Source organism: Gopherus flavomarginatus, chromosome 1 (assembly GCF_025201925.1).
Source record: "Gopherus flavomarginatus isolate rGopFla2 chromosome 1, rGopFla2.mat.asm, whole genome shotgun sequence".
In the NCBI taxonomy this organism is placed as follows: Eukaryota; Metazoa; Chordata; order Testudines; family Testudinidae; genus Gopherus; species Gopherus flavomarginatus.
In genome coordinates this window covers 224,870,267-224,942,355 of record NC_066617.1, presented here as the reverse complement: position 1 = coordinate 224,942,355, position 72,089 = coordinate 224,870,267, and the positions used below count along the sequence as shown (strand labels likewise).

At 45.7% G+C, this 72,089-nt stretch overlaps 1 protein-coding gene across 2 annotated transcripts; it reads left to right on the top strand.

Annotated features, from left to right (window-relative positions):
• Positions 1-34,518: 34,518 nt before the first annotated feature.
• ZFX (zinc finger protein X-linked) lies at positions 34,519-68,082 on the top strand. 2 transcript variants are annotated; one of them, XM_050936515.1, is made up of 8 exons: positions 34,519-34,589; positions 46,184-46,272; positions 46,792-47,358; positions 56,749-56,898; positions 57,059-57,202; positions 57,299-57,433; positions 62,159-62,299; positions 64,260-68,082. In XM_050936515.1, exons 2-8 carry the CDS (start codon positions 46,212-46,214, stop codon positions 65,444-65,446), a joined length of 2,385 nt encoding a protein of 794 aa, XP_050792472.1. In that variant the 5' UTR covers positions 34,519-34,589; positions 46,184-46,211; the 3' UTR covers positions 65,447-68,082. The 2 variants fall into 2 exon arrangements, with proteins under 2 accessions (XP_050792472.1, XP_050792473.1); XM_050936516.1 differs by lacking the exon at positions 34,519-34,589 and adding an exon at positions 35,372-35,737.
• The last annotated feature ends 4,007 nt before the right edge of the window (positions 68,083-72,089 follow it).

Here is a 72,089-nt window from a genome sequence, read left to right as displayed (position 1 = left end):
AAGTGTGTGTTAATGTTTCAGTTTAAATTCAGATTTCCTAACAGTCACTAAATTGGTATGTAACTAGCTCACAAAACTGGGGGTGGCGGGTGCTGGGGAAAAATTCAGGGAGGCTGTAGGGAAATCACTGCTTGCAATGCCAAACAGCTACCGGTCAGTCGGGAATCAATTTGGAGTGGGCAAATCTACTGTGGGGGTTGCTGTGATCCAAGTAGCCAAAGCGATCTTTGACCTGCTGCTATCAAGGGTAGTGACTCTGTGAAATGTGCAGGCCATAGTGGATGGCTTTGCTATAATGGGATTCCCTAACTGTGGTGGGGCAGTAGACGGAACCCATATCCCTGTCTTGGGACCGGAGCACCAAGGCAGTGAGTACATAAACTAAAAGAGGTACTTTTCAATGGTGCTGCAAGCACTGGTGGATCACAAGGGACATTTCATCAACATCAACATGGGATGGCCGAGAAAGGTACATGATGCATGCATCTTTAGGAACTCTGGTCTGTGTCAATGGCTGGAGCAAGGGACTTATTTTCCAGACCAGAAAATAACCATTAGGGATTTTGAAATGCCTATAATTATCCTTGGGGACACAGCCTATCCCTTAATGCTGTTCAGAATGGTGGTAGAATGTGCCTTTGGACGTTTAAAAGCTTGTTGGCACAATTTACTGACTCAGACCTCAGCAAAACCAATATTCCCATCTTTATTAGTGTTTGCTGTGTGCTCCACAATATCTGTGAGAGTAAGGAGGAGACATTTACGGCAGGGTGGGAAATTAAGCCAAATTGCCTGGCCGCTGATTGATCACAGCCAGACACCAGGGCGATTAGAAGAGCACAGCAGTGCGTGGTGCGCATCAGAGAAGCTTTGAAAACCAATTTCATAACTGGTCAAGGGGCTACGGTATGAAAGCTCTGTTTGTTTCTCATTGATAAAAACCTGCCTCCTTTGTTCGCTCTACTTCCCTGTAAATAAACCGCCCTCCTCTCCCCCGTTTGATCACCGCTTGCAGAGGCAATCAAGTCATTGTTGTTCAAAATTCATGCATTCTTCTTTACTTTGTCACACAAATGGAGGGATAACTGCCGAGGTAGCCCGGGAGGGGTGAAGGAGGAAGGAAGCAATGGGTGGGGTGGTGGAGGAGGGAAGGACAAGGCCACACTGCACTTCAAAACTTACTGAATGCCAGCTTTCTGTTGCTTGGGCAGTCCTCTGGGGTGGAGTGGTTGGGTGGCTGGAGGCCCCACCACGATGTTCTTGGACATCTGGGTGAGGAGGCTATGGAACTTGGGAAGGAGGGTGGTTGGTCACAGGGGGGCTGCAGCGGCAGTCTGTGTTCCTCCTGCTGCCTGTCCTGCTCAACAATATGCTGGAGAACATGAGTTTGATCCTCGAGTATCCTGAGCATTGCTTCCTGCCTCCTTTCATCACGCTGACACAGAGGTGAAAGTAAGCTGGTACGGTGTACCGGCAAGAGTCAGTACGCCATGCCGGACCGCACCGGCTTTTGCGGCGAGGATTTAAAGGGCTTTGGGCTCCCCGCTGCAGCCGGGCTGGGGCCAAGATTTAAAAAGCTCAGAGTTCCCGCAGCTGCAGGCAGCCTAGAGCCCTTTGGATCCCGTCCACAGCTCTAGGGGCTGGGCTGGGGCCGAATTTAAAGGGCTCAGAGCTTCCGCGGCTGCGGGGAGCCCAGAACCCTTTAAATCCTGCCCGTGGCTCTGGCAGACGGAGCTGTGGTGGGGATTTAAAGGGCCTGGAGTTCTGCGGCAGCGAGAGCCCCGGGCCCTTTAATTTGCCCCTGAGCCCCGGGGGCTCCCAGCTACCTCTGCAGCTGGGAGCCCCGGGGTTGATTTAAAGGCCCTGGGGCTCCCAGCCACAGCCAGTGCCCCAGGGCCTTTAAATCTTGAGAGGCCTCGCCTCTTCTGATTGAGGCCAGGCCTCTTCCGGTTGAGGCCACGCCCCCTCAGGACTCCAGCAGTATCGGTAAGTCCCATAAGTTACTTTCACCCCTGAACACCACATCTCCTCTCTCTCATCCCTCCTGTCCTCGGTTCATTTTGTGCTTTCTTGTACTCTGACATTGTCTGCCTCCATGCATTCTGCTGGGCTCTTTCAGTGTGGGAGGACTGCGTGAGCTCAGAGAACATGTCATCGTGAGTGCGTTTTTTTCGCCTTCTAATCTTCACTAGCCTCTGGGAAGAAGACGATACAGCGAGCATTGAAACATTTGCAGCTGCAGGAGGGGGAAAAAAAGGGAGAGCAGTATTTAAAAAGACACATTTTAGAGAACAATGGGTACACTCTTCCACGGTGAACCAAGCTGTTAACATTACATAGCACGTGTGCTTTCTTTACAAGGTTGCATTTGCCTGCCAGTTTGGTGTGAGAGATCACACACGCAGGGCTGGAGGACAACAGAATTTGGCTTGCAGGCAGCCATGATAAACCACAATCTTTTGGCTTCTTTAACCTTTATAACATGTGGGAATGGTTTTAAACAGCAGCGCCCTCATGTCCCATACCAAGCACCCATTGGGTTGGCCATTTAAAATGGGCTGGCCATTTAAAAGGAGGGGCTGCAGTTTTCGGGTTAAAGTGCATCACAAACACAACTAAAGCCCTCCTCTCTGGGATGATTGCTTCACCCCTCCCACCACTGCGTGGTGCACAGCGAGGATGATTTCTGTTCAGCCACAGGTAAACAGCTCAGCAGGAATGGCCACCTCTGAATGTTCCCTTAATAAAATTCCCCTATGTCAACCAGGTGACCATGAATGATATCACTCTCTTGAGGATAACACAGAGAGATAAAGAATGGATGTTGCTTGAGTGCCAGCAAACAAACACCGGAACCATACTTGCATGCTTTGTTATGCAATGATTCCAGACAACGTGCTATAGGCCTGGTGTGGTAAAGTGTCCTACCATGGAGAACGGAATAAGGCTGCCCTGCCCAGAAACCTTTTGCAAAGGCTTTGGGCGTACATCCAGGAGAACTTCATTAAGATGTCCCTGGAGGATATGCTCCATCCCCATACATGTTAACAGACTTTTCCAGTAGCTGTACTGGCCATGAAAGCATCCCAAGTCTTCAGGGCAAATTAATCATTAAACACGCTTGCTTTTAAACTATGTACAATATTTACAAAGGTACACTCACCAGAGGTGCCTTCGCCGCCTTCAAGGTCCATGAGCCCACCTTGAGTGGGTTGAGAAGGTACTGGGTCCAGGGTGATTAACAGTTCCTGGCTGTCAGATAAAACATTTTCCCCGCTTTCTTGCTGTGCGCTAACTTCAATGTCCTCCTCCTCCTCATCCCCTAAATCTGCATCCCTGTTGCATGAGAGTCCATTGACGGAGTCAAAGCACAGGGGTGGGGTAGTTGTAGGGGCACCCCCTAGAATGGCATGCAGCTCATCATAGAAGTGGCATGTCTGGGGCTCTGCCCTGGAGCGGCCATTTGCCTCTCTGGTTTTTTGGTAGACTTGCCTCAGCTCCTTAAGTTTCACGCGGCACTGCTGCGGGTCCCTGTTATGGCCCCTGTCCTTCCTGCCCTTTGAGATTTTTTCAAATATTCTAGCTTTTCGTCTTTTGGAACTGAGTTTGGATAGCATGGATTCATCTCCCCATACAGCGATCAGATGCAGTACCTCCCATTTGGTTCATGCTGGAGCTCTTTTGCAATTCTGGGACTCCATGGTTACCTGTGTTGATCAGCTCTCTACGCTGGGCAAACAGGAAATGAAATTCAAAAGTTCACAGGCCTTTTCCTGTCTATCTAGCCAGTGCATCTGAGTTGAGAGCGCTGTCCAGAGCAGTCACTATGGAGCACTCCGGGATAGCGCCTGGAGGCCAATACCATTGAATTATGTCCACGCTACCCCAAATTCGACCCAACAAGGTCGATTTCAGCGCTAATCCCCTTGTTGGGTAGGAGTACCGAAATTGATTTTAAGAGGCCTTTTAGTTAAGTTAACAAAAATGGCTTTGTCGTGTGGACAGGTGCAGGGTAAAATCGATCTAACGCTGCTAAATTCAACCTAAACTCGTAGTGTAGACCAAGGCTGAGTGTGCTCTTCTGAGTCCCACAGACAGACTGATAGTAAAATAATCAAGAAAAGCTTTCTTGATTTCCCTCCTGCCCCTGGAACTTAATAAAATAACATTTACTGTGTTTGAGCCTTTCATTCATCTAAATTTGGCCAGGCATAATTTGCCCATACCACTTTCCATCAAAAATACAAATGCACAAATATGGGACATTATAACTCGATGCACTCTTTATCAGTGTTTCTCATGTGGCAAGAAGGCATCCACAAATGGTCCAATTATATTACATTTGAATAGTGGAGAGGAGGTTGAAGAAGGAACATTTTTATAACTACTGTGATCTTTGGCCAAAATTTTAAAGCTTGGATTCCTAAAATCTGTTAGTGAATCTGAATGTATCACTAATATTAATTAATTTATTTTCACAACATTCCATGAAATGGAGGTTATTATTATCCCCATTTTACAGATAGGGAACTGAGGCCCAGAGAGATTAAGGTCAAAAGTATCCAGTAATTTTGGGGGCCTAATTTGAAATGCCTAGGACCTGATTTTTCAGAATACATTGCATAACACTTTATATATTGAAAGCGCAGCTTCCATTGATTTCAGCTGCTGTTGTGAGTGCTCTGCACTTCTGCAAATCAGGCCCCAGGATCTCGTCAGACACCCACAAAATGAGGCGTACTCAGTTAGTGACTGCCTTGGAAAAGTCTGGGTTAAGTGAACTCTCTGGCAGAGGTAGAATCCAATTCTCCAGAGCAGCATTCAGTGGTCTTAACCACAAGACCATCTTTTCTCTTCCTGCAATACTTCACCTCATTTACTACACACCCTCCAAATTCTGAAGAATAATTAAGTAGTGGGTCTTACAAACAGTATCTTTCCTAGACAACCCTGATTCATCCCCAGATCAGATTATTCCTGTGAGTGAATGAGGCCGGGGTCCTGTGAAAAAAAATAGTACGTGATCATGTAATTAGACTGTTTCTTAATACATACACACTAGGGGACCTAATTAAGGTTGCAAAGGCAAGTTCAATTCTGGCATTTCCTAAGTTCTGAATGCCTGACTTTACAACCTTAATGTTCTTTTAACACATATATTTGTGTGTATAGGTGAGTGATTTACTAATTTTAAAAAACCCTGGATGACTAATTCCATCATGAGGCATGATATTGACACCCCCTTGGGTCATCAGCAGGGTTGGAACCTTTAGATCCACCACACAGATCTCTGCCACTTGAGCTGATGGAGTAACTGATAGCAATAGTAGATAGTTGTTATCCCCTCTGTGGATCAGTGCTAAAGCGGGATGAGATGCACATACTTTGACAATGGGGTTCTCAGATATTTACTGACAGCAGAGGAATGGTGAGACTCAGGCCAGGACTACACTGAAGACTTATGTCAGTATAACTATGTTGCACAGGGGTGTGAAAAATCCACACTCCTGAGCAATGTGGTTATACTGACCATAAGCTCCCATGTAGACAGCACTATGACAGTGGGAGAGCTTCTCCGATCAATATAGCTACCACCCCTTAGGGAGATAGGTTAACTACGCCAACAGGATAGCTCTCTCCTATTGGCATAGGAGGATCTTCACTTAAGCACTACAGCTGTGCTCTGAAGTGGGCACAGACTTTTCTGACCATTCTCCCCCAAGCTTGACTTCTTCTGTTCTGTTCCCTCAAACCTGTTCGTCTCAGTCCTTTCTGTTCCCCACTCTGGCTCCTCCTCCCAGTCCAATAGTCCTGGTCTCATTTCCCAGCAAGTCCTAGTCTCACTGCTCCAGATTTCCCACCCCGGTCCCAGTTTCCCCCCTAACCCCCAATGCCAGTCTCCTTGCTCAGCCAGTTCCTATTCCTCCTCTCCCAGCTTCTCATCTGATCTCTCTCCCATACCCGGGCTTCCAGTCAACCACACCCCATCCCCACTGGCTCCCACTTCCAATCTCCCTCCCCAGGCTTTTTGTCCAATTTCACTGTGCCCTCCCCCACCCATCCCATGCTCTTTATCCTAGTCTCTTTGCCCAGCTAGTGCCAGTTTCTCCCTGCACCCTGGATCTTCATCAGATCTTTCTTTCCTCTCCTGTTCCTCCCCTTGCCCCACTCATTCTCAGTCCCAGTCTCTCCCGACCCTAACTCCCAGTCCCAGTTTCAGTCTTCCCCACTGCAAACCTCCAGTGCCAGCCTCCCACCCCAGATTCCTTGTTCTAATCTATTCCCTGACATCCCTCCCTCAAGTCTGACACTTGTCCCCTTTCCATTTCAATCAGGCAGCTTGCTCCTCCACTCTGCCTGGGCCCAACAGGGACATCACGAAGAGCACAGAGCAGTCTCCCTGCTCTGAGCTCAAGTGCCAGCATCAGGAGCTGAAATGGTCACAGAAGCCTAGAGCTGCAATTGCAGGGCAAGTCCTGCTCAGCCCTCTGCTGTGCCAGGCTGGAGCATGCCAGTGTGGATGGAATCTGCAGAGATTTTAGCTACTAAAAACTAGACATTCTTACAGAGCCTGAGCAAACTACAATTTCTCAAAGTCTTGTAATTTGGCCAAGTTTGGGTGGAGTTCCATGGGGATGGTAAAGGCATATCCCTAACACAATGCCCCTCCCCACCAAATTTAAAGTCTCCTCTCAAAAGCATGGGGGGACTTGAGCTTTTCAAATAAAAGGTTGCCAGTGTTTTTAAACATTAGCAAAACAATTTATTTCCCCCTAGGCTCATTCTCTGAAACATCTGAATCATTTTGGTTAAAATTTTCTAGAAAAATTCAGTCTAAGGCAGACATCCAATATGGGAAATTTCAGTCCCAGCAGTTAACATTTGGCAAAATTATAAGCAACTGAAAAAACAGTCTTATAATAGGAAGTGTCTAGCAACCTTAAATAGGTGGTGACTACCAGCCATGTCAATAATAATTTTATATACAGAGATCAAGTGGCTTGTGCAAAGTCACGGAGGAAGTTTGTGACAGAGACTTGTGTGACACTATGCCCACATATTCTTCATAACGATATTGTTATGACATGATTATGGCATAACTATGATGTATTTTATACAAGATAGGTCATGTGAGGTATCATTGGAAAGGTTATGATTTACTGAATATGATTATCCTACTTGTATGCATGTATCATTTTGGTATCTGAAGTTAGGAATATTGTCTATGCATCTATTACAAATGTGTTTACACCTGGGGAATGCCCACTAGACAGAATGCAATCAGTCTAAAAGGGCCATTAGGGAAAACAGTAGGACATTGAAGATGCTAATCTCCCACCAGGGAACCTTCCTGTTTCATGGCTGCAATGCCCCTACAGAGGCATGTGACCAAGTCACTTGGTACTGGGCTCCATCATAACACTAGTGTTTTTCCACTGACCAGGCACAGGAATCAAATGGTGAGACAAAGGGTTCCCAACATATGCTAAAGCTACTTAAGGCAGGGGAATGACATCATCATGGTTCATTCTTCATTGACTCCCTACCCAAGATGACTATTGTAAACACCTAAGAAACAAAGCATGAACTGGGGAAGAAGGGCTGAACCTAGGCTAGAGAGTTTGTGAAAGGAGTACCTGGAGTTCTGAGCTGCAAGCAAGTGCAGCTTGCCCTCAAAAGTCTCTGCAAACTGTCTAAAAACAACAGTTAGGGTGAGAATTAGCTACTTATAACCAATTTCTGTAGTATATTAAGCTTAGATTGCATTTTGTTTTATTTGCTAGGTAATCTGCTTTGGATCTGTTTGCTATTCCTTATAATCGCTTAAAATCTATTTTTTGTAGTTAATAAAATTCCTTTGTTTTGTCTAAGGCCTGGTCTATACCACAATTTTAGGTCAAATTTAGCAGCGTTACCTCAATTTAAGCCTGGATCCGTCCACACAACGAAGTCCTTTTTTACGACTTAAAGGGCTCTTTAAATTGATTTCTTTACTCCACCTCCAATGAGGGGATTAGTGCTGAAATCGGCCATGCCGGGTCGAATTTGGGGTAGCATGGATGCAATTTGACAGCATTGGCCTCTGGGAGCTATCCCGAAATGCTCTATTGTGACTGCTCTGGACAGGGCTCTTAACCCAGATGCACTGGCCAGGTAGACAGGAAAAGGCCCGCAAACGTTTGAATTTCATTTCCTGTTTGGCCAGCATGGCGAGCTGATCAGCACAGGTGACCATGCAGAGCTCATCAGCATGATGTGCACATTGCCGGGGCACATTGCCTGGCCCGTACTTTGTGAGAAGTCTATGTCTGTGTTTATGTCCTCATCGCTCTCATCACTGCACTGCCATCGCCTCGTCTCGTGTTTTTGCTTTTGAAGCTTCTGGTTCTGCTCTGAAAAAAAGGCTCAAAACAATTGTCTGCCATTGCTCTGATGGAGGGAGGGGCGACTGACAACATGGCTTACAGGGAATTAAAATCAACAAAAGGGGTGGCTTTGCATCAAGGAGAAACACAAACAACTGTCACACAGAATGGCCCCCTCAAGGATTGAATTCAAAATCCTGGGTTTAGCAGGCCACTGATTTCACAACAGTGTTTTGATCCACTCCACTTATCTTTTACATCTTAGGCTGGCAGCAGATGGTGCAGTACAACTGCTAGCCATCATCATCTCCTGGCTGCTTGCCAGAAGACGGTGCAGTACAAGTGCTAGACAGTGTCATCTCCTGGGTGCTTAGCAGAAGATGGGAATGACTTGGCTGAGAGTCACTCCCATGTCTGCCCAGGCGCCCCTGACCGTTCTCACTGAGGTCGGCTAAAAGAGCACCCAGGAGTACGACGACGATGGCTACCAATCGTAATGCACTGTCTGCTGCCAAAAGGCAATGAGCTGCTGCTGTGTAGCAATGCAGTCCCACATCTGCCAGCACTCAGGAGACGTACGGTGACGGTGAGCTGAGCGGTCTCCATGCTTGCTGCCGTATGACGTCTGCTCAGGTAACCCAGGAAAAAAGGCGCAAAACGATTGTCTGCCGTTGCTTTTATTGAGGGAGGGAGGGACAGGGGGGCCTGACGACACGTACCCAGAACCACCCGTGACACTGTTTTTGCCCCATCAGGCATTGAGATCTCAATCCAGAATCCCAATGGGAAGCGGAGACTGCAGGAACTGTGGGATAGCTACCCACAGCTACCCACAGTTCAATGCTCCGGAAGTCGATGCTAGCCTCAGTACTGTAGACGTAGTCCGCCGACTTAATGCACCTGGAGCATTTTGTGCGGGGACACGCACAATTGATTGAATAAAAACGATTTCAAAAAAATGACTTCTATAAATTCGACCTAATTTCATAGTGTAGACATACCCTAAGACCATTTTGTAGAAAACATTACGGGAGGGGTGTTGGGGGGGGAAGCTGTTGCATATCTTCCTCCAGATGGAGGGATTCATGAGCTTATGCTCTACAGTTCCCTGTGCAGCCCAAGACAGTATAATTTTGGGTTTACCCTCAGGGCGGGGGGTGCACTGGAGTAACTGGGCAGTTCCTTAGCTGAACCTTCCCATGCAGAGCTGATCTCAGCATGTGTGTGTGTGTAGCTGCAGCTGGGTGTGTCCCTACCCGTATGTGTGCTGGTAAAGTGCAGTCTGAAGCCTGGGAAAGGGCTTGGCAGGCTTGCCTCAGCAGTACAGTATAAAAGGATCCCAGGCTGGTAGGTCAGTTGGGCTCAGCGGTACCCCGATGGGGAGAAAACCCATCAAAACTTGAATAGTATTTATTTATATCTAACAGTGTGCTTGATACTTTACAGTACACAACAATAAAGACCATAGTGAAAGATGGTGTCTTTGATCCCCTCTGAAATTAAAGCCAAGTACCTGTATAACTAAAGAATATATTTCTGATGGGAATTATTTTTGCTGTCTTATGATTTTATAAGGAGTATCTAAGCAGATATGGCTCAGATCCATAAAGGCATTTAGGTGCCTAATTCTGATTGATTCCAATGGGAGTTAGATGCCTAAATACCTTAAGGATCTGGGCCAAACTTTTTTTTGCAGGGAACTCTGCATGGGCACCATCTACTCTAGCTATGTCATGTAAGAAATCTGCAGAACATTGTGACAGGCTGTTGAAAAGTGCTGTGGTATCAGGTAGTATTAGCACTGAGATGGGGCCTCCATCCATTGCCACTGCTGTATTGTCAACCTCAACATTTCAAAAATCCTGAATCAGGCCTAAAGATGTAATGAGATTGGCTTATAAATCACGAGAATGACTAACAATAAAAATTGTGTTATCTTATGGTTTCTGAGCCTTTAGGGTTCATGCATTCAGGCTTCTCCTATACAACCATGAGGATTAGCAATTTACTTAAACAAAAGGAAAGCTGAGACTCTCAAGTAATCACTGGAGTTCAGGAGCCTGCGGTGCGGTGTGAGCTGTGGATTGCCAGGCACAGAGTTGCAGCGCTATGATGGAGGCGGAGGCAGCAGGTGCAGACACACTGAGGATGACTGGATGCGGTAGCTGCGGCATGTACATGGTCCTAGAGGGAGCACCTGAAAGGAGTTTCATCTGCATGAAGTGCCGCCTGATAGAGCTGCTGGAGGAAAAGGTAAGGGGACTGGAGATGCAAGTGGAAACTCTGGCTGAGTTTAGAAGGGGATTTGAGCAGATGATGGAACACAGACATGATGAGGCACAGGGGACAAGCTCAGACGAGCAGACAGAAGCGGGACCTAAGGACTCTGAGGAGGGACTGCTGGGTGAGGAAAGTGGACGGTGGAAGCATGTCACTAGGAGAACCAGGCAGAGGAAAAGACGGGCCAGTGATGGACAAATAGAACTCAGGAACAGGTTTGCTGAGTTGGGAAATGAAGATGGAACACAGCAGGCTGCTGAAGGAGAAAGGGCGAGGAAGAAGAGGCAAGCAGCTAGTACTGCAGAAGGAGGGGAGCAGTCACTGGAGGCAACATCAAGTACGAGCCCTAGGAGGATTGTAAGGGCGAATTCAAATCGAGAGGAATCGCGGCCAGCTGCTGTGGGGGATAGACCGCAGAATCGCACTGTCGCCAGGAAAAGGCAAGTCTACGTGATTGGAGACTCTTTACTGAGAAGAGTAGACAGGCCTGTAACTAGACCTGATCGGGAGAACAGAAGAGTGTGCTGTATGCCAGGGTCTAAGATACAGGATGTGGATTTGAGGCTGAATACGATCTTAGCGGGAGCAGGAAAGAATCCATTGATTATCCTTCATGTGGGAACGAATGACACGGCTAGTTACTCGCTGGACTGTATCAAGGAGGACTATGCCAGACTGGGGAAGAGGCTTAAAGACATCGAGGCTCAGGTGATCTTCAGTGGGATTCTGCCGGTTCCTAAAGCGGGGCGACGAAGGAGTGACAAGATTATGGCGATCAACAGATGGCTCAGGTAGTGGTGTTATAAGGAGGGCTTTGGGATGTACAATCACTGGGAAGCATTTACGGATAGACGACTGTTCGCTCAGGATGGACTTCATCTCAGCAAGGAGGGAAATAGAATTCTAGGATGGAGGCTCGCCGACCTCATCAAGAGGGCTTTAAACTAGGAAGTTGGGGGAGATGGTTGGGAGATGTTCGGGAGATCTCCACGCCAGAATATAACCTGGAGAGGGAAGTAAACAAAGTGAGCGGGGATACCCTTGCGGCCCCAAGATTTGATCCAAGGAGGAATAGTGGAGTAGAAACCAGAGTAACGGGTGATGCTGGTGGTAGAAAGTTTGCGCACGACGGGGGAAAGACTGTCACTGACGCCAAACGCCGAAAATTAAAAGGTCTGTACACTAATGCGAGGAGCCTAGGTAACAAGATGGAGGAACTGGAGTTACTAGTGCAGGAAGTGAAGCCGGATATTATAGGGATTACCGAAACCTGGTGGAATAGTACTCATGACTGGAGCACGGGTATTGAAGGCTATGTGCTGTTTAGAAAAGACAGGAAGAAAGGCAAAGGTGGTGGAGTAGCCTTGTACATCAATGATGAAATTAAATGTAGCGAAATAAGAAGCGATGGAATGGACAAGACAGAGTCTGTCTGGGCAAAAATCACACTGGGTAAAAAAGCAACTAGAGCATCCCCTGAGATAGTGCTTGGGGTGTGTACAGACCGCCGGGATCGGATTGGGATATGGATAGAGACCTCTTTAATGTCTTTAATGAAGTAAACACAAAGGGGAAATGTGTGATTATGGGGGACTTCAACTTCCCGGATATAGACTGGAGGACGAGTTCTTGCAAGAATAATAGGGGTCAGATTTTTCTGGATGTGATAGCGGATGGATTTCTTCATCAAGTAGTTGAAGCACCTACCAGAGGGGATGCCATTTTAGATTTGGTGTTGGTGAGCAGTGAGGACCTCGTAGAAGAAATGGTGGTAGGGAACAACCTTGGTTCGAGTGATCATGAGCTGATTCAGTTCAAACTAGATGGAAGGATAAACAAATGTAGATCTGGGATTAGGGTTTTTGACTTCTCGAGGGCTAATTTTAAAGAGTTAAGGAAATTAGTTAGGGAAGTGGATTGGATGGAGGAATTAGTGGATTTAAATGTGGAGGAGGCCTGGAATTACTTTAAGTCACAGCTGCGGAGACTGTCGGAAGCCTGCATCCCGAGAAAGGGGAAAAAAACCATGGGCAAGAGTTGTAGGCCAAACTGGATGAGCAAACAACTCAGAGAGGGGATTAGACAAAAGCAGAAAGCTTACAGGGAGTGGAAGGAAGGCAGGATCAGTAAGGAAAGCTACCTTGCTGAGGTCAGAACATGTAGGGATAAAGTGAGGAAGGCTAAAAGCCACATTGAACTGGAACTTGCAAAGGGAATCAAAACCAATAGTAAAAGGTTCTACAGCCACATAAATAAGAAGAAAACAAAGAAAGAAGAAGTGGGGCCGCTATACACTGAGGATGGAATGGAGGTTAAGGATAACCTAGGGATGGCCCAACATCTAAACAAGTACTTTGCCTCAGTTTTTAATAAGACTAGTGAGGAACCTTGCGATGATGGAGGGATGATAAACGGGAATGTGGATATGGAAGTGGATATTACGGCAACTGAGGTAGAGGCCGTACTTGAACAGCTCGATGGGACGAAGTCGGAGGGCCCGGACAATCTCCATCCGAGGATATTAAAGGAACTGGCGCGTGAAATTGCGAGCCCGTTAGCGATAATTTTTAAGCAATCGATAACTCGGGGGTTGTGCCGTATGACTGGAGGATTGCTAATGTAGTTCCTATTTTTAAGAAAGGGAATAAGAGCGATCCGGGTAATTATAGGCCTGTTAGCTTGACGTCTGTAGTATGTAAGGTCTTGGAAAAAATTTTAAGGGAGAAAGTAGTTAAGGACATAGAGGTCAATGGTAATTGTGACGAATTGCAACACGGATTTACTAAAGGTAGATCGTGCCAAAGCAATCTGATCTCCTTCTTTGAGAAGGTGACGGATTACTTAGATAAAGGAAATGCGGTAGATATAATTTACCTAGATTTCAGTAAGGCGTTCGACACGGTTCCGCACGGGGAGCTGTTAGTTAAATTGGAAAAGATGGGAGTGAATATGAAAGTTGTAAGGTGGATAAGGAACTGGTTAAAGGGGAGACTCCAGAGGGTCGTATTGAAAGGTGAACTGTCGGGCTGGAAGGAGGTCACCAGTGGAGTCCCTCAAGGATCGGTTTTGGGACCGATCTTATTTAACCTTTTTATTACTGACCTTGGCACAAAGAGCGGGAATGTGCTACTAAAGTTTGCGGATGACACGAAGCTGGGGGGTATTGCTAACACGGAGAAGGACAGGGATACTATTCAGGAAGATCTGAACCACCTTGTAAACTGGAGTAATAGAAATAGGATGAAATACAACAGTGAAAAGTGCAAGGTCATGCATTTAGGAATTAATAATAAGAATTTTGGATATACGTTGGGGGCGCATCAGTTGGAAGCGACGGAGGAGGAGAAGGACCTTGGGGTACTGGTTGATAGCAGGATGACTATGAGTCGCCAATGTGATACGGCTGTTAAAAAAGCAAATGCGATTTTGGGATGCATCAGGCGGGGTATTTCCTGCAAGGACAAGGAGGTGTTAGTACCGTTATATAAGGCGTTGGTGAGACCCCATCTGGAATACTTTGTGCAGTTCTGGTGTCCCATGTTCAAGAAGGATGAATTCAAACTGGAACAGGTTCAGAGACGGGCTACGAGGATGATCCGAGGAATGGAAAAACTGCCTTATGAAAGGAGACTCAAAGAGCTTGGCTTGTTTAGCCTGGCCAAAAGAAGGCTGAGGGGGGATATGCTCGCTCTATATAAATATATCAAGGGGGTTAACGTTAGGGAGGGAGAGGAATTATTTAAGTTTAGTACTAATGTAGGCACGAGGACGAATGGGTATAAACTGGATATTAGGAAGTTTAGACTTGAAATTAGACGAAGGTTTCTGACCATTAGGGGAGTGAAGTTCTGGAATAGCCTTCCGAGGGAAGTAGTAGGGGCAAAAGACTTTCCTGGCTTTAAGACAAAGCTTGATAAGTATATGGAGGGGATGTTATGATAGGATCGTTAATTTGGGCAATTGATCTTGAATTACCACCAGACAGGTCTGCTCAATGGTCTGCGGGGAGATGTTGGATGCGATGGGTATTGAGTTGCTGCGGAGAATTCCTTCTTGGGTGCTGGCTGGTGACTCTTGCCCACATGCTCAGGGTTTAGCTGATCGCCATATTTGGGGTCAGGAAGGAATTTTCCTCCAGGGCGGATTGGCAGGTGCCCTGGAGGTTTTTCGCCTTCCCCTGCAGCGTGGGGCACGGGTCGCTTGCTGGTGGTTTCCCTGCAGCTTGAGGTCTTCAAACCATTTTTGAGGATTTCAATAACTCGGTCCTGGGATAGGGGTTGTTATAAAATTGGATGGGTGGGGTTCTGTGGCCTGCCTTGTGCAGGAGGTCAGACTAGATGATCAGATTGGTCCCTTCTGACCTATGAGTCTATGAGTCTATGAGTCTATATTAAGAAAGAAACCAAATATCAGGAGACTCGCAATAAAAACTGCAAGAGTGGCAATGCTGCATTATATGATGCTTTAGTGCTACTAGCATTGTCTCCACAGAGGTTTACAAATTATTATTTTTTATTTCTGACTGTGATAAGGAAATTAGACAGTTTCTATTTTGACTACCTAAACTTTCTGTATGAGGAAAGATCTCTATTTCTTCTTCCCAAGGACCTAAAACCTTGTGAGGTCTTTTTTAAATATTCCAGTTATTAAAATCTGGTAAAGTCTTTAGCGCTTACCTGGAATAATCTGATACACAGTAAAAGTCCTGTAACCACAAGTATGTATTTAATATAAGGCTGTCAATTAATCGCAGTTAACTCAAAAAAATTAATTGGGATTAAAGAAATTAAAACACACTTTTAACAATAGAACAACAATTGAAATGTATTCAATATTATTGGATGTTTCTCTACATTTTCAATATTGATTTCTATTACAACACAGAATACAAAGTGCACAGTGCTCACTTTATATTATTTTTTATTACAAATATATGTACTGTATAAATGATAAAATAGTCTTTCAATTCACCTCTTACAAGAACTGAAGTGCAATCTCTTCATCGTGAAAGTGTAATTTACAAATGCAGATTTTTTTTATTACATAACTACACTCAAAAACAAAACTGTAAAACTGTAAAGTCTACAAGTCCACTCAGTCCTTCTTCTTATTCTGCCAATTGCTAAGACAAACAAGTTTGTTTACATAGGTAGAAGATACTACTGCCTGCTTCTTATTTACAATGTCACATGAATGTGATAACAGGCGTTCGCATGGCACTTTTGTAGCCAGCATTGCAAGGTATTTACATGCCAGACATACTAAACATTCGTATGCCCCTTCATGCTTTGGCCACCATTCCAGAGGACATGCTTCCATGTTGATGATGCTCATTAAAAAAAAATGAAAAAAAATGAAATTAAACTGACTACTTGAGGGGAGTATGTATGTCTCCTGCTCTGTTTTACCTGCATTCTGCATATATTCATGTTATATCAGTCTTGCAGCATGATGACCCAGGATATGTTCATTTTAAGAACACTTTCACAGCAGATTTGACAAAATGCAAAGAAGATACCAATTTGAGATTTCTAAAAATAGCTACAGCACTCGACCCAAGGTTTACGAATCTGAAGTGCCAGGGACGAGGTGTGGAGCGTGCTTTTGGAAGTCTTAAAAGAGCAATACTCTGATGCGGAAACTACAGAACCCAAATCACCAAAAAGGAAAATCAATCTTCTGTTGGTGGCATCTGACTCAGATGATGAAAATGAACATGCATCAGTCCGCACTGCTTTGGATCGTTATCAAACATAACCCATCAACATGGACACATGTCCTCTGGAAGCGTGGTTGAAGCTTGAAGGGACATACGAACCTTTAGCTCATCTGGCACGTAAATATCTTGCAGCTACAACAGTGCCATGCATACACCTGTTCTCACTTTCAGGTGACATTGTAAACAAGAAGCAGGCAGCATTATCTCTGGCAAATTGCAACCAACCTTGTTTGTCTGAGTGATTGGCTGACCAAGAAGTAGACTGAGTGGACTTGTAGGTTCTAAAGCTTTAGACTGTTTTATTTTTGAATGCAGTTTTTTTGTACATAATTCTACATCTGTAAGTTCAACTTTCATGATAGATTGCATTACAGTAGTTGTATGAGGTGAATTGAAAAATCCTTTTTTTTGTTTTACAGTGCAAATATTTGTAATAAAAAATAAATATAAAGTGAGCACTGTATACTTTATATTGTGTTGTAACTGAACTTAATATATTTGAAAATGTAGAAAGCATCCAAAATATTTAAATAAATGGTATTCTATTGTTAACAGCATGATTAATCGCCATTAATCTTTTTAATAGCGCGATTAATCACAATTATTTTTTAAAATCACTTGACAACCCTAATTTAATACACAGTGAAAATTATTCCACTATTACAAAGTATACTTACCTCATATTCATTCTAGCTGTTGAATGTGTGCGTGCATGTGTGTGTGTGTATTTTGCTGTTATACTGTAACAGCATTTGGAGGGGAAGAGGAGTTTCAGGGAGATCCAGTCTTCCATTATTTGCCTGCAGTTTTTTAAGTATATTAGAAACAAAAGCAACCCTAGCAATGGTATAGGTTCATTACTAGTTGGCACTGGAAATATTATGAATAACGATGCAGAAAAACCAGCAGTGTTCAATAAATATTTGTTCTGTATTTTGGAAAGAAGCAGGTTGAGGTACTTGTATCATATAAGGATGATGAAGAACTTGCCAGTCCATTAGTAGCTGAGGCCAGGTCTACACTGCAAACTTTTGCTGGCATAGCTATGTCAGTGTGATTCCTGGTTGACAGAGCTGTGCTGGCAAAAGCCTCTAGTGTAGATGCAGTTACATCAGCCAAATTGCCCTTTTGTCAGTATAGCTTATTTCCCTCTGGGAGGCTGGAATACAGTGTAACAGCAAAAGTGCAGTTTTGCTGGTATAAACTACATTAAGTATACTGATGTAGTTATACCAGCAAAATGCTCCTAGTGTGGACCTAGCCAAAAGAAGATATTAAACAACATCAGCTAAGGACAACTATTTTAAAATCAGCAGGCCTGAATAACTTGCATCCAAGAGTCCTAAAAGGATTCCATAAACATGACTTCCACGGCAAGTGATAATGTGGACACCACTTGGAAAGAGAAAAAGAGGGCTATCAAGAGAAGCATTACGCAGAGTAATAGAGAAACAAGTCAAATACATCAACATGACACTCAGAAGCCTGAACAGACCAACCCAAGACTAAAATAAATGGCAGAAACTGGTGGATACCCTTTGCACTTGAGAATGCAGGAGGATAAAGAAAGAATTCTAAAAGAGGTGGCTGAAGAGATCTCTGGGCCCCGGGGATTGTGAATTTTTAATAAATCTTGGAATATTGGGGAAATTCCAGAAGATTGGAAGAATGCTAATATGCCAATACTCAAAAAGGGCAAGCAATGTGACCTGGGTAACTGTAGGCCAAGTTAGCTGACATCAATCCCAGACCAAATTATGGACAAGCTGGTACAACATTCAGTTGATGAAGAATTAAAGGATAGGAATACAATTAATGCCAGTCAACACGGTTTTATGGAAATAAGTCTTGCATTCATTGATGAGATTACAAGTTTAGTTGATAAAGGTAACTGCGTAGATGCAATATACTTAATCTTTCTGACCAAAAAAATAGAAGTATACAGTATCAATAAATCACATCAAATGGATTAAGAACTGTCTGACAGATCTCAAAAAATAGTTGTCAATGTAGAATCGTTATTGAATGGGGGTATTTCTAGTGGGGTTCTGCAGAGATTGGTAATAGGCTTGTTGCTATTCAACATTTTCATCAATGATCAGGAAGTAAATATAAAATCATGGCTGACAAAATTTGTGGACACAAATACTGATGGAGTGGTGAATGAGGACAGGGAAGTCATACTGAGTAAACTGGATCACTTAGTAGACTACGTTTTAATACAACCAAACACAGGCGCAGACTTCCTTTCTACCCAGCGGGTGTTCAACCCCCCTCTCCATCCCAGGCCTGCCCCCAACTCCACCCCTTCCTCCCAGCCCCCACTGCTGCTCTGCCCCCATTCCACCCCTTCTCCCAAGGCCCCACCCCACCTCTTCTCACCCCTGCTCCACCTCTTCTCAACCGCTCCCCCAAGCGCATCCCATTCCCACTTCTCCCCCACCCCCTTCAGTGTCTCCTGCCCGCCATGGAACAGTTGGGAGGGAGGGGAGGAGCTGGCTGCCGGTGGGTGCTAAGCACCTGTTAATTTTTTTATGTGGGTGCTCCAGCCTATGCAACCAAATACAAAGTTATACATCTAGGAACAAGGAATGCAGGCCACACCTACAGAATGGAGAATTGTATCCTGGAAAGCCGTGACTCTAAAAAGGATTCAGAGGTCATGGTGGACAAGCAACCCAACATGAGCTCCCTGTGTGAAGTGGCAAATAGGACTAATATGATCCTTGGATGCATAAACAGGCAAATAGTGAGTATGAGTAGGGAGATGATTTTACCTCTGTATATGGCATTGGTAAGACTAGAGAATTTTGATGTCCTTTTTTTTTAGAACGTTAAAAATTTGGGAGGGTGCCGAAAATAGCAACAAAAATGATTTGAGGGCTGGAGAAAACGCCTTACAGTTAAAGACTGAAAGAGCTCAATCTGTTTATCAAAAAGAATATTGAGAGGTGACTTGATTATAGTGTATAAGTACCTTAATGGGGAGAAAATAGTGAGTACTAGAGGACTTTTTAATCTAGTGGAGAATGGCATAACAAGAATCAATGGCTGGAAGCTGTTGCCTCATTAATCTTTGCAGGTTGAATTGTGTCTGAAACCTCTTGAAAGTCTCAAATTACAACAGTGACCGTCACTACACCACCAGTGTAATCACTGGAACCAACTACCAAGGGAAGGCATGGATGCTCCATCTCTTGAGGTTTTCTACCAAGTTTGGACACCTTTTTCGAATATATGCTTAAAAAAATACAAGCTTTGGTTTAGTCAAACACAAGTTATGGGTGTCAAGTATCAGAGGGGTAGCCGTGTTACTCTGGATCTGTAAAAGCAGCAAAGAATCCTGTGGCACCTTATAGACTAACAGACGTTTTGGAGCATGAGCTTTTGTGGGTGAATACCCACTTCGTCGGATGCATGAAGTGGAAATTTCCAGGGGCAGGTATATATATGCAAGCAAGAAGCAAGCTAGAGATAATAAGGTTAGTTCAATCAGGGAGGATGAGGCCCTCTTCTAGCAGTTGAGATGTGAAAACCAAGGGAGGAGAAACTGGTTTTGTAGTTGGCAAGCCATTCACAGTCTTTGTTTAATCCTGAGCTGATGGCGTCAAATTTGCAGATGAACTGAAGCTCAGCAGTTTCTCTTTGAAGTCTGGTCCTGAAGTTTTTTTGCTGCAGGATGGCCACCTTAAGGTCTGCTATTGTGTGGCCAGGGAGCTTGAAATGTTCTTCTACAGGTTTTTGTATATTGCCATTCCTAATATCTGATTTGTGTCCATTTACCCTTTTCCGTAGATACTGTCCAGTTTGCCCGATGTAAATAGCAGAGGGGCATTGCTGGCATATGATGGCCTATATTACATTGGTGGACGTGCAGGTGTATGAACCGGTGATGGTGTGGCTGATCTGGTTAGGTCCTGTGATGGTGTCGCTGGTGTAGATATGTGGGCAGAGTTGGCATCGAGGTTTGTTGCATGGATTGGTTACTGAGCTAGAGTTACTATGGACAAGCTGATACAACATTCAGTTGATGAAGCATTAAAGGATAGGAATACAATTAATGCCAGTCAACATGGTGTTATGGAAATAAGTCTTGCATTCATTGATGAGATTACAAGTTTAGTTGATAAAGGTAACTGCATAGATGCAATATACTTAATCTTTCTGACCAAAAAAATAGAAGTATACAGTATCAATAAATCACATCAAATGGATTAAGAACTGTCTGACAGATCTCAAAAAATAGTTGTCAATGTAGAATCGTTATTGAATGGGGGTATTTCTAATGGGATTCTGCAGAGATTGGTAATAGGCTTGTTGCTATTCAACATTTTCATCAATGATCAGGAAGTAAATATAAAATCATGGCTGTGGCATCATCAGGGATAATGTTCCTGACAGCTTGTATTCCATCTGCGTGTGGGATGTTTGTGTAGAGAGCCTCTACATCCATGGTGGCTAGGATGGTGTTTTATGGAAGGTCACCAATGCATTGTAGTTTCCTCAGGAAATCAGTGGTGTCACGGAGATAGCTGGGAGTGCTGGTGGCATAGGGTCTGAGTAGAGAATCCACATATCCAGACAATCCTTCAGTGAGAGTGCCAATGCCCGAGATGATGGGGTATCCAGGATTTCCGGGTTTGTGGATCTTGGTAGTAGATAGAATAACCCTGGTCGGGGCTCTAAGGGTATGTTGATTTGTTCCGGTGTTAGTGTAGGGAGTGTCCTGAGTAGATGGTGCAGTTTCTTAGTGTATTCCTCAGTGGGATCTGAGGGAAATGGCCTGTAGAATTTGGTATTGGAGAGTTGTCTGGCAGCCTCATTTTGGTAGTCAGATGTGTTCATGATGACAACATGAACAACTGGCTGCTGAGCTCTGTGCCTTTATCCTCACACACAACTACTTCAAATTTGATGACAATATATATCTCCAGATCAGTGGCACTGCTATGGGCACCCGCATAGCCCCACAATATGCCAATATTTTTATGGCCAACCTGGAACAACGCTTCCTCAGCTCTCGTCCACTCACGCCCCTTCTCTACCTACACTACATTGATGACAACTTCATCATCTAGACCCATGGGAAGGAGACTTCGGAAAAATTCCACCACGATTTCAACAGCTTCCACCCCACCATCAACCTCAGCCTGGACCAATCTACATGGGAGGTCCACTTCCTAGACGCCACGGTGCAAATAAGTGATGGTCACATTACCACACTCTCTACGAAAAACCTACCGACCGCTATGCCTACCTTCATGCCTCCAGCTTCCATCCCAGGCACATCACATGATCCATTGTCTACAGCCAAGCACTGAGGTACAACCGCATCTGCTCTAACCCCTCAGACAGAGGCCAACACCCACAAAATCTCCACCAAGTATTCTCAAAACTGCAATAGCCGCACAAGGAAATAAGGAAACAGATCAATAGAGCCAGACATGTACCCAGAAGCCTCCTATTTCAAGACAAACCCAAGAAAGAAACCAACAGGACTCCACTGGCCATCACATACAGTCCCCAGCTGAAACCCCTCCAACGCATCATCAGAGATCTACAACCCATCCTGGACAATGATCCCACACTTTCACAGGCCTTGGGTGGCGGGCCAGTCCTCGCCCACAGACAACCTGCCAACCTGAAACATATTCTCACCAGTAACTGCACACCGCACCATAGTAACTCTAGCTCAGGAACCAATCCATGCAACAAACCTCGATGCCAACTCTGCCCACATATCTACACCAGCGACACCATCACAGGACCTAACCAGATCAGCCATACCATCACCGGTTCATACACCTGCACGTCCACCAATGTAATATAGGCCATCATATGCCAGCAATGCCCCTCTGCTATTTACATCGGCCAAACTGGACAGTCTCTACGGAAAAAGATAAATGGACACAAATCAGATATTAGGAATGGCAATATACAAAAACCTGTAGAAGAACATTTCAAGCTCCCTGGCCACACAATAGCAGACCTTAAGGTGGCCATCCTGCAGCAAAAAAACTTCAGGACCAGACTTCAAAGAGAAACTGCTGAGCTTCAGTTCATCTGCAAATTTGACACCATCAGCTCAGGATTAAACAAAGACTGTGAATGGCTTGCCAACTACAAAACCAGTTTCTCCTCCCTTGGTTTTCACACCTCAACTGCTAGAAGAGGGCCTCATCCTCCCTGATTGAACTAACTTCATTATCTCTAGCTTGCTTGCATATATATACCTGCCCCTGGAAATTTCCACTACATGCATCCGACGAAGTGGGTATTCACCCACAAGAGCTCATGCTCCAAAACGTCTGTTAGTCTATAAGGTGCCACAGGACTCTGTGCTGCTTTTACAAGTTATTGGGTTCCGTACAGGGGTATGTGTGTGAAATTTAATGGCCTATGGTATATAGGTCAGACTAGGTCATATATTGGTCCCTTCTAGCCTTAAACTCTGTGCAATCTACTCTGGGAAGGAATCTGTTTATATGGTAAACTCTCCACCCTCTGTTGTAACCATCGCTTGCCACAGGCAGGTCAGCAAAGATAGCTACCATAGGTCAATACATTAACCCTTACATCACTTAGGGGAACATGAAGATATGTTCTGGGTGATGCCAACAGAAGAGGGGATGGAATTCTGGAATCAGAAGGTTCCATAGTAGTTGGTGATGACAATTAGGGGGTACCTCAACTCCACCAAAAGAGCTCCAGGGGGAGAAAGGGGGCAGGTTGCTCTGTGGGAAACAAGCTGCTGCTGCTTGTAGGTTGCTGGGTAGTAGCTAGTGCCAGTGTTCTGTTACCAGGGCTCAGGGTTTCACTTTGTTTCTTTTCATTACTGTGAGAAAGTTCAGGAAGGGGAAAGGGGCTTATTTCAGAACAGCCAATCTCTCCATGGCATGCAGAGTAAATGCAGCAAAAGGGTTACAGGATAATACCCACAGGTGAACAGGGACCTAGATTCAGGTTCCCACCACACTTCTAGCATTCAGGGTTCTGCACAGCACCCATGTATCCAGCATAAGGGTAGGTTGCTCACTAGGTGTCCATCTCTACCATGGCCCAATCATTTGTGCCTTCATCTGTATCTTGGGCTGTGGCAGGGTGACACTCACCGTCACAGCACCTCCTGCTGGTTGTCCAGGGAATCAGCTCTTTTCCTGCTCCAGAGCACCCTCTGCCAGCGGATGTCTCACCTGCTGCTGGCCCGTGTCCCTCCCAGAGCCCAGTACCCTTTGCCCAGGAGTTCTACCCAGTACAGTCTCCCCTCACTCTGTGTCTCCCCTCCCAGGGGAACCCCCAACCCTCTATCCCCACCTTGCCTCAGTGGCTACTGCCAGTCTCCATTTAGCCTCCCATCACTGGGGCAGACAGCAGTCTGTAAACAACTCATCATCAGCAAGGGGGGTTGGACTAGCTGCCTCTGCCTAGTCCTGAGCTGCCCTTCGGCTGCCTTAGTACCCTTTTGTGGGCCCTTAACTCAGCCTGCGGCTTTGCTAGGTTGGAGCGCCCCAGCTTCCTCTGCTCTTCCCCAACACTGCTCCACCCTGGGTACCCTCTTCAGCTTCCCAAGCAGCCTGGTCTTTCTCTCTCAAGAGCCAGAGAGAGCGTCTATGTCTCTCAGCCCTCTTATAGGGCCACCTGTGGTTGCTTCCCCCATCAGCCTAGCTTCTCCCCTGCCACAGCCCTTTCCCTGGGCTGTTTTCACCCCTTCAGGGCAGGAGCTGGTCACCATCCTGCTACCGGGAGCCCTCTGTCTGCTTGGGCTGTCCTGCTGGCTGGAGCGTTCCCACCCTTCTCTGGCTGCCCTGCTGGCTGGAGCTCCTTCTCCCTTCCCGGGCTGCTGCTGTTGCTGCTGCTGACTGGAGTGCACCCCTCCTGGACTGCTGCTGCTGAGCGAGGGGTGGGGGGGCCTTGCTGGCCAGCCCCCCTCTCCACCTCTGGAGGGAGAAGCCAGGACCCCACCACCACCACCACCGCTGCTACCACCTGTGAGGGGTCCTTCCTGCCTCGCCACCAGGGTTGCTGCTGCTGCTGGAACTGTGTTTGCCTGGGGAGCTGCTGGGACCTGGAGGAAAGTGAGGACAGAGGAGACCACCTGCTGCTGGGGGAGCGCACAGGAAGACCTTGAAGACCACTGTGGAGGGGGCCCTCAGAAACTGAGTAACTCTCTGACTGTGCTCTAGTGGTGGGGGTGTAGACTGTGTTTGTGGGGGCACAGGGGGTGTGGCGTGGAGCCTGCCCCCTGGTCTGTGTCCCTCCCCAACCCCCACCACCACCACTGCCCCCTCCATCACCCCCACAGACTGCTTACCATCTACCTCGGTCCCCACCTCTGGGACTCAGCTGCTTGCCTGGCCTGCCATGCCCTTTTTCCATCGTTTGGGCCTCCAGCAGCAGCCAGCCACCCATATTGATTGTGCACGAGTGCTCATGGGTGCACGCCCCCCCACCCGACTTCTTCCCCTCTGCGACAGGCTCCCTAGCCTTTCCCCTTGTTGCCTGCCCCATTGCCCCTTGTAGCCTTTTGCCCCCCCCCCAGCTTTAGTTTGTTTGCCTGCCCCGCCCGTCTCCCTTTGCAGCCTTGTTTGTCCTGCCTCAGCCCTGCAACTCGCCCCTTGGTCCCTCTGCCCCACTCCCAGCCTTGTTGTGCCCCTTCCCTATGGCCCCTTCGCCCTGATCGGTCCCTCCCCTCGTGCACCCGTGCCCCTTTCGTGTGCTCGTGCCCCCCCATTTGAGTTTCCCCTCTTGCACTGCACCCCCCAATTGCTTTTGTATCCCTCTCCTCCCCTAGTGCAGCTAGAAGAGCCGGCTTTTCCTTCCGTGTCGGTGAATGGCCCCCCCACAAGTCCTTCATAGTCCCCCTATCTGCCCCCCCCCCCATTTCGGCATCCTCCTCCCCTGTCCACAGCCTAGCGGGGAGGAGTGGTTGACCTGCTTCCCCTCCTCTCCCTTTCTCCGGTGTTCCCCCTCCCTCCCTACTCATCATGGTGGGGGATGCAGCAGGTGGGACCCCTGGGACGGCCCCTGTCCCCCCTGCCCTGCCTGCTCCCTCAACCACCCCCCAGTCTCCACTGCTGCCGCCGCTGCCGGATAACCTGCCACCGCTATAACTGAGGCACCGGCAGAAGCGGGCGACGGGATGTCCTCTGCTACCGCCACGTCCCTCGCCCCCTCTGCTTCTGGGGAAGCACCCCAGCTGGCGGGAAGGGCCAGGGCAAGAAGAAGGGAAAGGGCCCTGCTAGGAAAACTAAGCCCTCCATGGCGGAGCCTGTCACCTCTGCCGCTGCCCCGCCACCGGCTGCGGCGCCCCTCCCATCTGTTCCCTCCACCAGCTCTGCAGGTGCCCCTCCCCCGGCCCCCAGGGCATACGCCCAAGTGGCGGCGGCCCCCCCGCCTGCCGCTACGTCATCTCCCCAGGCTGCCACCTCCGCTACTATCTATAGCAGCCGGGGCCCCTTCCCCACCTTGACCCAGAAGCACGGCGTCCGTTGCCTCCTGGTGCCCGCCTCGCCCCACGTGAAGACATACGTGTGGGCGTTGGCGAGGATGGTGGGGCCCACGGCCATCGTGGCAGCCTCCAAAATGTATGGCAAGGTTGTCTTTTTCCTTGCCTTGGAGGCTGCCGCCCAGGAGGCGGTGGAGAAGGGCCTGGCAATGGGGGCCGTTTGTCCCCCTGGAGCCGCTGGAGGACCTGGGAGTCTGTGTCGTCCTGACCTCTGTCCCCCCCTTCCTCCCCAATGCTGCCCTGTTGCCTGCCCTCACTACCCTAGAGAAGCCCATTTCCGTAGTGAGCCCTCTCCCCTTGGGCTGCAAGGACCCCGCCCTCCGTCACGTCCTCTCGTTCCGCCAACAGGTGCAGCTTCAACTGCTGCAGCTTCAACTGCTGCCTGCGGCACGTGGCGGAGAGGCGCTCGAGGGGTCCTTCCTGGTACCCTATCAGGGGGCCCATTACTGGGTGCACTATTCAACGGGGGAGGCCCGGTGCTACCTCTGCTGGGTGACGGGGCACGTCTGGAGGGACTGCCCCTTGGCCTGGCTCGGAGGGGCACCCGGGACCCCCGAGCCCCGGCAGGGTGCCGGCCCCGTCATCGCAGGCGCCCCTGGCCGCCCGGTGCCCAGGGCCGCCCCTCCTCCTCCTCAATCCATCACTGCTCCCGCTCAGGCTGCAGGGGTACCTCCCTTGGCATGCCCAGACGAGCGACAGAGCCCTGCCTCCGCTGCCTGCACTCTGGCGGGGCGTGCGGAGGAGGGTGCGGCAGGGGTACTGCCGGGCGTGGGAGAGGGCCCTCCCCGGGGGGTATCTTCCCTTCCTCCGGCTGTCCCACCAGTGCCCCTCCAGGTCCACGACTCACCACCCCTGCCCTCCGACCCGACCCCTGTCCACCAGCCCGCGAGCGACGCCATGGAGGGCTGGACCCAAGTCCAGGGTAGGCGAGGCAAGCGGAAGACTCGAGCTCCGCTCCTACCACCTGTAAGACTAGAAAGGGGGCCGCAGATGCCGAGCCTTCCGCCGTGCCCTCTGGGTCAGTCCATCCACCAGTGCCGGCCAGGGAAGCCATGGCGGCATCAGAGGGTACCACCGTCCCTCCTCCGCAATCCCTTTCTCTGGAGGCCTCGGACGCGGTCCCCCCTGCTCCCTTGCCACCTACACCCCCTGCAACACTTGCGGCGATTGTTGCCTCGGGCGCTAGCGGGGAGGACCTCGGGGTGGTGGGAGGCGAGCCCCCCTCCATCTTTGAGGAGATCGAGGCCCTGGGTTTGACCCCAGTTACCCAGGGGGAGGACAACCCTCCGCCAGTGGGCCTCGACCTAGCCGTCCTCACCCCAGCTCCCCTTTCCCCGTGTTCCCTCCTCCTGACCGCTGCGTCCGCTCCTGCCTCCAAGGTCCCCTGGACTCTCTGCCCTGCCTGGCCGTGGATGGCACCCCGCTGATGGCCGGTGCCTCGCGGCCGGGAGACGGGCTCACAGGGGTATCCCTCGGTGGTGCGGGGCACCCGAGTTCCTCCCCAGGTGGGGGCCCCACCCCAGGTGTTACATCTGATGCCGTGGCCAGCGTGCCTACCGTTGAGCCTGAGCCCTGCATCACTGGGGATCCCCTCCCTACCCCTCCAACCCCCGTGCCTGGCCGCGAGGAGCCACCTCCTGAAAGTCCGTCTCCTGCGGCCCGGGACCCCATCTCTGTCCCTATCCCTGACCCCAGCTCTGCCCTTACTCTTGACACCGTCCCTATCCCCTCCACCGCCCCCGATGTTATTGCCGCCCCTGGGGCTGTTCCCTTCCCTTTTCCCAGTCCTGACCCCCTAGGGGCTGCACTCTTCCCTCCGCCGCCCCCCGTCGAGCCGGGCTCTGAGGCAGACCGTGTGGCGCTGGTCCACTGGGCGCCACGTCGGGGTTCCGCCCCCTGCCTTCCCGTCTCCGTAGGCCCCGGGGCCGTGCCAGAGGCCCCACTGGTGGGTCACCGGGGGCCAGTGACCCCACCCCCCCATGCGCTGCGAGAGGAGCTGCGGGAGTTCCTGGACAATGTCAGGGGTTCCCGCAACAAGGTACGACTTGCTCTCCAGCGATGGGGGGATTTCCACCAAATCCTTCAGGCCGCGAGGGCCCTCATGGGGGAGGGCAAAAGGACCGGGAAGCAGGGCGCCGCGTCTTACTACCGGGTCCACAAATTCCGTGACGCCTTGCTCACCTTCGGGGTGGGTCACGGCTTGCTGCGCAGCCCAACGGGGGCCGTGGGCGTCCCTGCCGGCGAGGATCCCCCCCAGCCCTCCTCATGGCACCTGTCACCTTTGCCACATTGAACACCCGTAGCTGTAGGGTGGGTTTCCGCAGGAGCCAGGTGCTCTCCTTCCTTCTGGAGGTAGTGCTGGAGTGGCTACCCTGTTCTCTCCCGATCTACAGCCGGAGGTGCTGGGGGCCGCAGAGTCTGTGCCGGCTCGCCTGCTGCACCTCCGGGTCCGCATGGAGGGGCTCGTGGTCAACCTCGTGAACGTCTATGCCCCGACATCGGCCCCGGAGCGGCTGCCGTTCTATCAGCAGGCGTCCACCTTCCTCGGCTCCTTGGATCCTCGTGAGTGCCTGATCCTGGGCGGGGACTTCAACATCATTCTAGAGGAGCAGGTCCGCTTGGGAACCGAGCAGAGCCCAGCCGCCGCGGACATCCTCCGAGAGATCGTCAACCATCACTCCCTGGTGGACGTCTGGCGCGATCACCACCCGGACAATGTCTCCACATTCACCTATGTCCGGGCGGGAGTCCATCGGTTGTGCCACTCCCGGTTGGACCGCATCTACATGTCGCGTTTCCACCTTTCCCGGGCCCAGTCCTCCAGCGTCCGGCCGGCCCCTTTTTCCGACCACCACCTCATTACTGTGACGGCCTCTCTCAGTGTGGAGAGGCCGGGGCCGGCCTATTGGCACTACAACAACAGCTTGCTGGAGGATGCAGGCTTCGTGGCATCCTTCTGGGAGTTCTGGCTGGCCTGGCGAGGGCAGCGGCGTGCCTTTCCCTCGGCACGGCGCTGGTGGGATGTGAGGAAGGTGCGCGCCCGGCTCTTCTGCCGTGACTACACCCGGGGCGTCAGCCGACCGAGGGATGCGGCGATAGGGCAGTTGGAACGGGAGGTCTTAGAGCTGGAGAGGCATCTGGCAGCCAGCCCCGAGGATCCATCCCTCTGCGGAGCGTGCTGGGAGAAGCAGGAGGAGCTCCGAGTCCTCGAGGACCATCGGGCTCGGGGCGCCTTTGTTCGCTCCCGCATCCGCCTCCTTCGGGACATGGATCGCGGCTCCCGCTTCTTCTATGCCCTGGAGAAAAGGAGGGGGGCCAAGAAGCATGTCACCTGCCTTCTGGCAGAGGACGGCACCCCCTCACGGATCCGGCGGAGATGTGTGAGAGGGCCCGGACCTTCTACGCGCACCTTTTCTCCCCGGATCCGACCGATCCTGCCGCTCGCAGAGTGCTTTGGGACGGGCTCCTGACGCTCAACGCGGGCGACCGGGACCGGCTAGAGCTGCCTCTCTCTCTGGCCGAGTTCTTGGACGCCCTCTCCGGGCATGGACGGGCTGACCGTGGAATTCTACCGCGTGTTCTGGGACGTCCTCGGCCCGGACCTGGCCAGCGTCTAGGCCAAGTCCTTGCAGGGCGGGGTCCTCCCTCTCTCGTGCAGGCGAGCTGTGCTAGCCTTATTGCCAAAGAAGGGGGACCTCCGCGATTTACAGAATTGGCGTCCCATCTCACTCCTCAGCCCGGACTACAAAATCATCGCCAAGGCCATCTCGCTGCAGCTGGGAGCCGTGCTGGAGGACGTGATCCACCCAGATCAGACCTACACCGTCCCGGGCCGTAGCATTTTTGATAACCTCTATCTGGTTCGGGATCTCTTGGAGCTTGGGTGCAGGGATGGTCTGTCGTTCGCCCTCCTGTCCCTGGATCAGGAGAAGGCGTTCGACAGGGTGGACCACGGGTATCTCCTGGACACTCTGTGAGCGTTCGGCTTCGGGTCCCAGTTTGTGGGTTTTCTTCAGGTGCTGTACGCTTCCGCAGAGTGTCTGGTCAGGCTCAACTGGACCCTGACCGAGCCGGTCAGCTTCGGGCGGGAAGTGCAGCAGGGGTGCCCCCTCTCTGGCCAGCTGTACGCTCTGGCCATCGAGCCCTTCCTCTGTCTCCTCCACAGGAGGTTGACGGGGTTGGTGCTTTGGGAGCCGGAGCTGCGGTTGGTCCTGTTGGCGTACACCGACGATGTGCTCCTCATGGTCCAGGACCCGGGCGACTTGGCACAGGTGGAGGCCTGCCAGGCGGTGTACTCTGTGGCCTCCTCCGCCCAGGTCAACTGGGTCAAGAGCTCTGGCCTGGTGGTCAGGGACGGGTGGCGGGCGAGCTCCCTCCCCCCCACGCTTCAGGCCATCCGGTGGAGCGCGGGTCTGCTGCTCTATCTCGGCGTTTACCTTTCCGCCATGCATCCGTCTCTGCCGGAGAACTGGCAAGGTTTGCAGGGCAGGGTGGCAGAGCGGCTCCGGAAATGGACAGGACTCCTCCAGTGCCTTTCCCTTCGAGGGAGGGCACTGGTGCTCAATCAACTAGTCCTGTCCATGCTCTGGTACCGGCTCAACACCCTGGTCCCGGCCCCGGGCTTCCTGGCCGACCTCCGGAGGGTGGTGCTGGAGTTCTTCTGGCCAGGACTGCACTGGGTCCCTGCAGGGGTACTCCACCTGCCCCTGGAGGAGGGAGGGCAGGGCCTGAAGTGCCTGTGCACTCAGGTCCACGTCTTCCGCCTCCAGGCACAGCAGAGGCTTCTTTATGGTGCGGGTAGTCCAGCGTGGAGAGCACTGGCACACGCCTTCCTGCGCCGCTTCCGAGGGCTCCAATACGACCGGCAGCTCTTTTATCTCGAACTGAGGGGTCTTCCGCGAGACCTCTCTGGGCTACCAGTCTTCTACCAGGATCTCCTCTGGACCTGGAAACTGTTCTCTGCGACCAGGTCCGTGGCGGACACTGAGGGGGCTGATCTCCTCGCGGAGCCCCTGCTACACAATCCCCAGCTCCGTATGCAGGTGGCGCAGTCCCCCGCGGTGCGCCAGAGGTTGGTCCTGGAGGAAGCTACCAGGGTCGGAGACCTCCTGGACTACGACTGGGGAGGCTAGCTGGATCCCCTGATGCTCGCTCAACGCATGGGGCTCTCCAGACCTTGTACTCCCCGGCGCGTACTCCAGGAGGTGGAGGCCGCTTTGCCACCCGCTGCTCGGGCCTGCCTCGACCAGGTCCTGCGGGAGGGCACGCCCTGCCCACCCCGCACCCCAGGCCCTCCGGACCTTTTCATCGGGTCCCCACCCCTTCTCCGCAAGCCGGCTTCACGACCTGCAGCCAGTCCGTTTCCAAACCGCGCCAAGGAAACAACTCTACACGCTCGTGCTCCACACCCTTCACTTTCTCACCCTCGTGTCCCACCCCGATACCAAGTGGCGAGACCTCCTGCCACCCCTGGAGGGTGAGGAGCCCCAGTGGGCCAGCCTCTACTATACCCTGGTCCTGAGGCCCGCCGGGGACATCATTTGGCGGCTCCTTCATGGGGCCGTGAGCACGGGCGTGTACTTGGCGCAGTTTACCCATCTCAGACTCCTGCCCCTTCTGCGGCGTGAGGGAAACCCTGGCGCACGTCTACTTGGAGTGCGCCAGGTTGCAGCCCCTATACCGGCTCCTCATCCACATCCTATTACGTTTCTAGCTGCACTTTTCCCCTCACCTCCTTCTCTACTCACTCCCTATCCGTGGCCCCACAAAGTCATGGGATCTCCTGGTCAACCTCCTCCTCACCCTGGCTAAAAAGGCCATCTACACGACCAGGGAGAGGAGGTTGGCTGATGGAGAGTCCGGTGACTGTGGGGCTTGTTTCCGATCCCTGGTCCATTCACGTATCCGGGCGGAGTTCCTCTGGGCGGCGTCCACTGGCTCCCTTGACGCCTTCGAGGAGCAATGGGCGCCATCTGGGGTTCTCTGCTCGGTGTCCCTGTCAGGTTCCCTTCTTCTGACCCTTTGACCACACTCCTGTTCCTGTTCTTTTATTAGTTGTCCCCCGTAATCAGTGGGTTCTGTGGTCCTGTGGGTCCTCCCCTTAGGCTGGGGGGGATCCTTCCCAGACACCCAATAGATACATGGACACTTAAGTGGAAATGGTAGGGCAACTTAAACATTCTCATTAGACTGCAGACTTTATGACCTAAACACTGGGCAAGGGCTGGGGGGTGGGTGGGTTTATATTGCTGTTCATTGTTATAAAACTTTTGATACCAGAGCCACATATATTAGAGCCTGTACGAAAATGGAAAATATTTTTTTTTAAATGTTTGCAAATTTTCCCCTTTGTCATTTTGTTTCAGTAGGCATTTTCTGACCAGCTTTATTGTCCGTGGTTCATTTTATGGGGGAGGTTTCCTTTCGTGGACTGTCCAGTTAACTATTGGTTACTGATTTAAGGTAGAGCGATACTAAATCCTCTGAGTGACAGATCAGTAAATCTAAGATAATATCTTTCAAAAATTGTCCTGGTATAATGACGTCTCCCATCCCAACAATATTTTTACCTGTGCAGAAAGCAGGGTTAGTTTACATGTACACAGTATCCTTCAGCACCCATTGCCAAAATAGGCTTAAAAAAATATTAGCTTACGCCCCAGTACTACAATTTATTGTAAGCACATGCAGCAGTCCAGCTACATGCAACAAGTAGAATTGGTATGTTAATGCAATTTAAAGGAACTATTTCTATGAAGCATTGTGCTTTCGCCTCCATTTTTTTTCTGTGCGACTTCCACACATTTGGAGCTTATAGAGTCCAAAGTACATATCCACTGTATACTAAACTGAGAAATTAATTTGCAAGTGTTATTTAAACTGTTTTTGAAGCTTGCATCTTGATATGTGAAAGACTAGTCCACAAAATTAATGTGCAACAAAGTGGAAAAAGCCCAAAATATCAAAGTTAAGGGCAGCATCAACTCTGTCTCTATTCTGGCAAGCATACTGCCTAATAGCATCTCTGGTATTTATTGGTTTGTATCACTTGCAGCACCACCAACATAAAAATTTCACTTGTTTGAATTTTTTAAACTACTATTGTTAAAAATAGCATAAGTAGGACTTGATTACTATAAGGGACAAATGTATTTGCGTGATGGTCCTATCAGTTTCTTTACTTTGTGCATGGTCCATTTCAGTTAGTCAAGTCCGTTATATACATGAATGCTCCCACTGAGTTCAGAGGGCCTACTCATGGACATAGACTAAGTCTATACTACAAACCAAAGACTCGTGACAGTGAATTTCAGAGCCTGGGTTAACTGATTTGGGCTTGCAGGGCTAGCACTGTAAGACAAAACTAGCAGTGTAGACATTGGGCTTTAGGTGGGAGCCTGAGTCTCTGAAAAGCCAGGGCAGTGGGTTTCAGAGCCTGGACTGTCCTGAATGTCTACATTGCTATTTTTAGCCCTGTAGCAGCCAATTAGTGGACCACCTCTGAGACTTGCTATCCCAGGTCTTTTTTGCAGTGTAGACCTACCCAAAGTTATTCATATGGGTAAATATTTACAGGGTTGGGGTCTTTGCTTACTCATCTTTGACATAGCAACACTACATATTTTTAAACAGAACAGCATTTTAATAAATATAATTGTAAAACTTTAAAATTGGCAGTACTCAACATTACATTTAATTCCTTTTTGCTTTGAAAGTGTTCTTTAACCTTTTTCTCCCCATACAAGTTTATAAAAATGAACAGTAATAGTGTTTTTAGATTTTTTTCCCCCTTCTGTTCTTATATGGGACACCATCACCTGAAGCTATGCCAGTTCTTTACAGGAGGATACAGAACACATACCATGTGTATTAAAAATCCTCAAGGAAAGTAACTACTATTACGTGTGCAAGAAGCCACTTTCAATATGTAAAGGTCGGGCTTCGGTTTCAGTCCTATTTACAAGACACTAGTCCCCACCAATCCCATTATACTGATCGATTTATTTTCCACTAGAGCTTGCCTGGAATTATCCCGGGCCACACACCTCCTCCCGAGCTGCGCTACTCAATCCGATTTTATTTCCACATGCACAAAAATACAGAACCCCCCAAAAATAATAAAAAAACAAAAAAGCTTTAATCCACCCCCCAAAAAAAGCGCGCGGGAGGGGGGCCTGCAAAGTTTCCAGGATGGGCTGAAAATATATTTTGGGGAACGGGGGAGCCAGGCCACCCAATGGGTCAGTGCCACCGACTGGAGCGGGGGTGCCAGGCCCCGCCAGGCAGGAGGCCCAAGCCCCAGCTCCCCTCTCCCCGGACCGCGCTGAGCGGCTCTGAGCCCCGAGCGGAATTTTACGGCCGAGCTGGAGCGGAGGAGGAGCCGCCGCCGCCGCCCTCCTGTTCGTCCGACCCCGGCAACGCCGCCGCCGAGTCCCGGGCCCGCTCCGCTGCCGCGGCCCCGGGGCGCTTGGCCTGAGAAGCGGCGCAGGCAGCGGCGGCGGCGTCTCCCTTCCGCATTTTCCTGGGTCTCTCTCGGGCAGTGACGTGACGTGCTGACGGCGGGCCCGGCCCGGGGAGCTTGGCCGCTTCCACTCAGCTCCGAGCTCGGCCCCTCCCTCCCCTCCCGCCCGCCCCGCCGCAGCCACCGCCGCCGAGCTCGGCCCAGTCGCGCTGCGAGAGGCCGCCCCGAGCCGAGCGCCGCCGCCCGCCACCCCGCACGGTAAGCAGCGCGGGCCGGGCCTTCTCCTCCCCGTGCCCGCAGCAGGCCGCGGCGCGGCGCCGCAGTGCAGGCCCGGAGGAGGCCGCAGCTAGGCCGCGCCAGGGCTCCGGCCGGAGCGGGCCGCAGGGCCGCGAGCCGGGCTCTCGCAGCGCGACTGGGTGCGGCGCAGCTGGGGCCGGGCCGTGTGGGGAGTGGGGTCTGGGCCGGGCTAGGCCGGGGGGCGGCGGGGCCAGGCCCCGAGCTCGGCCGAGAGGGACTCGCGGAGCCTGTGGAGGAGGAGACAAGATGGCGGCGGGGCACAGAGGCTGCGAGAGGCGGGGGCAGGGCGCTGGCCGCCATCTTGAATTAATCGCTCGTCCCAGCAGCCGGGCTCCCTTCGTGCGGGCCGGGCCAGCGAGGGCGGCCACAGCCCCGCTCCGCGGCCGCTGCCCCCCCCCCCTCGGGGGGGCTGCGTGACAGGGGCTGGCGCTGTCCGCCCCCGGCGGCTTCCCGGGCCCCTGCAGCGCTAGGGCCGCCTGCAATGTGCCCCGCACTGCGGAGAGAGGAGGGCGCCCGCCAACCCTACCGCCACCAGCCTCGGGAGGGGGCAGGGCAGGGCGCGCCGCGCTGCAGCCCGACACACACACCCCTCCCCCCTGGCGGTGCCTGGAGCGCGGCAACGCTGCGTTGTTGTAAGCCCCGAGCGGGGGCCCCTCCACACCGCTCCCTGCCCAGCCAGGGGGTTCAGCGGGCGGGGGGGAGTCTGGCTGCCTGCCTGTGGGGGGCAGTGAGTTCTCCCCCAGCCCCGGCGTAGAGCCCCCTTCACTGAGGAGTTTCAAAGAGATACTCAGGGCTAAATGTTTCCCCGATTTAGGCTTTATTAAAATCAGCACAGACACAGTCTGACCCAAAACATCCCCGTCGCCCTCTTTTCTTAAGCCAGAGGAAACATCCTTTTGCCCAGTGTCTGCAATTCCAACATCCAGCACTGAGTTAGTGCATGGGAGTGAAAATGAGTTTGGAGCCTGGCTGTAGGCCACAGGGAAACTGCTGTTTTTACTGCCCAAACTGAGGGAGATGCAGAAAAAGAAACAAGTAGCTAATTGTATTTGGAACATTTTTCATGGTTTTCGGAATTATTTGTGAAGTTGAGCCCTTGCTTTATAAAAGTGTAATTTTGAACATAATTTTTCCTTTGTGTGTGTGTGTTACATTCTCAGTGATCAAGTCAGGCAGGGGAACCTGGTTTCAACACAGTAATAAGTTGCTAAGGCATTGAACTGCTCAGGGCTTTAACCCAATTATGGGGACACAGTTAGATCCTGTCTATACTACATTTACTACACTACTTCTAAAACTGTGATGTGACCAGATCAGGGAAAAATCTTGTAATTGGTTTTCCTGACTCAGTTATACTTCTGGCGTAGATGGAGGTCTTCCACTGGGGATGGAAAGTAGGGAATTTTGCTGATTGCTCTTCACCAGTAGAAGTGGGGTCAGGATTTTGTTGTGCTTTTTAAAAATTTGGTGCAGGGATGAGGGAGATTTTACGTTGTATATTGGTATCTTTATGGGAATGGAGGTGTGTGAATGATTTTTGTATATTATTCTCATCCGTAAGGAAGGAGAAATGATTTTGCTGTATCTTAGGGTTTGTCTTAAAACACTAGTGGCATTCCTGCAGCTGCATTGCTGTAGTGATTCAGTGTAAATACTACCTGTGCTGACAGGACATAGTATCCCATCCATGTAGATAATCCACCAGAGAGGCAGTAGCTAGGTTGATGGAAGAATTTTACATGTGAGTTTAAGATCAGTTTAACTATGCTGCTCAGGCATGTGGATTTTTCACACCACTGAACAACGCAGTTATGCTGACCTAATTTTGTAGTGTACACCAGCCCTTAGTCTTCCTCCTCTTGCTTCCTTTGGAAGGGGGTTGGGTAATGGAATTTGCATGTTCTTCTTCAAGTGCTTGCTCATATCGATTCCAATTAGGTGTGCGCGCGCCGTGTGCACGTTCGTCAGAAGATTTTTACCCTAGCAACACTCGGTGGGTCGGTTGGGTCACCCCCTGGAGTGGCGCCATTATTGCGCCAGATATACACCCCTATCGACCCAACGGCCCTTCAGTTCCTTCTTACTGCTTGTGACGGTCTTTGGAACTGTGGAGCGCGGCTCTGCTGATCTCCACGTCCCTAGCTACTCGTAGTTCTTTGCTGTTTATTGTGTGTATAGTTCGAGTTCTTGTAGTTATAGTTAGTATTAGTTGTTGTATTTATAGTTAGTGTATATAGTTTAAGTGGGGATTGGGGATTAGCCCCCTTTTCTCCACCCCGGTACGGGCCCATACCTAAGGCACTGGGATTCAAACCGTGCTCGGCGTGCCAAAAGCCGATGCCAGTAGGGGATCCCCATGTCTCCTGCCTCAAGTGCCTAGGGGAATCTCACCTTACCGATAAGTGCTGCATCTGCAAATTGTTTAAACCAAGGACGAAGAAAGAGCGGGACTTTCGACTGAAACAGCTCCTCATGGAGTCAGCACTTAGTCCTGCAGCCTCGGTACCGAGCGCCCAACAGACTGCTTCTGTAAGGAGCGCCCCTTTGGCCCCGAACTGCTCCGGCACTGACCCCTACTGGCACTGACATCTGCTCGGCACCGCTCCCTGTCCCTGAGACCCAGGAAGAAACATAGCGCTCCAGGGAAGGAGCGTTCTTCGAAAACCGTTCATTCGGCACTGTCCTCTGCCGCGGCACCGTCGACTGTGGCACCGCCGATTGCGGCTCCACCGAGCGCAGCACCGTCGATTCCAGTCCCACAAGGGTTGTTGAGTCCGATGCCTGACAGCTCCCTGGCTCATGCTGTGGTTGACTTGCCCTCCCTTCTACACCGGAGACCTTCTTCACGGCAAAGGAGCTCATCGCCGTGACGGAGTCAACATGTCCTCAACCCCCGGCACCGCCAGTGCGGGTCATACAATCCATCGGAAAACTGGCCCTGGTAAGGCTACCTTCCGTTGGTTCAACAGAAAGACGTCATTCAAGATCACAGTCTCACAGACGCCCTCGATCACGCCGTTCCCGCTCGCAGTCCCGGCACCGCTCTCCATCACGGTACCGGTCGCACTTGCGGCACCGTTCGACATCTTGTTAGTTGGCCGGATACTCCTGGTACCGATCCAATTCACGGCACCGCCCTTGGCACTGTGTATCTCACAGTCGCTCCAGATGAAGGAACTCGAGATCCCAGTTGATCTCCCGGCACCACTACGGTAGAAGGTCCCAGTCTCGTTTGCGGTACCATTATACCTCCCGGTACCGCCCCGAGATCGAGCATCCAGAACAGTGGCGCCCTCCCAGGCTCTATCGGCACTGCCGTGGCCATCGAGACGCACATCGGTGTCTTCGCAGGCTGGTAGCACATCCTATCCTCAGGAGCATGACTCTGACATCCCCAGCCATATATTCCCAGAGAACCAGAGCCAAGAGTAAGGGCCTCATCACTGGTCCTTCTGGACACGTTGGGCATACCACCAGGCCCAAGGTGCTCCATCAGTGGCTCCACGGTCGGCCCTGTCAGAACACTGGGTACCAGAGGCAACAGTAAGCTGCCCCCGCCCCCCCCCAGGCACGGATGAGGCTCCAATACTATCTGCAGACACCCAGGTTCCACCTGACACAGATGACGCTCCTCAAGTGCAGGAGCCCCAACAGGACGCCCTGGTCCCGGGCCTCTCCTCCTCCTCCTCGCCTGACGAGGCGGTGGCGGGAACATCCTCCTCAGGCCCTCCACCAATTGATCTCCGGGCCCATCAAGACCTTTTGAGACGAGTGGCTCAGAATATGAACTTACAGGTGGAGGAGGTCCGTGAAATAGAGGACCCTGTCGTAGACTTCCTGTTGGCTGATGCACCTACTAGAGCGGCTCTTCCATTTATCTGCACCATACAGACTAATGCGGATGCCATTTGGCAATCCCCAGCCTCAATTCCATCTACAGCAAGGGGAGTAGAGAGAAAATATATGATCCCCTCAAAGGGGTATGAATATCTCTACATTCACCCACCTCCTTGCTCTTTAGTGGTGCAATCGGTGAACGAGAGGGAGCGTCATGGCCAGCAAGCCCCGGCTCCGAAGTCAAAGAAGGCTGGACGCATGGACCTCCTAGGCAGCAAAATATACTCGGCCGGTGACCTCCAACTTAGGGTGGCAAACCAACAAGCCCTCCTAAGTAGATATAACTTTAACACGTGGGTGTTCTTGGGGAAGTTTATGGAGCTTCTTCCCCAGGAATCCCGTCAAGAATTTACGGCCCTACTTGAGGAGGGTAAAAAGGTAGTAAGAACCTCCCTCCAAGCCTCTCTGGATGCAGCAGACTCTGCAGCCAGGACCCTGGCGTCAGGAGTGGCTCCAGGTATCAGGCCTTCCCCCTGAATTACAACAAACTATTCAGGATTTGCCCTTCGAAGGCCAGGGCCTGTTCTCAGATAAAACTGACCCCAGATTGCAAAGTCTGAAGGACAGTCATGTTATAATGCGCTTGCTGGGTATGCACACGCCAGTGACCCAACGCAGGACCTTCCGACCCCAGCCACACTACCCTAACGCCCCGCCTAGGCCGCATCAGGACTTTAGCAGAAGGCATGGTAGAGGGAATCATTGGAGACAGTCTGGCCTTCAAGGAGGTCAAAATCAGGCGCCCCCTAAACTGCCAGCGGGGCCCAAGCAGAACTTTTGATGGGATGCCCGAGGGCGGCCCACCAGTTGCTCTACCGGATCCTTCTCCTCTCTTTTTCAACCGCCTCTCACAATTCCTCCCTGCCTGGTCCCAGCTAACTTCAGATCGTTGGATCCTGCGCACGGTGGAAGTGGGATACTACCTCCAGTTTGTTTCAACCCAACCTTTCCACCCTTCCTCCCCGTCCCTCTTCAGGGACCCCTCTCACGAGCAATTCCTCTTACAAGAGCTCCAGTCGCTCCTAGTCATGGGAGCCATAGAGAAGGTGCCAAAAGACATGAGGGGCAAGCGGTTTTATTCCTGCTACTTCCTAATCCCCGAGGCAAAGGGAGGTCTATGACCGATCCTAGACCTGCGAGAACTCAACAAATTCATGATAAAGCTGAATTTCCGCATGGTAACCCTGGGGACCATTATCCCGTCCCTGGATCTGGGAGACTGATATGCCGCCCTCGATATGAAGGACGCGTATTTCCACATCGCAGTTTACCCACTATACAGATGGTACCTCCGTTTTGTGGTCAACCATCAACACTTTCAATTCACTGTACTTCCGTTTGGCCTTTCTACAGCTCCGCGTGTGTTCACAAAATGCATGGCTGTCGTCGGGTACACGTCTACCCGTATCTTGACGATTGGCTCATTTGAGGGACTTCCCAGTTACAAGTGTCGCAGCACCTGCGCATCATCAAAGACCTCTTCGGGAGCCTAGGCCTGATGATCAACATAGAGAAGTCTACTCTGACACCCACGCAGAGCATAGATTTCATAAGAGCGGTTCTGGACTCCAATCTGGCCAGAACCTGCCTCCCGCCGTCGCCTTTTCAAGCAATGGCTTCAATTATTCGAGGTCCTCAAACCTTCCTGACAACGTCGGTGCGCACCTGCCTCAGCCTAATAGGTCACATGGCCTCCTGCACCTTTGTGACCAAGCACGCGAGGCTATGCCTCCATTCCTTTCAAACCTGGCTTGCTTCAATATACCAACCACGCAGAAACAGCCTGAACTCGGTGCTCACTATTCCCCGTAAGATTCTGGGCTCCCTAACCTGGTGGCTAAACCCCACTCTAGTCTGTGCAGGGATGCCATTCCACCCACCGCAACCCTCGATGCCCCTAACCACGGACGCATCATCTCTGGGTTGGGGTGCCCACCTCGAGGGCTTTTGCACTCAAGGCCTCTGATCTCCTCAAGAACTGGCCTTGCACATCATTGTGCGGGAGCTGAGAGCGGTCCATCTAGAATGCCAGGTGTTTCGAGACCATCTCCAAGGCCGTTGTGTATCAGTGTTCACGGATAACACAATGGCCATGTTTTACATAAACAAGCAGGGTGGAGCATGCTCATCCCTCCTTTGTCAAGAAGCCGTCCACCTCTGGGACTTTTGCATAGCCCACTCGATTGATTTGGTAGCGTTTTTTCTCCTAGGAGTCCAGAACACTCTGGCAGATCACCTCAGCAGATTCTTCCTGTCTCACGAGTGGTCGATTCGTCCAGACGTCATTGGTTCTGTTTTCCGGAAGTGGAAAACCTCTTTGCCTCCCGAGAGAACAGGAAATGCCAGGTGTTCTCCTCCTTCCAGGGACTCTCCCGGGGCTCCCTCTCAGATGCATTCCTGAACCTGTGGAAGAGGCACCTACTCTATGCCTTCCCACCATTTCCACTCATCCACAGAGTCTTACTCAAGCTCCGCAGGGACAGCACCCACCTGATCCTAATTGCTCCAGCATGGCCGAGGCAGCAGTGGTACACCATGTTGTTCGACCTCTCAGTGGCAGACCCGATTCCCCTGCCACTTTGGCCAGATCTCATAACACAGGACTTCGGCAGGCTTCACCATCTGGACCTGCAGTTTTTTCACCTCACAGCATGGTTGCTCCATGGTTGAGCCAGTCTTGAGTTGCTTTGCTCTGCCTCGGTCCAACAGGTGCTCTTGGGCAGTAGGAAGCCTTCCACTAGGATGACATATCTGGCCAAGTGGAAGCATTTCTCCTGCTGGTGCGCTCAGCATAACTCAATCCCCAGGCAGGTGTCCGTTCCTACTGTCCTGGGCTACCTCTGGTCCGTGAAAGAAGAGGGCCTAGCGGTCTCTTCCATAAAGGTGCATCTGGCAGCCATCTCCGCCTTCCACCCAGGGGAAAATGGTCGATCAATCTTCTTTCACCCCATAGTTTCAAGGTTGCTCAAGGGATTGGAATGTTTGTACCCCCAAGTCAGACGCCTGACTCCTACCTGGGATCTCAACCTGGTGCTAGCCAAGCTTATGGGTGCTCCTTTTGAACCACTGGCCACCTGCTTGCTGCTGTACCTTTCCTGGAAGACAGCATTCCTCGTTGCTATTACTTCGGCAAGATGAGTATCTGAGCTTCGGGTCTTGACAGCGGATCCCCGGTATACGGTATTCCATAAGGACAAGGTACAGCTGAGACCACACCCCTCGTTCCTCCCTAAAGTGGTGTCCACCTTTCATGTCAATCAGGACATCTTCCTCCCAGTCTTTTCCCGAAGCCGCACCCATCGCATCAGGAACAACAGCTGCACACCCTAAGCGTTCGCAGGGCTCTCGCCTTTTATGTTGAGAGAACAAAACCCTTCCAAAGGTCACCTCAGTTCTTTGTAGCTGTGGCAGACTGGATGAAAGGCCTACCAGTCTCATCCCAATGAATTTCATCTTGGGTAACATCCTGCATCCGTACATGCTATGATTTGGCTCACGTTCCGGCTAGTCACCTCACCGCCCATTCTGCTTGGGCTCAAGCTTCATCTGCCGCCTTCCTGGCCCATGTTCCCATCCAGGAAATATGTCGGGTAGCTACCTGGTCATCGGTTCACACCTTTGCCTCATATTACGCATTGGTTCAACAGTCCAGAGATGATGCAGCATTTAGCTCAGCAGTTTTGCATTCTGCAACATCTCACTCCGACCCCACCGCCTAGGTAAGGCTTGGGAATCGCCTAATTGGAATCGATATGAGCAAGCACTCGAAGAAGAAAAGACGGTTGCTCACCTTTGTAACTGTTGTTCTTCGAGATGTGTTGCTCATATCCATTCCAAACCCGCCCTCCTTCCCCTCTGTCGGAGTAACCGGCGGGAAGGAACTGAAGGGCCGTTGGGTCGTCAGGGCTATATATCTGGCGCCGTAACAGCGCCACTCCAGGGGGTGACCCAGCCAACCCACTGAGTGTTGCTAGGGTAAAAATCTTCCGATGAATGTGCACGTGGTGTGCATGCACCTAATTGGAATGGATATGAGCAACACGTCTCAAAGAACAACAGTTACAAAGATGAGTAACCATCTTTTTCAGTGGCATATTACAGTCTCACTTTCTCCTGCACATGTTCTTTCTCCATTCATTGCTTTCTTGAATGATTGTATTTAAGGTCAGAGTTATGGGGAAAGATGTAAATAACATCTTGGGAAATGAAGCATTTTCTTATGTAGGGTATTTTTATTGACTTGCTAGCATTTTAATATCATTTGTATTCCAAATATATATTTTTCTTACTTGTCCTCATATCAGAAATTTGCCTTGATTTTCATTTGCCCAAATAAAGTTATATTGCATATATAAGCAGATATTATAAGCATCCTGTTAGAGCTGTCTTTATAGTTTAGCTTTACGGACTAAACTATGGAATATTTAAGGTCATACTTATTCTAGAGGCACATGAAACTGACTTAGTTCCTGATCTTTCAGTTGGATCTGACTGTGTAGATGGATTTGTATATCTGCAAAGAGGCTCTTTGAAGCCATTGGGGTTCCACATGGGTGCAGAGGTCTCTGCATGATCTAGTTGTAGGACTGGGGTCTTAAAGTGTATTAAGGCAAATCTTATTTATTCCAATAGAGGCTAGTGTCATAGCATTCTTTTTTAAATCTGAACCTTAAAATAGTATAAAACTTCTATGTTGTACAAGCTACAAGTGGTAGAAAGTCTATCCTTGATTCACCACACTAAATCTTAAAAATCCACTTGCTTGGAAAGCTTTCTCAGGTGACTGAAATCAACATTTGCAGAACGTAAGCCTTTCCTTTGCAGAATTTCTGATCTCAATGGTTGAGCATGAACAGAGTCAAATAAATATAGTACTGTCTTCCTGATTTTTGCAGATGGACAGCTCTAGCACCTCTACTGTTGTTGGTATCTTTACTAAGTTGCATCTGTGTGAGAACTGACCTTGAGACTTGTCAGTTTTTACTGCTACTACTCAGAATCTGTGGGCAGCTTTGGTAATAATGATAATCAGGTCAGTTTCACACTTCTGGAACTTAGAACATCAGTAGAGAAAAGCAGTGGAATTATTCCTAGGGGAGAAGGATCCAAAAGGAGAAGCTGAGTAATGGAGATCTCCCTGTACAGTAGCCAGAAATTTGAGGGAAGGATAGGATAACAAATGGATAACATCCATCACAGGAGCAAGGAGACCATGGCGTGGAAGTGGGGAATAGAGTGTGTGAATGCTCCTTTCAGCAGGCAGTGGGAATTGGGGCTTCAAAGTCATCAGACTCGAACTTATAAAAGGTTAATATGTATGATAAGATGGAGCCATTAAGTAGGATCCAGAAATATACTTCTACTTGGCATTGCTTGGGGACGGAGCAGGTCACTCCATTTGTTTTTGTCACTTTTTGGCTAGCAGGTTTAGTTCTTGCTACTAGATATCTGATACATTTATAAGTCCTGTGTGTGCATGAATGAGGGGGATGCATAGAGAGATATATTAGAGAGCGTAAGTTAGAAAAGAGAAATAAATGACTGGGAGTGTAGTATGCGAAAATGTAGGTAAGACAGCAAAGAAAATGTAGGGAAAGATTGAGAGATGCGAATGGGTGGAGAAAGAGAGAAGGAAAAGAAGCAACCATAAGAAGGCACCACAGGAAAACATACTATTATAGGAAAGAAATTCTTAATAGACTTAATAGACCTGAACTTGTTTAATTACTAAAGCTGAACAGATTTGGGACTGGTGATTAATACTTGAATAAATGATTGTCTTAGAATACTTGAGGTGCTAGAGTTCTTGCTTTTCTACGATAACAAAAGTCTACAAATCTGTGATCTTTCCCAGATCCAAAGCTAAAAATGTTTCTTCCTAATGAGTATTTGGGGTCCTAGATCTGTGGAGGGATATGCTTGGGCAGACCCTTACATCAGTGCAGAATGCCATTGACATAATATCTTAACATTCAAAATGGCCTGATTGATCTCAACAGAACTCCATAACGATCTGTCAGTGCAGATTCCTTTTCAAGATCGGGGAGCCTTGGACTAGAGTCCTCCACAGTTTGTCAGTGCAGATCCTTTTTCAGAATCTAGGGTTGTTCAGCTGGACTTCTTCAGGTAACAAAGGAGTCCATGAAAAAAAGTATAATTTTTACATGAGACTGCAGCTGCTGTTCTCATAGTTTAATTTCTGGTTACATTCCCTCTCCCCCCCAACTTGTTTACATTATTTTTCTCAACAGGAGGATTTGTTAGCTGGGAGTAGCAGAGGATTAGGTTGTGCAAGGATGGGGTTGGAATATATTTGCTTCTGGCTGGGTATATGTGTTTGGAAATGCTTGTTTATTTGTTTATTTGTCAAATAAAGAAACTCCCCCATGCAAAAACTTAATTAATATAAAGGAAAGATGGAGAATGAAAACAAATTGTTGAAGTTTCAGTTAAGGTTTCCATAAAAATCTTAACTCTTTGTATTAGGCTCATGAATTGTAATAAGGCACTATGGTGATAGTGGAGGGTTACTGCCCATTACTGGAAAAAGTGTTTGGAGGGAGGAAAACCACATGCCTTCCACCTACTGGCATAATTCTTATTGGAAGAAATTTTCAAGGAGATTCTGTGGCCTCTTCCCGGTCTTACACATCAAATCCCCGTAGGTTGGATTAAGTTCAAGGGACTAGTCCAGACTGGTTTGCTCAACCCTAATTCTAATGCATATATGGCAGGGGGTAGAGTTAAGGTTAGAGTGGTAAATTGTAATGAGAATTTCATAACATTTAGTATTTAGATTTTTTGGGAGGTAGAGTGATTTAAGATCTAACCAGTTACTATTCATCAAATAAGTTTTGACGTATCAGACTATAGAGAGTTGATAGATTTTAAAATTTGATCATTTTTGAGACCAGATGGTGTTTTCAATCTAAAAGCAAATGGTGGATGATGCTTATCCGGGGAGCCTCTGCATAATCTCATTCATGAGATTCGACGTGCCTATGACGTCGGGGTCTGGAACCTTGTGGCAATACCATTTGGGACCCTGAGGGCAATATGAAATGCAAGCCCTAGCTACCTTAGTTCCTTTCTGGCTGCCAAAGGCTGTGAACATAAGTGACCCCAGAGCAGTGTCCATTTCTGATTCTATTAGACATATACCTTTACTCACCTTGAGTAATTTTGTAATCATTATTAATTTGAGAACTCCTCAGCCCATCATCCATCTGGGTTGTACTGTTTACCAGTCTCTCATGAGTGGAAATGTGCAGAGATTTCTCTCTTCGGGGAATATCTGTATGTTTTCGCTTTCTCTGCCCATCTTCCTCAGAGTTTTCTATACCTCCTTGAAATAATGATGTTCAGGAAAAATGAACTGAGGTGTTTAGGGGTCATCTACCCTTTGTTCAAGCCCTGAATGTTCAATCACATGAGATGCTTTTGAAAGTCCCAAAGGGTACGGCTTTCCAGAGATTTTAGGAAGCGTACAGGCATCTTGAGTGAAATCTTGGCCACGCTGAAGTCAAGGGGCATTTTGCCTTTGACCTCAAAGGGGCTAGGATTTCACTTCTTGAATAAGAGTGTGAGATATGCATAGGAAACTCTCGAACAACTATAGTTACTGGGCAAGTAACCTTTCTCTTCTTTATTTTTCTCAGGCACTGTGACTGATGAGAATTAAAGGCCATGGATGAAGATGGACTTGAACTGCAGCCACATGAGCCAAATGCGTTTTTTGACCCAACAGGTTTGACAGGAGATAAAGCATATAAGGCCCTTCATGTTAAACATAAGATAGATTATAACCAGGCAGTTGTTGTTACTGAATCGGACTGTGCTGTTTTATTATTATATTTTGACTGAATGCTGCACTAGTGATTTTATTTTTAGTTCAGAACAAGTAACTAAAATGTACTGGCTATAGGATACTCTGAAAGGAGAAATGTTTGGGGGTTATGGCAGAGGCTCAAAAATGGCTGACCTTATCCATAAAAAAAATATGGTCTCTTTTAGTTGAATGCTAGAAAACTGGTCTATGTCAATTTGTCAAAGAAATGTTAGTGGCTAATAAGAAAGTAACAGTTTTCTAGTGCTTTTTCAACTAGTATATAATAGATATGGTCAAAGATACCAGAATGCTTGTGATAGATAGATACGTTGTTTATAATCTGAAGACAAATTGTGATAATTTACAGCTGATAAATATCAGCCATGTTCCTTGAATTACTGAGGATATTTTAAACATTGGTTTAATTATATTTTTCAGGATCTGATGCAGCACATATGGATGGAGATCAGATTGTTGTGGAAGTACAAGAAACAGTATTTGTTTCAGATGTGGTGGACTCAGACATAACTGTGCATAACTTTGTTCCTGATGATCCAGATTCCGTAGTCATCCAAGATGTCATTGAGGATGTTGTTATTGAGGATGTTCAATGCTCAGATATCATGGAAGAGGCAGATGTGTCTGAAACTGTCATTATTCCTGAACAAGTGCTGGGCACAGAGGTAGCTGATGAGGTTTCTTTAGCACACTGCACTGTTCCAGATGACGTTTTAGCTTCTGACATAACAGCAGCAGCATTGTCTATACCAGAACATGTACTGGCAAGTGAATCAATGCATGTACCTGAAATTGGGCATGTGGAACATGTGGTTCATGATAACGTTGTAGAAGCAGAAATTGTCACCGATAGTCTGGGAGAAGATGTAGTTTCTGAAGAAGTGTTGGTAGCAGACTGTGCCTCGGAAGCAGTGATTGATGCCAATGGAATCCCTGTGCAGCACCAAGATGATAAGGGCAACTGTGAAGATTACCTTATGATTTCCTGTAAGTTTATGGGGAAAGCAGTAAAGATAGAGTGAATGACATTGACTGGGGTGCTGTTTGAAAATGTTTGTTCCTTTTAAATAATGCCAGAGAGAGTTTTCTGAAATAGTTATAAACACAAAGTCTCATAAATATGCATGAATATTTTCAGTTATAATTGTGTTCCTGCTGAGGTGGTTTATTTATTAAGCTAATACAGATAAAGTAGTTTTTCCAGCTATCTGATTATTAAAATAATCCTTTTAAAATAAAATACTCATGTATTAGTTTACAGAACAATATTTTATATTAATAGTTTCTGTAACAATGCTCTAAAATGCCATTTACTTAATAACAACTATAGGAAATAAACCTGGCATTGCTCCAGTATATGTTGCAAAATCACTAAGAAAGCAAAAGAATTGTCTCACATAAGTGGAAGAGGGACAGCCACAGAACTGTTCTATTTTTCTGCAGTTTGAAAAATGTCTTGCATCTGAAGTATTATCCTTAATGCTTTTGCTAAGCTCCTCTTTTAGATACATAAATACAGATAGCAATAACTTCTTTCTTTTCTGTTAGAATATGTTTTTTTCTCTTAAATAAACTGACCATATGAAGTCACACAATTAGCAAAAAGGACAGCCACTATTGCACATAATTGGGAAGCTACCTTGAACTCAAGATTTTGGGTTTTGAATTTTTTTTGAGCCCCTTTGTACCAGTAGAATGGTATATTAGAATTGCAATATTGAAGTGTGTTTGTGTGTGTGGGAGAGAGGGAGGGAACAAACAGGGACACCACCAAATCATAAAGTCAATTCCCTTGAGGGAAATAACCCTTTGCTCAAACTAATACTGATTTTAGTGGTGTAATCTGATTAACATTCTTGTTTCCTGTAAAATTTAAGAAAGTAATGCTATTAAACAGGGTTTTGTCATAGAATCATTGTATCATTTAGCCCATTTACACTGATCCTTGCAAGATTATTTGTTTTTGTCTAGATTTTAATGACTCACATAATGGAACTTAACTGACTTTATATATTGATTCTTGCTTCATTTCCAGTACAGGTTCTTTGACTAGTTCTTTGAATATGCCTTTTTTAATGGAATTTTAGTTTGTTTTGGCTTAACTATAATATCATCTTCCGCACTTATGGCTTTGCATAATTCTTCTCTTTGCCTCTATGATCACTTGATTTCTTAATTCCCTAATATTTGGCTTCCTAGTGTCGAATACTCTTGTGTAGCTGTGTTTTAAATTAATATGGAGATCAAATTAATGGTCCCTAGCTAAGAAACCATCCTTTTGTACTTCTTAACTGTAGAGAATAATTTATTGAAAACATAAGAGAGCCTCATCATGTTTAACAGAAACAAGGTTTTTTTATTCTTAGTCAGTTATTTCTGCATGGTAAGAAGTAGATCCAGAGTGGTTCCTCCCCCGACTTGATTCTTTATTTTCATTGCTATTAAATGCTAATGTGTTTTTAAATATTTTTGTAATATATATGGCCCTTCTAGCTCAGGTACTTAAGTAAATTTAGTATTTTATATTCCTCTTTTGTTGCAAAGTGTATCTATTTGTTTTCCTTTATATTTTGAATTGAAAGTACATTCTGGAATTTGAGTTAAATGAAACTTTCCTCCATTACTCTCTACTGTACTTAAAGCCTACCTAGCAAGTTTTACTGCTTTTGAAGTCAGGAGGTTAGTACTCCTTCTTATTAAGTGGAGATTGTCTAATCTGAATAGTCAGTTCATTCTAGAAAAAAAATCAAATGATTTTTAAATTCAGATCTCTCCTCTTTACATCTGTAGTGTATGTTTGTCGTGGTCTTCACGCTCAGTCTTCTTCCTTCTTCAGTTGCACTTGGTACCAGATGGCTCTCCGAGAAGATCACCAACATTAATCTCACCTTTGATTCCCCCCCCACCCCCCAAATCCCTGAAATCATCCTTGATTCTATCACAACTTTTTTCAGTTATGTTTATCTAAATTAATAATTTTGGGCAAATGAGTGAGTAGAATTTTGCAAGGTTGACTTAATCTAAGGTTCCTGCATCATAGTGTCTAAATGCTGCCGGTTGCCATGTATACTACAATACATGGACATTTGTCTGTTTTCTTGGGAATACTTTTGCCCTTTGTATTATGCTTTGTCACTTGAGAGGCAGAGTATTACTCAGATCACTTTATATGGGTCACAAGTTATCTGTCCCATGTTCTTCAATGGAATTCCTAGGTAAGATCCCTTACCACCTTCTTTCTGTATGTTGATTCCCTTTCATTGTTTTTCCTTTGCTGGATAGGCTACTCTTTGTACCTGGCTTCTTCTTAATCTGATCATCATCTTATTATTTAAGATTGGTTTAGCTGTTGCTCTGGTGAGAGTGGTTGAATGAGTGTGTAACAGTTGAATGTCTCCACACATGCTTTTCTTATTCCCTCTTCCTATTCATGGACTAAACCTGCATTTTCTTGTCTGATGGTACTTGTCTTAGTGAGCTCCTTTCTGTGAGACTTTCCTTCAGCAAATTTATCTACTGTTTGAATCATCCCATTACAAATGAAATCTCTCATGTATATGAGACTGCTTTGATTTCCTTGGTATGCATTCTGTTTCCAAAATAATGCTTCTTACCACTAGTGATACCCTCTTTTTGTGTAGATACTCTGTCTTTGCTTGCATTCAGAAACTCCAGTTGTTTGATCTGAACGGGTTCCTGGCTATTTATATCTAACTCAGCTCTGCCTTTGGATCCCTAAGCAGAGAATGAAAACCACTGCTAGCTGTTAAGCAGCATAGGAAAGGATTCCAAAGGTTTTGATAAACCACACTTTTCCTTTTATCCATGCCAGAAAGTCATTTAAGGAGGACTTGATATATCTTGGCCAAAAGGGGACAGATTATGGACAGATATACATCAACCCAACTCCTTTAGCCATAGACCAAAATTATGAGTTGGAAAGCCATTTGTCCCTAAATGGAAATGTATCATTTTAGTAAAATGTTAAAAAATGACCACAGACAGATAGATGTTGGAGTTTATCAGGGAGGACAGTACTTTAGAGCTGGACATCCAACTGACATTAAGGTTTCTACATTTCTGATTTTATTCAGTTTGTCAAAGCAACAGACATGCAATTAGCTTTTTGTGGCTGAACACTAGCAATAGAAACAGCTCCATCAGAAGAGAAGTTGTGCTGGGTGTTCTCAGTATATTTTGTGCAATAAGAATGGTAAAATATAAATAATCAATATAGGAAATCTGAAGAGATAAAGGCTAACCCAGGAAACTTTCTATTGGTCCAGTATTCCACAAATCGAGGAAATTATATGATGTCAACAGATACACCAGGCACATTACATTGGCATCCTAATCAGGCCTAGAGTAAGAAATATTTGATTCATGTACCAGAACCAACATTTTCAGTACAGGACTTTTTCAGACCCAAGGTATTCACAAAGATGGTGACAGTGATTGTATAATTACTTAGGTTTAGAAAGGGCATGTTCTCCCCTGTCCCCGCAGATGATATTTTTATAAAGTCAAGAACAATGGACCTAGTGAACAGAACCATAATCCATATGACTTCAGTACTGAAGAATCATGGTTTTGTAGCAGATATAAAAAATGTTTTTGTGTTACAGGCTGTCTTCATCAACAACCTGGGAGTACAGAGCTATTTTCTCTTGAGGCGATTCTTAAAGGTGCAAGACATAATAGTTTTTTCCCTCCAAAAAAGTAACATTTGCTGTCAGACCCTATTTAACCATTTTAATGGTACTTTGCATAACTGTCCTGGCCAAGAATGTTTATGAGATCACTGTGTGTTGATCATAAGATGGAAGACATTAGGATACTTTGGTAAGAGTAATATTCAAGAGCTTAGTTTTTACTGTGCTAAGTAGACAGGAGCCAAATTATAGGAATTGGAACTACTTTGCTGCAGAGCCCACCAAGACCGACTAATGACAGATATCAGTCTTGAGTCCTGGGAAATTTATCTATGATAGATTTCTGTTTCTTGGGATTGTAGGAAGTTCGCAGTGTCATCTTACATTAAAGAAATGTCAGGATGGCCTGGCATTGTGTTAGGCACCATCATAACAGTGTTCTGTGTGGAAAAGAAAGTGGGCACAAGATATACTAGACTACATCAGGAAGTAAAATTGCCATTTCAGTGTACAGAAAGTCTAGCCTTTCAGTTGCAGTACAAATAAACAGTTAAATGTACAGATTGAGCGAAAGGTCAGTTTGGGAAATACAGCCTGTTTAGGATCCTACTTGAGTATAAACATTATGGAAGAATGCAACAACCTTTTGCGTTAAGGAAATACTAAACTAAGCAAGTTGTTCTAGAAGCTGGCAAACAACTTCTCCTAAGTATGTTGTCTGTTACCTGTGATAGTGAGAATCTATGGCAATGTAAGGACAGAACTCATGTTGTTGTTGTTCCTGACGGGCTCCAGAGACCTGGGGCCAGATTCTTAGTGAAATTGATGTAAATATGGAGTTGTTGTTTTTTTTTTAATTCAAGGACTGGATTGATGTGGTATTTATTGATGAATATGTATGTGTAAAAGGATGGCACCTGAATTGTGCCCAATTTGTATATTTTTGGAGTAGAGAAATGTAAGAAGGTTATATCATTTGGTCTTTCCAGGGTCACATTTTGACATAGTTTGTAGTGCAATTTGTTCATATATAAGAATTTTTTCATTTTAGATTTAATGTTTGCTGGGAGGCAAATGCTGTAGTGGTATGATGATTGTGGGTGATCACTTGTTACCGAGTATGATCATCCTCCATGGGAGTTATGGGTCCTCCGGTGGCTAATAAGACCAGTCCTTGAACCACATGTTCTATTTCAATGGGGACAGATGTTTTCAGGCTCAGCATGAGGCTGTTGACCATGACTGGAGACCAGTCTTTCCTTCCTCCTGCGCCTCTTGTCCTCTTCAGCTTGTTGGTGAGCAAGTTCAAAATGCAGGGGACCATCACGTAGGACTTCACTCCATTTTAAGCAATCCTAGGCAAGTGTCTCCCAAGTATCAATGTCAATATTACATTTTTTTAGGTTGTCCTTCAGCGAGTCCTTATAACGCTTTTGTTGTCCACCCACATTACGGTAGTAGTATAGTAGACAACAGATTAATTCAATGTTATTAATATATAAGCTATATTTTGTTTTTCCTTGTACTACTCTTAGTCATTCCCATATTATCTCTTGGTCTTACTGTTCTTCCTCCATATGGAGACTATCTAGATATGCTTTCGATTAGGGGTTCTCAAGATTTTTCATGTTGTGGACTACATTAACAGATTCTTTGATGGACCACTTCTACCTTTGCGCATAATTGTGCAGTCTACCTTCCTCTTCCATTTGTGATCACGTAAAATCACTGTAGCGACTATAGCAATTGCTTACATAGAAAAAAGTAACATTAGGAAAATGTATTTTTCACCATTTTAAAAGTAAATTTAGCAACTGGAAATGAGAAAAGAGCCAGCATCATGTGATCATGAGCTCTATGAAGACCACCAGCAAGTGAGCATGCATTCTTTGAGAAATTAAATTAACAGATAGGAACACATTTTCCTTTTTTACTTCCAGGAGGGAGAATATAAGAAAATGGCAGCATCCTGTGTTTGGCGCATTCATGAGTAAGACAGGTATGGGGTAGTACCCTTGGATAGGTCATGTATTTAAATTAAAAATTCAAGCATCTAAGAGGCTTCACATTTTAAACATAGACTAGGTTGATGTTTGTAAACCTTCTTTTCTCTAACGGAGGTTGAGAAGCTTGAAAAATAAGGAAAATGCGTGGAAAGTGTTCATTTAAAAAAAAAATTCACTATATAACCAAAATAACTTTTTTAGACTGCACCCTAAAATAAGTAATTACAAGGATGATACCAAAGCCCAAATAAACCAGTATAGACAGATGCTTCAGTGTGACAGGCACAGTACATGTCTTGATCACTAATGAACCACCCAGCTAGACTGTGGATAGCAGACAATGGCCAGCAGCTGCAGTCAAACTATACTTCAGTGGAAACATGCTTTATACATAGAGCCAATTGGAGAGAGAAGTGGTGTTATTTCTGCTGGGATATATTTTGTTTCCTCCTTGTTTCCATCTCACCTTCTGATTTCCTTTGCCTTCTTTCCTTGTTATCTCTGATATTGTCTTCTTGTACTCTTTCTCATCTTTTCTTCCCCACTTTTCTCCTATTAAATTTACTGCACTATTTATCATATTTTCTACTCTTTTCCTCTAATCTGCCAAGCACTGCTAGCATATTAATGCTGCAAACTCTCCCAGAAATATGTATGAGAATTTTTCCTCCGAGGGGAAAATTTGGCCCTATATTTCTACACATACTCACATTTTAAAAGTTTGGCATGTTTTTGTTGTGTTTCTTAAATAGGATTATTAAAGGATACTTATATTAAATAGGAGTCATATTTGAGGTGTTTATATAATGAGAAGGGGAGTCAGGAAACAAACTAATTATAATTGTGTACGTTGACATATGCACCAATTGCCTTAAAATTACATCTTTCACAAAGGATACTCTCCAGCGTAGGAAGACCTTATCCTTTATCCGGAGGAGAAGGAACTGAGTTTCTGATTCATAAGCCAGAAACCTATACATTATTTAAAAAAAATATTTAAAAAACAAAAACACCCCCACCACACTCTACAATTAGAAGTTTATTGTTTTTAAAAAGAAAGCCAAAAACAATCCCTGCCTAACTTAGGATTCTGGGCTCTAGAACTTTCAGTTATTTTTTTCCTTGTTAAAGATTTGTTCCTGCATCCATTTAAGTCAATGGCAAATTTTCCATTGACTTCAGTGGTGCAATATCAAGCCCGGTTGATGAGAAAGCGCTATCTAGATGGACAGTGCTGATAATCAATCCAGAAGGGAGTAATTAAATCCTATAGAAGGAACAGAACCGAAAAAGTATACTTAAAGAATGATAGTAATACATTTCCCCCCCCATGCTAGAATTTTATTTATGGTTGTGGTCTCATGTATATTCCTAGGAATTTTTTATAAAAGTGCATCCAGGTAGCTGAGAACACCTCCTGTAAGGTTGCATTTTCAAAGTGATCAATAATAACATATCACCATAAAGTCTTGCCTTTTTTCTCCGTTTAAAAGGTTCATTACAGCTATGTTAACAAGGACATTATCTCTTGATCTAGGGTCTTGTTCCTAAAGGCATTTCAGATAGTACTCTTGTTTTTCTAGGACTTTGGAAGCAATGTATTATGCACTGTTCATTCATCATTCACTTGAAAAAATAGTGTTTGGTGCATTCCTGCTGCCATTTCTCGTGATGGGACTAGTAGATTAAAGAACGTTTTTAATATTTTGTGATGTAATATAATGCATAATATTCTCTGCAAATAGTGATAGCTACTAATTTACATTCCTTGTTGAGAAATTTTATGCATTTGTAAACGTATAGTACGGATGAGAGAGACAATATATTGATTTGTATATGGTTTAAAGATTTTATGTTGTCACAATTGCACAGTAATAATAATAATAATACCTAATCTTGTATAGTGCTTTGCATCAGTAGATCTCAAAGCACTTTACAAAGGAAGTCAGCATGATGCTCAGGCTGGCTTCACTGTTCATGAGTGGCAAAAGCATGATTGAATAATGCAGATCATTCCAGATGAGCCAATAAGACTTTTATACCATGACATCATGTGCTGTGTATATGCCACATGTTACAGAAAGCTATTAGAAAATTTTTAGTGTTTTAAAAGATTTTATTGATACTGTTTTGCATTTCTTCTCCTCTAAAATTCATGCCTTTTGTTACCATTATTCCAAACTATACATGACTTTGAAGGAGCCATAAAAACCTCAAAAAGAGATGTAAAGTATTTATTGTACATAATGTCATATATTTTAAGTCCAGTTCTTTGGACTCTGCCAGTGCTAGAAGAAAATGCTGGATCCTGTTGGAAATGGGAAATCCCTGTAGGGTTGTGAAATAGTGGACTTTGTGAGCCTGTGGAAATTAATATTTTGGGATAAAAGTCTTCATTTGGGCAAAGAAATATTTTCTTATGGTTTGTGTTTTAAAAAGATGTCAGGTTTCTGAAGCTGCTTATGAGGTTGCTGTGTTAGAAGCACTACCAGTACTAGTGGCTTAGTGGGCAGAGAGCAGGTGAGCCAGTTAAAAACTGCATGAAAACTAAATTTATCACATGAATGTGGGTATATGTGTGTGAACTATATTTTCATTCTGCTGCTTGGAGGAAGTCCATTGAGGAGCAGCAATGGAACAGGCACAGTCTTCCTTTAAGAGATTGTTTTGCAATGAATTCAAAATAATAGTGGTGGATGGATATAGGACTGTAATACTACGTACAATTTAAATTCCTTTCTGTAGGGAAGTTGACAAGAATTAATGGAATCAGAATTTGTCAGTGTTAGAGTGTCAATTAATTAGTTTGAAACCGAACATAGTCCATTCTTTTATGAGCAAGCAGAGTCTGGGATTGCTTAAAATGTTGCTGCTTGGTTAGTGGGAAAAGACAAACCTAGTGTTTTTGTGTAGTTAACTCCCTTTCTAGCCAACTAAAGTAGCAGTATTAATAGGTTTAGAATGGAGCTAGGTCCAGTTCTCAGCTGAAGGGACATCTGTAATATGTGGCCTTATGGGAGAGGTGAGAGGAGTGAAGGACAGCTCTTGACAGGAAGGGAGTTAATAGCTTTTTGGATGTGTGTATGGAGGGGAGAAAGTCATTAAAAACTGAAGAAGTGTATGAAACCTGGGCTATAGAATAAGTACTAGTATGCTGTTTTTTTCCCCTCTTCTTACTGCAGTTTGCTATTTTGGGATATTTCCTGATGGTTGTCATTCATCTTCTCCTCTTTGGTCCAAATTGTAGTACTGGTTCTGTATATTAGTGGTCAAGGAAGGGCAACCTAGAGAAGTTGTGAGGCAGTTTTGTGTTCTTCATTGTGGCTGTTGCTGTCTCTTACTGCCTTCATCACCAGTATATTTTGGCTAGCTTGGGTTGAAATAGGGCATAAGGGCTGCCCGTTTCATCAAGTAATACAAGAATGCTGCTACCTTTTTTTCTAATAGAGTGGTGCAGCTTATCACTTTTATCTAGATGGTGAAAATTTTGCATCTTGGATTTGCTTCCATCTCTCTCTCTTTTTTTTTTTTTTTTTTTTTTTTTTTTTTTTTTAAGGAATCTTAAGCAATTCTTTGTGTGGCTTCTTCCACTGCATTGTCAAACCAGTAAATTTATTTTCATTTTTAACCGTTTTAAAACTGAAATGATAAAGCAAATCCTCTCTCATTTGCAGCTGTTTATATAGATTGTGTGATCATATCATAATTTGTCTTTGTAGTGGATGATACTGGGAAGATAGAGCATGAAGGTTCTGCTGAAATTACCATGGAAGCAGATTCAGAAGGTGATCCGTGTAAAGTGGACAGCATTTGTCCAGAAGTCATCAAAGTATATATCTTCAAAGCTGATCCTGGAGAAGATGATTTAGGTAAATCAGCATGGTCATTTTAGAATATTCTAACTTTATTTCTGAAATCCTGTATACTCTGATACTGTGGTTTTTCTCAAATCATGTATGAAGAGCCATGAATGTAATTTGGTAGAAATGTACTTTAAAAAAACACTTTTATTCTGGTCTTCTTAATTAGGAGGCACAGTAGACATTGTGGAGAGTGAATCTGAGAATGATCATGGAGTGGGACTACTGGATCAAAACAGCAGTGTTCGTATTCCAAGGGAAAAAATGGTTTACATGACTGTAAACGATTCTCAGCATGAAGATGAAGATTTAAGTAAGTAGGTGGCCTTTTTTTGGGGACAGGGTTTCTATTTTCAATTATGGGAAATTATTATTAATGTTGTTTATTCTTAATTCCTTTTTCTGTTAGATGTTGCAGAAATTGCTGATGAGGTTTATATGGAAGTGATTGTAGGTGAAGAAGATGCAGCAGTGGCCCATGAACAGCAAATTGATGACACTGAAATTAAAACTTTTATGCCTATAGCGTGGGCAGCAGCTTATGGTAGGTCATGTACAAGCACTTCTTCAAGACTGAGATTGGTGGTAGCAAAATATCTGCAAAAGCATTTACAATCAGAATGTTATGGCATTATAAATAAATAGGTATATCTCCCATTATTATTATTATTATTATTATTATTATCTCCTAGAACTGGAAGGGATCTTGAAAGGTCATTGAGTCCAGCCCCCTGCCTTCACTAGCAGGACTAAGTACTGATTTTTGCCCCAGATCCCTAAATGGCCCCCTCAAGGATTTAACTCACAGCCCTGCGTTTAGCAGGCCAATGCTCAAACCACTGAGCTATCCCTCTCCCAGATGTGTCCTACAGTTGCAAAGTGCTGTCACCCATACATTTCTAAACAGATTCCTGAAAAGGAAGATGAAATTTTTAAAGCAAGCCTCTCTTTGTTTCCATTTTAACAGGCATTTCCTTCATATTAATAATGTAGAAGGAGGTACAGCAAGAAGTACACAGTCTTCCAGCTGAAAAATTGTATCTTGAGTGCCTCTGGCTTTCACAGTTTTGGTGTACAATAAAGGCTGACTTGGAAATAGAGAGATGAATATTTTTGTCAAAAGTGACAACCAGGAGAATGTAGGATTCATGTAAATCTTAGCTGAGAAGCAACATGTGACTTTATTTTGGGGTGCCTGGATGAATGCATAAATATATAATCTGGTACTTGGAAAATGAAATACTTTAAAAAAGCAAGCGGGAAGGGGACGCTGTTACTGTACTTTCCATTTAAATAATTCTTGAGTTGTTCTCCAATATTTCAGAATTGTTGTTCTTGAATTTTGGTATCTGGGCACTAATTGAGATCTGAACTGACTTTTCTCCTTGTTGGAGTAGGTCATTTATGTATTTATGTTATAGAAGCACTCAGGTACCTCATCAAGATGGGGACCCTATATGCTAAGTGCTGTCCAAACACATAGTTGGAGACAGTCTTTGCCCCAAAGAGTTTACAGTATAATTTTAAATAAATTGCAACAAGTGATGTAACAAACTAAAGAATGAAGGAGGAAGGATAAAGGCAACAGTGATAGGAACACATGGCTAACTAGCTGTGTGAGTCATTTAAAAAATAACATCCCTTTTGTGTACCTACCTGTCCTTTATTAGTTGAAAGTTTCACGTACTCCTCACAGTTGAAGTGACTGTTGAGGGGGGATTTGAAAGAACAGCAGGGTAATGACTGTACAAATTAATTTAGAGATGGCAGTTGAGGCTGGCATTAGCAGCAACCTGGAAGGGATGAGGTGAGAGGTAACACAGTAAGATAGAACAGTTTCTCCCAAACTTGGGACGCCGTTTATAAAGGGAAAGCCCCTGTCGGTCCGGGCTAGTTTGTTTAGCTGCCACATCTGCAGGTCTGGCTTATCACAGCTCCCTCTGGCCACAGTTCGCTGCAATGGGAGCTGCTGGAAGCGGCGGCCAGTATGTTCCTCAACCTGCGTCGCTTCCAGCAGCTCCCATTGGCCTGGAGCAGCGAACTGCGGCCAGTGGGAGCTGTGATCGGCCGGACCTGTGGACGCAGCAGATAAACAAACCGGCCCGGCCCGCCAGGGTCTTTCCCTAAACAAGCAGTGTCCCGAGTTTGGGAAACACTGAGGTAGAAGAATGGATAAGTGGGTAGGGGCAGCATACTGAAGGGCTTTAAAAGATGAGGAGAAGAAAATGGAATTTCTGATGGGAAAGGGATGCCAGTGGTTGTTCTCAGGAGGAGCAATATGGGCAGAATCTTAACCCCTATGTGGATGGACGTGAGTGGACTGAAGTGGATTTTCCAGGATAGAGAAGGAGAAGATAGATGATTAGGGCTTGGATGAGAGTGTTAGTTGTGCAGGCAGAGAAAATTCTAGATCTTAAAAATGTTTTTGAGGAAGAAGCAGCAAGATTGGAACATATTTTGGATGTGTGGCACTAGAGAGAGTGGAATAAAAGATGACATCTTGATTACAGATCTAAGTGACATGGAACATGGTGGGGTTGTCAGTAATGTCAGAAAAGGGGCAATGAAATGCTGAGGAAATGATTGGAAAAGATGAAGAGAACCAAGAGAAGATGGTGACATAAAAAGCAAAGAGAACAAATATGTCAAGGAGGAGAATGTTTGTTAAGAAGTGCTGAGCGATCAAGGAGGGTGAGGGTGGGGTTGAGATCTTAGATTTGGCCATGAAGAATTCAGACGAGACCTCAGTGAGTGCAGTTTCAATGGGGATCCAGAATGGAGTTTGAAGAACTCAAGTCAATCTAAAGTGGAGATCTTTTAGGGCGTGGGAAACAGTAGTGTGCTTGTATTGTCAGGATTTGGGATTTGATGGGAGAGGTGAGAAAAGGGGAGCAGAAGTCGTGGCCTGGAAGGCCTGAGTGTCACTGGGGTAGGTTGAAGATGGCTTAGAGGAGAGCAGATGAGAAACCTCAAAGTCAATGACAGGTTCAAAGGAGAAAAGAGTGATGGAGGTAATGTTACTAGGGAGACTTAAAAAAATAATAATCACATTTTATTATTTTTCTGCTGCGGTGTGGCAGAATCCAGTGGCTCTACTACTTTCCATTCTAGAAAGTAGGGGAAACAGTTTCCTGTATTAGAGAACATTTAGGTCCAATTTTGTCATGTCATAATCTGTAAGGACCCTTGTGTACATAGCTCAGTTATGTTTTGTTGTCAGATGTGAAATTGGTTCTCACTTCCAAACTCATCTGTCACCTGCACCTGCCACACAGACTCTTCAGCCCTTTTTCTGGCTTTCCTCAGCTGATATATGAAGTTCAGAATCCTCAGGTTATGCATGAGTCTGTTCCTGCCTGCATTTTTTCTTTCATTCATTCCTAAAAACCCACTTCAACTCTTTGCTTTTATTTAGCTGCTTCCTTTGTCTTCTTCCCATTCTTGTCTTCACACCTTCTTATATGCTACCTCTTCCACCTTGAACTGCCTCCTTCTCCTGGAGCATAAAGAGACCACTCTTTGTGAGATCACTCCTTAAAGCTTACATATTCCACAAAATCTTATCAATGTTAAACAACCAACAAAAGATGTGTTCTTAAATAAAAAACAAATCTTAATGATTTCACTTGTAGTTATACCCATTATCTGGTGTGTTATATGTCATTCTGTTACTGTTTGTATATTTAGAATGTAAGCTTGGAGCATGGGTGGTATCTTCTTTGTTTTATAGAGTGTTGAGTTTATTGTTCACACTCGTTAAAATTATCGTATATACTCGATTGTGAGCCGGTTTGTTTATAAGCTGACCCCCTCCCCTCAAGATGGATAAGTAAAAATAGAAAATGTTTATAACCCATTCATAAGCCTACCCTATAATTCAGAGGTCAGCAAACTTTGGCTTCCGGGTCATCAAGATAAGGGGTTGGGGGGCCGAGATGGTTTGTTTACCTCGAGGGTCCACAGGCATGGAGGTAAACCTAAGTAGACAAAGTATCCTGGCGTGCCAGCTGCTTACCCTGACGGGCCAGGACAGCAACTGGTGGGGACATTTTTTTGGGAAGAGGGAGAAGCTGGGAGTCAGGGGAGTAAACCTGTGACTACCCCCCATATGACCTCACTCCTACACTCTCCCCATCCCATCCCTTCCCACCTTATCTGGGGAGATCCGGGGAGGATGTCTCTGACCTGGTTGGAGCTGCTCCTGCAGGCTGGGTAGCGCAGCCGCAACCTGCTCCAGCGGACCAGAGGAGATGGCGCGGCCGCAGCCTGTTCCAGTGGGCTGGGCCGGGCAGCACGGCTGCAGCACGCTCTAGCGGGCAGTGCGGCACGGCCACAGCCTGCTCTGAGCTGCAGCCCTGGAGCTGCTCCTGCTTCGGAGGCTGTGGGGAGAGCAGCGTGGCCAGAAATGGAAAGACACTAGCCCCGTGTCTTCCCTTCTGTCTCTGCTGACTGTGCTGCCTCTCCTTCTTCCCTCTGTTGGGGAGAGGGGCTGTGTTCCACCTCTCCCTCTCTATACCTGTTTGTAAGACGACCCCCTTCTCTGGTGCTTTCCTTTTTTACTAAAAAAAATTCTGCTTATGAACGAGTATATATGGTAATTTGTACAAAGTTAAATTTCCAGGTTTGCATAGAGTATGTTATGTATATTCATGTTGTTCTAGTTCATGTTAAAGTCTCTAGCACATTCAGCAATGACTCCCAAATTAAAGGTCAATCCTGCAAATCCTCTGCATATGGAACTTCCATTATCGTCAAGTAAGTTGGCTTGAACAGAATGGGCATTCACACACAGAGGTCTTACGGGATTGAACCCTAATGGAATAATGGACATCAGGTATAAAATTTGTAACTTGCACATGTTCCCTGAGATTAGAAATTCTTTGTACAGAATTACTAACCAGAAATATATGGGAAAATCTTTTCTTAAAATGCAATATTGAGATTAGAAAGAGCGAAACCTTTGTTTTCTTCTGTAAACTACATTGGATGTGAATCCAGATCCTTCCCCATACAAATCCAGTACCTGCACCATTCAGTTTATACTCAGTTATACAGTTGTTTTAGTCTTAGATTTTGTCGTATACTGAGAAGAGTGCTTGTGGATGAATTAATTTTAATGGCCTTTTGGTTTAACAACATTACCATAGTTTAGCTAATAGTTTTCAAGTTAAAAGGTTCTCTTGCCTATTTTTCATTTATCATTATAGTTTCTGTAGTCCAAATAAATTTTAGAGTAACTGTGGTAGGTAATTTTAATCTATTTTATTAGGTAATAATACTGATGGGATTGAAAGTCGGAATGGCACTGCAAGTGCTCTCTTGCACATAGATGAGTCTACTGGACTTGGGAGACTAGCTAAACAAAAACCAAAGAAAAGGAGGAGACCTGAATCCAGGCAGTACCAAACAGGTGAGTACTTAGATGCTTAGGTAATTTAGTGGTAGGGCCATAAAAGCACCTTGATAGAGACATATGGATGCTCATAAACAAATGTGCATTGCCACTGAGACTTGAAGACACAACGTTCTGTAGAGAGAATATGGTTACTTTGCTTCTTGAATTTGTTGGCAAGATGTTCAGCTCACAAAGCCAACTTGTATTTTCTTTTTAAAATTCTGAAATAAAAATGTTAGGAAAACTTAACATCACAGCTTCAAATGGTAGTGAATCCTTCTGAGACAAAACAAAAGCAATATTGTGGCAAAAAGTTAAATTCATATACATTTAATTTGTTAAACAAATCTGAATTGACTAGCATATACAACCTTTTTCAAAAACTGATCTTGGCCTAATAAAATATTGCTGTAAATGGTACTTTTCTAAAAAGCTGGTTGTCTTTTTTGTAGATACGTTAAACTGAATAAAGTTAGTTATGGCAGTTAATTTAACAAGTAACTAAAGAAGTTTGAATATCATAAGTTAATTTATCTAGTATAACTTCTATACATGTTCTCTCATGTCTCTTAAACTTACTATAATTATGAAATAAGTTGCCCTAATGGTTTTTTCAGAATCTTTCCTTGAAACCACAAGAGCAGGTGCATGATGTTGACATTAGTAGGCTTCTACCTTCCCTGAATTATTTATTTTTCTAATGAAGTAAAAAGAGCACCTCTCCATTTATTTAGGTGTCCTTGACTTAAAACACAGATATCAAAAACTCCTTTCCATTGTAACTAAACTGCATCAGTTCTAATTCATGTAGCCCCCACATAGCAGACCAAGTGAATTAGAGGTTGAAATAATCCTTCCTTTTGTACCACCAACCACCCTGTTAATTTTCCCTTATTTAGGGGAAATGTTCCCAGAAGGTAATCAAATTCAGGCTAATTTGGACAAAGATGAGGGAATGAGTTCTAAAGCTGAGGAGCCCTTACATAAAATGTTCTCCCATTGACCCACTCCCATTCATACCAAGAGGAGTCCAGTTTGAACATCTCTCCTGCTTGTAACCATGACATATGGCATGAGGAGGGAGGTAGTGTCTCGGATACATAGGTCCTTGATATTTAGTGCAGATCATATGGCACCGATGTAATATGCTCACAAGGCGATGTTCCACTTAACAAGTGAGCTGATGAGTTTTGCACCAAGTTCAGTCTGAGGGTGGTTTTAATGTGTAAATCTATGTAGATTTCATTGTAGTAGTATAATCCTGAGAAGAAAAAGACATGGATAACACACGTAAGTTCTGCTTCTGAAAGAAATGATTGCTACTTCCTTGCCATTCATATATGAAAAAAATCCATCCTCTCCTCTGCTATCTGATCTAATAGCAAACAGAATGTACAATATATTACAGAAATTATATTGCATAGGAGTGTTTGTGGTATGAATGGACTTAATTCATTTTGTTAAACTTTGAAATCTGGAATGTTGTGGGGACCATAAATACTTTGCTGTGTGAGGTTGTGTCATTGATTCATAGAAGTTGTCCTTTAATATACATTTTCCATTTTTATTAAAACGTATCGATTCTGATTAAAGACAATGTTGAGGAATGTTTGAAGGGTCTGTAATCACTGACATGTTATCTTATTCCTTATTGAGTTTCTACAAATTTCTTTCATGTAGTCTGTGTGACATTGATTCATTGGTTGTAAAGATGCCCTTCTCTCTGTATGTCTCATACTTGACAGTAGTGCCAAATACAGAAGTTTTGAGTCTGCACTTGTTAGTGTTGGGAAATTCTGACTGTCAGTGCTATAGGATTAGTGCAGAGTAGTGGTTAAAGTGAACTTAATAACATTAATGGAAGTAACTAATTTGGATTTATTTAACAGTACTACTTATTGTTACATAATATTAATTAAATGATTTGAAGTAGAATGTTTGACAGTCAATTTCATCATGCTTTGTTTATTTTCAGCAATAATCATTGGCCCTGATGGCCATCCTTTGACTGTCTACCCTTGCATGATTTGTGGAAAGAAGTTTAAATCCAGAGGTTTCTTGAAAAGGCACATGAAGAACCATCCAGAGCACCTTCTTACTAAGAAGAAATACAGATGCACGGACTGTGATTACACTACCAATAAAAAAATAAGTTTACATAACCATCTGGAGAGTCACAAGCTGACTAACAAAACAGAAAAGCTTATTGAATGCGATGAGTGTGGGAAAAGCTTCTCTCATGCAGGAGCTTTATTTACTCACAAGATGGTGCATAGGGACAAAGGAGCCAACAAAATGCATAAGTGCAAATTCTGTGATTATGAGACAGCGGAACAAGGGTTACTGAGTCGTCATCTGCTGGCTGTCCACAGCAAGAACTTTCCTCATATTTGTGTAGAGTGTGGCAAAGGATTTCGTCATCCATCAGAGCTCAAGAAGCATATGCGAATCCATACTGGTGAAAAGCCATATGAGTGCCAGTATTGTGATTACAGGTCTGCTGACTCTTCTAATTTGAAAACTCATGTAAAGACTAAACATAGTAAGGAAATGCCATTCAAGTGTGATATTTGTTTTCAGACTTTTTCAGATACCAAAGAGCTGCAGCAGCATATACTTATACATCAAGAAAGCAAAACACATCAGTGTTTGCATTGTGACCACAAGAGCTCAAACTCAAGTGATTTGAAACGGCATATAATTTCAGTCCACACAAAGGATTACCCTCACAAGTGTGATATGTGTGATAAAGGCTTTCATAGGCCTTCAGAACTGAAAAAACACGTGGCAGCCCACAAGGGTAAAAAATTGCACCAGTGCAGACATTGTGACTTTAAGATTGCGGATCCATTTATTCTAAGTCGCCACATTCTCTCAGTTCACACAAAGGATCTTCCATTCAGGTGTAAGAGATGTAGAAAGGGGTTTAGGCAACAAAATGAGCTAAAAAAACACATGAAAACGCACAGTGGCAGGAAAGTTTATCAATGTGAGTACTGTGAGTATAGCACTACAGATGCCTCAGGCTTCAAACGGCATGTTATTTCTATTCATACAAAAGACTACCCTCACCGTTGTGAATACTGCAAGAAAGGTTTCCGAAGGCCTTCAGAGAAGAACCAGCACATTATGCGGCATCATAAAGATATTGGGCTGCCTTAAAGTCTCTTTTACAGACTTACGGCTTGGAGTTGTAAAGGATATTGCTTTTCAGGCAGTCAGCTTATTTTAAAGCCAATCACCTGCGATCACAAAAAAATAAAAATAAAAAATACTGTGCATTTGATTTATTGCTGTATACAAATAGGATTATTGCTTCTAGCTGACTTTTATACGTTTTGTTCAATAGCGTGTTCTGAATTCTATTCAGTTTGTTTAATAAATGAGGAAAAGATGGCAACAATAAAGTTGCATTTAATACAGTAAACCCTGTCTCATACTGAATTTTTCAACCGTAATAGCTTATTTAAACATTTATCTTACTGACTTTGTTGGTACTCAGTGTCCATGTTAATGCAGTTTTGTTATGAATTTTAAAAATATTTTAAATTTTCTCTTGCTAAAATGGTCAGACGTACAAAATAACATGGAGAATTTTAATGTCAAGAATAATGTTAGGGCCAACCTATTTGTCCTATTTTGTGTATACAGAACTTACGGCATATTAAAAACTTTCCATTTGAGCAGTTATATTTAATATTACTGAACAAAAAATACATTTTGCATTTTTATTCAGGTTTCCTTACAAAGGATCTCATTCCTCCCTTTATAATAAGTAAAAATGATGGGGGCATTTTTTTAATACTTATGCTTTTTGGAGTAAGAATTTATTCATAAGTATTATGTTTATTCTCTGTGCTTCTTTGTCTTTGAATGGTTATGTATCACAAAAGAGTTTTGGTTTTCTCAACTTCCTGCTGACTAACATTGGAAATATAAAATATAGCTCTTCCACTTACCTGGATAGGCTGCAACTTCTTGTGTGTACAGCTAAGTGTACCCCCAAATTGAATATGATTTTATGTATAACAACATGCAACAGCAGTATTTGGGTCAAATCAGATTTTGCTGGGAATTATTTTAGTTTTATTCTAAAGTCCAACAGATGTCTCAGATAATTTTGCAAATGTATTATTTAGAGAGAGAACTTCAGGAAATAGTAGGAGCAGATGATTTTTAAGGAACAAAGATCCAATTTTAATGCAGATAGCCTTAATAAAAATGAATTATGACAGAGGCAGAACTGTTTTTAAAGAGAACATTTTCATGAACCATCAGCAGCTGTTCTAAGCTGCTGTTTATTAAATACTTAATATCCAGAATTAACCCAGTTTTTCTAGTCTGTTTATAAACAAATGGGAGAGCATTATAATAGTATGTAATTTTACCACCTGAAGTCTATTACTAAGATAAAGCTGCAATGCAATATTGGTTACTAATTGCTGTATAAATGTGTAAGATATAAAGTCATGTATCTTGAGATGACAAAAGGTAAAACAAAACTGAATTGCTTAATTACAAGTTCCGTATTAGGGCCTGATTCTGGAGTCCTTATTCAAATTCCCACTGAAATAAGTGGTTGATTGAGTAAGGATTGTAGGATGTGGCCCCAAATGACTATAGGCTTAGACAGATTCTGCAAGCATTAATCCTACCAAGTAGCACTTACTGATAGTAGTTCCATTATCTGTAATAGGACTACTCACTGGGAGCAAGGGATGCAGAAGTTGGCTCTCAGTCCTTAATCAGACCCATAGTGAATGAGTTTTCCTCTTTCAGATGTTTGTATCCTAAATCTTTGCCATTTTTGTTTTCTTATTGAGAACTGCAGCTATTGCTCAGCCGGTCCATATGTTTTATTGTAAGTGTAAACACTTGAGTTTAACTTGGACTTGTCTTTTCAAGCAAGGCTAATGCTTTCTAATGCTGTTTTTCCCCATACTTGTTTGTGATGTCTGATTAATAGTGCCAGACGTACTGATCCAGTCCTACGTTGGCTAATGTTGCTAATAATAAAGAGATCCTGACCGTTTCACGTGTAACTGGGGAGCAGACTCCTGTGTCTGACTTCAGTGGGAATCTATGTGGTCATAGCAGTCTGCCTGCAAGCTGTATATTGCAGGATCAAGTCCATAGTGTGTGAAAACTTGGTACACATTTTCTACTGAAATCTTGCAAAATGTCTTTGTTCAGATAGATTTTTCTCTCTAAGTGTTTTGCAAGTGGAAAGCTGAAAACTATAAATTCCACATAAATTCCCACCATATTATTGAGAAGTTCCAGCCATTTTGAACTATATATTTTTAAATAAGCTGAAAGACTAAGAACACAAACACTTTACACACTTTATTTCTCTTATGTAGTCTGGAATCATACATACTTTTTTTAAAGCACAATACTGAAACCTGTTTTTTAAAGGAGTAATTAAAAGTTTGGTCAAGTGGATTTTGTAAAATGTATTTGTCTGTATAAAGAGAAAATGAAATTGTAGTTATTGTTAATGTACTGACATTAGTTACAGGCTAGTTTTAATTCTTAAATAATTTGATTAGCATATGCTATAAAATGGATGTTTCAGTTTAATGTTTTTAAAAGGTACAGATTTTTACAAGGACACAATATAAATTATTGTTCTGTAGAAATGCCCTGTTAAATATTGTATGTCCCTCCCTCTGTACACTTTGTAAAAAAGAAAAAGAAAAAACAAAATACATGGAATCATATAGGGATGTGTGACATTATTGTAATTGTGTACTTGATAACGTGAAAAAATAAAAATCAGAATATTTTCTTGTTAACGAACGTTTAGCTTACTTGGTTCCAGTACTAAGATAATATTACTTAATGATACACACTTTAAAAAAAAAAACCTAGTAATTTGACCTAAATGTTTATTTTTATTCCCCCATTTCTCAACTTGTGTGCAGTACTGGATACAACGTGTTTAAATGGTTTACATTTGTGAAGCAAATAGAATGACTAATGATCCTTCATTTGGGCATTTGATCATTTCTTATGCTTAGGTTACAGGTGCTTTGAGACCCTAAGAAGGCAGATCCTCTTGTGAGTTCACTTAACTTCTATATCCATGTCGTTAAAACGATTAATTTCTATTAAACTGTTTTTAAAATGTCAGTTCTCCTCCAACAAAGTGGCTAAGTACTAAGTGAAGTTCTACTACAATATCCAGACAATGGATAATTTTTATTTTGTTATTTTCCAGAAGGAACAGCATATGCAGCTATCATAATTAAACTAAATGGACCACACACAAATAATATCTAGATTACAGAGAAGGTAAGAAACATTTATCCACTGGGGGCCTAGAGGGAACATGTCTAATAATCAAAATGCCAAACACTTCAAACTAGTACCCTTTAACAGGACTCTTACTGATGGATGACTTTGTGTATGGGTGTGTTGATGAGAATCTAATCAATTGTCCGAGCCATTGCAGGAAGAAAAACCAAGACACCAAGAATATGGTTTAACTAGGCTGCAACCAGACATGCCAAACCTGTGAAAAAATGCAGAAATTGGGCTTATTTGGCTGAATTGGCTTGTGAGTTGCTTGTTGGCGAGTTTTTGGCTTGTAGCTGGTTTGGCTTGTAGTCGTTTTTTTCGATCGGCTCCCAGCAAGCAGGGCCAAGGGGAGATAAGGGGAGGAGAGAGTCAGGGGTGCACAGTGGGCCCACCACAATCCTAGACTGCATGCCGGGGGGATCTAGGCACATAGAGTGTTGGGGTTCTTAGAGATTGGCTTGTTTTGGCCTTGTTTTGAAATGGGATTAGCTTGATTTTTGGCTTATTGTGAAAGTTGGGGTGCTTATTTACCATGTGAAAGTTGGCAACTGTGGCTGCAACTTTACTAAGTAACATATTTGGGAACTAGCCAGCAATAACCGATCCAACTCAGGTCATCCAATGTAATTTCTACCACCTGTGATATGCTCTCCACCTTCTATTCCATTTGGTGAGTACCTGGGGGGAACTATTTGGGGATTTAGTGACCCCATTACCTTGGCCCCAACACCATTGCTGGGGCCCCATTGCCTTCCCCTATACTGTTCAGGGTTAATGAGGTGAGAAAGAGAGTTGTCTCACTATACCAGACATTAGGAGACCCAGCCCAATTCCCCAGCTTCTTTAGGAGATGCCTTCTAGTCTGCTTCCAATGCCAGTTTTCTAAGGAACTGGATCCTTATTGAGTGAGTACATGCACTGGCATCTGTCACAGGGAGGTACTAGCAATTTCCTTGGCTGCTTCCCGCCATCCAGGCTGTTACCAATTCCTTCCTTAATCACCACCAGAATCATACCCACTTCTCAGTTGGAGAAGAATACCACCTCTTTGAATAACATGAAATTTTGTGATGGGAAATCCTTATCCTTACCCACTCATCTAATTTAGCTACTAGCTGATTTACCCCTCTCCTGGCCTTCTCCCCTCACAAAGGCCAGGTAGCTCCCCTTCCAGACCCTCTATTGTGGAATCTCTGGCCAGGTTACACTTACCCCTGGAAAAGTACTTGGCTCCACTCCCTAATCTTTGTCCTAATTCTTAACTCCACCCCTTTACCAAATCCCCAGATAGTTTCCCCCTCCCCCAGGTGTACACTGATCTATTCACATGGCTTCGCCCAGCCTAGCAAGCATAAAAGGGGCATCTGCTAACCCCAGCTGTTGCTCCTCCATTCAGGCCAACTCAGAGCTGCCTCACTGTTGGGACCCAACTGTGAACTTCCTGGGGAACTGGCAACCTACTTGCGGCTAAATACACAATACTGTGCCCGCATGTCTAGCTGCCAACTCCTGGGATCTGTTCTCTTGAGCCTGAAGAAATAAACAGGAAGAACTTAGCACATTTATACCGCTGAATTATCATTCCTGTCAGGAGATCTCTATACCCTTCTCTGCATTCAGATGCCACCTTCGATAGCCAGAAGCCATTGGACTCCCATTCCAAGCTGTGCTGTGGATGTAGTCACTCCAATCCTGAATGGATGGGATTCTAATTCACCAGAAGAACCTCAACAATATGTGCTCTTCTACATCATGAACTGGTTTCCTTTTCCATGGTAACTTCCTGTGAAGAAAGAATGGCCTGACAAACAGGTTTCTGCATTATACTAGTTTGTACTGCTTTGATTAGCCAATCCCAGCTCCCTTACTCTGGTAGTAGTATAATTCACTGTGGTCTTTTGACACTCAGGATAAGATCCACAAACAAGACATAGGCATTGCAACGTCTTTCTTTTAGGTGCTCTGCAGCCTAGTAGAATTCAAAACGCCGAGTTAGGTGCCCAGGCTCCCCATACAAGGCATGGGGATAATTAGGTGCCTAAGATTGGGATTCACAAAAGCCAATAAACTGAACAGCTAATAAGCTAGCCAATAAAAAATCCTGAGGAAAGGAGCATGACCTAAGCTCCAACCCTTAAAGAGTTAAGCGGACACTTTCTTCCACTTGTGATTCATAGCCATGTGCCCTCCTGGAGTTTCTGTCCTAATCACTGGGCTATGGGGCATTCTTAGGTGGGGCTCCTTCAGTCTCTCCTGTTGAAGCTGTTTCACTTTGTATAAATAATTAAATCGTCAATGGAACAGGTTGGAACTTGGGTTTCCCACCTCCATGGGGAGTGTCCCAACCCCTGGGCTATAGAGTCATTCTCATGCATGTTCTGGTCCAATGACTATGTAGTGGATAAAATTGTAACAGCTTCCCACAGGTGAGCAGTAGGAGCCCAGTATGGCCTAGTGGTTGGGACATAGAAAACCTAGCTTCAAGTCCCTGCTTCACACCAGGCCGAGGGGGATTTGAACCTTAGTTTCTCATAGCCTTCATGAGAGCTCTAAGCACTGGGTGATCATACGTAAAGGGAGCAGTGACACCACCATCATTTTGAGTGGGGGCTCAATCTGGTAAGCATGCTCAGAGCATGCCTACCACATCAGCCAAGATAGGTGGGGCAAATGCCTACTTAGGCAGAAGCTAAGTGCTGGGCATCAGGACTGAGTTGGCTTGCATGCTCACCAGCAGAAATTTAGGCATCTATGGGGACTCGGAAACTGATGCACTTAGGGAATTTAGGTGCCTGTGGGGTTAGCTGCTAAAGTGGGGTGTTGAGGATCTAAATTTTGGATTTAAGTGCCTAAATCCTTCATGGCTCTAGCCCTCATAGTCAGATCTCTTTCCCCCCATACAACCCCTTTGTAGACTCCTAAACTTCCAAAATCTATCTGAATCCTCCCTTGCTGACCTTTAACTGCTGTGATAGAGACCATCCCTCCAATAGCCTAACAAAAACCCACTATCAGGCTTCTGGTAATTGGTATCTTCCTGTAAAGTGGGTTGTTCAATAAACAACCCAAAATACCATGTGATGCCAGCCCATGGTGTACCCACTATACCACAGCATATGGTATGCACTTGGGAAATAAGGCAAAATCTGAGAGGGCGCACACCTGCTTTCAAGTGGAGTTGAGTAAATTCCAGAATGAACCAGAATGTTCATGGGGCTAGTTGCTTTGCAATGAAGTAAAACAGGTCACATGCCAAGATTCTAGAGGCCTAGTTGGACCTGAATGGGCTCCCTGCTGGCTCCCAGCTGCAAATCTCAAGCTCTGCCCACCTCACGCACTGAGTGACTTGAAGAACTGGTAGTTATCAACGTGGGCCACTGCCTGGTATTTTACTTCAGAATTGCCTCTCTTGCTCCTGACCTTGTCCCTGAAAATAGTGAGTGACACTATGACAAGAAAGCACCTCAGAGAAGTATGTATTTTACTAGCCTCTCTGATACAG

Bases quoted from the DNA above. Each gene is read 5' to 3' on its own strand.
- ZFX (XM_050936515.1), top strand. From the start codon at position 46,212: ATGGATGAAGATGGACTTGAACTGCAGCCACATGAGCCAAATGCGTTT. The intron at 57,203-57,298 runs GTAAGTAGGTGG...TTTTTCTGTTAG, and splicing joins GCATGAAGATGAAGATTTAA to ATGTTGCAGAAATTGCTGAT. The intron at 62,300-64,259 runs GTGAGTACTTAG...GTTTATTTTCAG, and splicing joins ATCCAGGCAGTACCAAACAG to CAATAATCATTGGCCCTGAT.